This window comes from Panthera pardus, unplaced genomic scaffold (genome assembly GCF_024362965.1).
Source record: "Panthera pardus isolate Hobbes unplaced genomic scaffold, ASM2436296v1 HiC_scaffold_12, whole genome shotgun sequence".
In the NCBI taxonomy this organism is placed as follows: Eukaryota; Metazoa; Chordata; class Mammalia; order Carnivora; family Felidae; genus Panthera; species Panthera pardus.
In genome coordinates, this window is record NW_026526677.1 from 31,017,647 (window position 1) to 31,089,735 (window position 72,089).

Here is a 72,089-nt window from a genome sequence, read left to right on the forward strand (position 1 = left end):
TGCTATGTGGTCTTAGAAAAAAAAAAGTATTATGGTATTCAGAGTTTTCATAAACTCTAAGTAATATTCATATTAATTTTAACATTAGAATCTGTGTTAATATCAATCATGTCCTCTACTAGATGCTTTATATATATTATCTTGTGAATCTTCATAAGATCCTATAAGCTTGGTATCATTTGTCCTATTTGACAGACATGTAAAGTAAGGCAGGTGAAGTAATATGGCCAGTGTTGCAGGGAGAGTAAATATCACATCTGGATATCAAACCAAGTCTTTAAGATCAAAACTCCCTCCTCATTTCTCCACATGGTGCCACTACTCTCTGAAATAAAACTAACTTTCTATTTTAAGGTAAAGCCTGAAAAGTAAAAGTGTGTGTGTATGTAATTTTATATTTAAAAATCATGATTTATATTTTTTCTATGTTCCTTGAAAGTAGAAAATGTGAATTACTTTTCTCGATTGTTCTCTTTCATAGGAAGAAATTCTTGGAATTATGAAACAGAGGGAGTCTATAGATAATAGAAGGTCAAGCCTCCTAATTTTACAGATGGGAAATCTAAGGTCCAGAGGCAGGAAATGATTCAGGCAAGGAAGCTTCTACCTCTCAGAATTGTCCATGTGAAGACAAGCATTAGGTAGTCATAAGACTTAACTGGGGGAGAGAGGAATGGAGTTTAAGTGAAACATTTGGATAGTAAACGATTGCCAAATGAAACAGATGAAAATTTCCTTTTACCTGTAGCTGCGGTCTCCCATGTGGGCTGCTTCTGCATGTTCCTTTGAGAACTCTAAGAAATAAGTATTTGGGGGAGGAAGCAGGTCAATGAGGGTGCCAGTTATGTGAAAGCCCCAGTAGGCTTCCTCTTAGGAAAATCAATACTCATGAAGAAGAGTGATAGCCTATAACTTTCTGAAGGCTATCCTGGATTGGGAGGATACCTGCCACAAATTGAGAGAAAATGAAAGCACAGTTCCCAGTTTTGTCTTGGGCACCTGGTCAAGAAAAAAGAGGTGATTTTTAAGGTAATTGTGTGAGGTTTTTTTTTTTTTGTTTGTTTGTTTTTGAGAGAGAGAGAGACAGAGAGAACTTGCATGCACAAGTGGGGAAGGGGCAGAGGAAGAGGGAGAGAGAGAATCTTAAGCAGACTCCACGACAGCCTGGCAAGGGATCATGACCTGATCATGACTTGAGCCGAAATCAAGAGTCAGACACTCAACCGACTGAACACCCCGAGGTATCCTTTTATAACTCATCCCATAGGGAAGTTTTCTGAAAAGCTAGAAGTACTAGTCAAATATTACGATCCCAAGAGAGTAAAGACCCAGGACAAGTGAAGCATTTGTATGCAGCCCCAGAAATGTGAGTTGAGACTAGCTAGAAATATATTATTTGGACATACATATACTGTAACCCAATCTGTGAGATTCTGGTTGTGCTGCTTAATACATGGAGGTTAGGGTTAAACAGACCTGAATTCTGAATTTGCTCATTTTTTTTTCTATGACCTTAGGATTGTTACCTACTTAACTGATATTAGTCTCAGTTTTTTAAACCTCTAAAATGGGAGATAATAATACCCTTTGCTTGGCTAAAGTCATTAGAGGTGTCTAGTCCAACTAGAAAAAGCTATACTGTTTCCTCTGTAATTACATGATGTCGTTGCTCTGAGAAAAAGGTTACTGCGTCTCCCCCATCAATTAAGGCAATCAGTCACACTTGATTAATTCAGCCCATTTCAGTGCACTCAGCAGCTGGATATACTTACAAAGGAAGCACCTACATGCTAAGGGATGTGCTGCGTTGGCTAATAATAGAAGAAAGCAGCCAGTAGGCTGTCAATATATGAAACTTTGTTATCCAGTCAAATATCTGTGGCTAATGGGGTTCCCAATAAGCAAAACACATAGATGGAGAATGAATTTTCCCTTTATTGATAACAATCAGATAATTTTGTCATATAGTCATTACAAAATGACCACAGTAAAAAAAATGCACAAAAAGGACAATATTTGAATTAGCTTTTGAGAGACAAAATCAAGTGATTTTGGATGTGGTATTTTGCTTCCTGGATAACTTTGCATGCTCTGAGCGCTTGTTTGCATCTCTGTTTTCTCAAGACTATTCTGTGGCAATTTGCTTCAGCCCAGCTCTCTTCCACTTTCCTTTCCCAGGAGAAAGGGGAACTGTCATTGTATGTATAATAAGTGTCTACTTTGAATAGAGTAGCCATCTAGATACAAGATATCTGTGTCATAAAACTCAAAGTGGTGACGTTTTCTCTTTTTTCTTTGATGCTATTTCATTACATAAAATTCATATACACTTCATAGTATTTAGAATAAATAATTGTGTAACAAAATAAAATCATTCATAATCAGCCATGGTCATTTTTAAAAAAAATTTAATGTTTATTTTATTATTTCTGAGAGAGAGAGAGAGACAGAGACAGAGTGTGAGGAGGGGAGGGGAAGAGAGAGAGGGAGACACAGAATCCAAAGCAGGCTCCAGGCTCTGAGGGAGACACAGAATCCAAAGCAGGCTCCAGGCTCTAAGCAGTCATCACAGAGCCCGATGCGGGGCTCAAACTCTTCAACCATGAGATCATGACCTGAGCCAAAGTTGGATGCTTAACCAACTGAGCCACCCAGGTGCCCCAGGCATGATCATATTTAAAACAAACAAACAAAAGATGATTTGAATCTATTTCCAGGTTTGGAAGCATTAAGCCAAGAAAGAAACCATGTTCTCAGACTGACGATGCATTGTAGTATGGGCTCTAACTGATAACCACAGTGAAAGAAAATAGGGAAAGTCAGTCAATCTAAAGACAAACTATCTACTGACAAGATCAGCACCCAGTTTTGTTAAGAATCCAAGCTATTTTAATTCATGCTTTTTAATCAGAAATAGGAATAGTCTCATCATTTTAATTCCAATGCAATATAAACTGAGTATAGACATAATCAGAGCACCAAGATCACATCACTTATATTTTGTATAGCAACATAATCATTCCAATTACAAATAGAAAAACAACATCAAATACATTAAATTAAAAATATAAGCATTTTCTTGCATAGTGTCTTTTAGGTTAAACAGCTTAAATTTCTCCTGACATTAGCCCGTTAGTATACTTAAGATACAATTTTTTGACATTATTTATTATTTATAAAAATAAATCTTTCCCATTTGAGAGATGAGGAAAACAGGCTTTAGTCAATTCTCCAAGTCACACAATAATTCACTCTCACTATGCTGTGTTGCATATTATGTCACAACTTATGTCAATATTTCCTGGGAATAGCTCAGATAAATAGGACATCTAATCGAATGTTATCCAAATTTGCAATCCAAGAATATTTCCTTAATCAAAGTTTTAGGAAGAACCCAAAGGCTTAGAAAGAGACATAATGATAAAATGGAAAAGAAAACCATGAGCTGGGACTAGTTGGTACTCCCATTACTGTTTCATTCTCCAAAGTCCCTCAATAAAGTCCAAAGAACAGTTTAAGAATTGTTCACATAATTTGACTTAATGTTGTTATTTATCTGTTTGTTTTAAGTGGGAGAAAAAACATACAAATGGACAATGGCCAGATATGTAAAATATATATATATAACTCTGATTCATAATATACAGCAACTGAACCATTATCTATAGTGATCAGCCCCAGAAGCCAGCCTACTATACACAAGGCAGACTTGTAGGAAGTCAGACCACCATCCCTAGCAATCTGCCCGGGATGCCAAACAATAACTCATGGAACAATCAGCTCCCAAATGGCTAAGTACTTGATTAATAATTGACAACTTTCCTAATTTTCGTCTCTGCTTCCAACTTAGGACCGACCAGAGAAAGCCAAATGTGTACCCCTAACCAATCACATAGAATACCCACCTCCAGCTTCCTCAAGCCAACAGCCCCCCGTCAGGGCACACCTGACTGAAAAGAAGCCTTCCCTTCTTTTCACTACAAAGCTTTCCTGTCCTTCTGCCTGCCTTTGAGTAACTGTCAAAATGCACGTGATTGGTGGCCAACACTCTTACTATCAAGAGGTTTGAATAAGCAGACATTGCTTTTCTCATTTGGGTGGTCTTGTTTTTAAATTTCCATACAACAATGAGAAAGAATGAAATATGGCCTTTTGTAGCAACGTGGATGAACTGGAGAGTGTTATGCTAAGTGAAATAAGTCATACAGAGAAAGACAGATACCATATGTTTTCACTCTTATGTGGATCCTGAGAAACTTAACTGAAGTCCATGGGGAGGGGAAGAAAAAAAAAAAGAGGTTTGAGAGGGAGACAGCCAAAGCATAAGAGACTCTTAAAAACTGAGAACAAACTGAGGGTTGATGGGGGGTGGGAGGGAGGAGTGGGTGGGTGATGGGTATTGAGGAGGGCACCTTTTGGGATGAGCACTGGGTGTTATATGGTAACCAATTTGACAATAAATTTCATATTAAAAATAATACTAAAAAAATTTCCATACAAGAAAAGCTTTACTATTTTTATAAAAAATGATACATTATCATTTTTAAAAAGCTTAAGTGATACAGGAAAGAAAAATAATCTTATTAACAAGATAACCACCATCTCCATTCAGTGAACATAATAGCTGATATTTCTTTGGTCTGCAGATAAGTAGACAAATAAGTAGGTGGATAGATAGAAGATTAGGTGGGTAAATAGATGAATGGAAACAATTTTCATAAAACAGCATCCTGAAATGCATTCTATTTTAAATTAAATATATTAAATTATTATAACAAATGAAAGTAAATATAAATGAGCTGAGCATCCAATAACTATTTCTTCCCCAAATGCATACTATTTTCTAATAAATTGTCCTAAAGGCAGGTAAAAACATATTGTGAAATAATACGTGCCAGTCACTGTTTTGAACTCTAGAGTTCAAGATGAAATGGTATTGAATGCCTTCCTGCTGTGAAAAATAGGAAAGATTTAGATTTGCATTTCTGCCTCCATTTTCCCACACATTCTTATGTATTATATTCTTATAGTTCCTTATATTAGTATATTTGTTTTGTCAAAATTGATAAAATTTGCATTATTTTCTGTGAAAAGATCAATATCTGAAGTTTGTTGAAATCTATAGATTCCAAGCAGTGTTCTAAACTTGCCTGCCTGCCTTTTGTGGGCTTTATGATTCTTTCTCTTTTCCTCTCCTCACTTTTTGTCTCTCTCTTTTCTTTTATGTCTTTTTTTTTTTTTTTTTTTTTTTTTTTTTTTTTTTTGCCTAAAGTAGGGGCAGAGGCAAGAGAAGGAGAAGAGTTCATCAGCTCCTGACATGGCAGTTTGCTTTGACAAAAAAATTAAAACCCTTAGGATTTGCCCTCTCTTCTGAGATGTTGTCAAATATCCATTACTATGGTTTATTTCACTTGGTTGGAGGAGTATCCTGTTTTTCTGGTAGAATACACTAAGCCTTCAGTTAATTCACTCAATTCAAAATGTAGCTTTGGAAAATCATGTCCCTGCTGGCATTTCTTGCTCCTGCTCACTCATCATCCAGTGTGGCACTTATTCTTAAGAATTTGCCTTGACTGTTTTTCCTGCATTCCTACTTACCCCTTTAGTCCACTTCTCTGAAAATTGAAAAGAATAATGAAAATCTCAAGATCTGGAGTGCTTACCTTCTTTCCCCAAGATGGCTCTCAGGAAACAATAATGATAGTAAATGTTAAATCGGCACCAAGTCTTACTAAAATTTTCTACTTTGTCCCTTCGGTTACTGCTTCTCAAAGTTGATAGCATTTGCCAGTTTTGAATGTCCCTCCCACTTTTTTTCCTGTGTTTTGCTATTGTAGAGGTTTTCAAATGCATATGTATTCCAAAAATTTTCTGCAGGCTGAATAAAAATAGTGCTTATATACTACTATATTTCAAATGAGTCCAGGTGCTGTTTTACAGTGAATAAAATAGAAAGTAATTTAAATGCATTACTGAATTCTTTACAGCTCTTTGTCATTATGTATTTAGGTGAGGGAATCTAGCAGCCTCTTAAGGTTGCAGAGAAAGCCATGTCACCATGTAACCTTGAGAAAGTTCTTTAACTACTGTAAGCCTTACAGTAAAATGAGTTGATAATAGTGTCTATCTTAGAGGGTTGTTATAAGGCCTAAATGAAATAACCTATGCAAAGCAGTCACCACAGTGCCTGCCACCTAATAAGCACTCAGTGTTAGCAGCCACAGTTGCAATCAATGAACACTATCATATGAGGATCTAATAATTGCTTAGAAGGGGTTCTTCTTTTAATGTTGGGCATCATGCTGGACCAGATATGCTTCTTGACTCTTTTGAGTCATGGCTTATCTGCTTCCATTAGGTTAGATTACATACATCCTTAGCTGGAAGAAAATGTATTGAACGTGCCTCCAAAGGAACAAGGCTGATGTCAGTTTAGCATGCAACATCTGTTTGGATGCATGAGGTGTCCCAGCTTGATTTCCATAAGAAGCGGACACTGACACAAAGATTAGCATGAGGAAGTTTATTTGGAGGGCTCTCAGGATGCATACCCGCAGAAGGAAAGGAAAGAAAGCGGGACTGGGCAGAGGGTAGAAGTTGGCTGAGTTGATAGAGTTTCAAGGAAGGCCACAGCTGGCTCCTCCAGGGAGCTCTGGAATGGTAATGGCCTGCCAAAGTGGTCCCAAGCTGTTGCAAGGAGGGCCTTACCATTATATTCCTACATTGACCAGTGATAGGGTGCAGGGTCCCTCTGGGGAAATATAGGAAGGAACAACATTGCTTGAGGCAGCTCTCCCCAGTTGAGGGTAATGTCTGGTGAGAGCTTAGCTTTGAGGACTGGCAGCTGGCAGCCTGCAGCATCTGGGGCATAAGTTCTTGAGGTCTGAAGGGGGAGTTGAGTGTGCAAACAGAATCCATCCTATTAACCACAGCACACTCTTTAGAAATCATATATTTCTTACTCAAAATAGTTCTGAAATGCCATTCGAAATAAATTTCAGGGGCATCTGGGTGGCTCAGTCGGTTAAGTGTCTGACTTCAGCTCAGGTCATGATCTCACGGTTTGTGTGTTTGAGCCCCGTGTTGGGCTCTGTGCTGACAGCTCGGAGCCTGGAGCCTGCTTCGGATTCTGTGTTTCCCTCTCTCTCTCACCCTCCCCTGCTCATGCTCTGTCTCTCTCTGTCTCTCAAAAGTGAATAAACATTAAAAAAAATTTATTAAAAAATTTTTTTCAGAGATATAGTTTAGAAGCTGCTTTAAAAGATGCATCTAATTACCATTTTTATTCTATACTCTGATGCCATGAAGTAAAACAGATAATGAAAAATATCAATGCATTCTCTAGTGGACATGTATTTTAATACATTTAATTCATGCGATTAACATGGCTTGAGACATTTTACATAGCTGTTTATTGCACTGCATCTGATCAATCCTGACCATCTATGTTTTGAAGACTATGTATATACATGTATGTGTACACATGTACATTCATATCTGTTTTTTGAGTAAGTTTGATTTCTACATATTCATGTAAGGGTGTCATGTTTTTTCCAGGGCCAGTGTAAGGCACTGTAAGAAACATAAAGCATAAGAAGCATGCCAGGCCTCAGGGAGCTGAGAGGAGATAAAACACGTGCTCGATAATTATTTATAGCAGACCACTTTTAAAAAGAGTTAAGTGGCCTGACACTCACATGACAGGATCAGCAGAAAAGCAGAGTATTCAGGGGCACAGAGTTCTTGGCCAGGCTTCTTGGGTTCAAATCCCAGCTCTGTTACCTCCTGGTTCTCTGGCTTGACTTTTCTACACATCACTTTTCTCATCTGTAAAATGGGTTTCAATACTGCAGGTTAGGAAGATTACATTAGGTAATCTATGGGTAACAGTTTTGAGTGTAGCCCAGTGCAAGAAACATTATCTTATTTTTCTATATATTAAAAAAAACACATCAGTTTGCCCATGACTCTTGCCTACCTGGTTAAAAAACCGAAATTCGTGTTTTTGTGGGGAGCCTAGGGTCACACAAGAATCATGATACTTGTAGAATGGCCTGGTCTACAGTACATACTGGTCATCACTGGTGCATGCACTTTCTCTGCCTCCAACAAAGAGGTGCTTGGTTCTTTGCCCAGATTGAGAACTGCCGTGTCTAGTTGCTGAATCCTCAGATACACCTTGCGGCCATTCTCTTCGGAGACCTGCATCTCTCCAATTATAGAATCTGGAGCAGCAATCATTCTCCAATGCTTCTGGACTCTTTAAATATCTACTCCCCATTCTCTGGAAAAACTCTCTCAAAACCTTTCTACTCCAAGCATAATCCATTACCTTTCCCGTCCCTGAAATATCTCTCCTCAGATAACCTAGTTCCATATTCTCTTATGAGCCTAGACTTTTGGAAAAAAAAAAGTCCTGTTTGGAAATGATTTTTGGGGGGTATGTTTGTGTTTTTCCCCCATTTCTTGGGAAAGCAAAGCCAAAAAAAAATCGACCTTCTTTAAACAAAGAGGTGTGAATTATTTACAGCAGTGAGAATAAAATGCAAATTAATATCTCAGTACATTGTTCTACCACACAGGGATGGCTCTATGTTAAATAGAGCTTATTTCTTCCTATTTAACTAGCAGTTCAAACTATTATAAAACTCATTGCCTGTATTGGAGTGAAATGAGTTTCAGTATTTGCAGAATTCAAAATTAGTAATTCAACAATCTGTTGTTAACACAACCTTTTGTTTTCACCCTTCCTCTGTTTATCAAATTATCTGCAGATGGTTCAGATCACAGGGTTTCAAAAAGGAATTTTTTTTACTAGAAAAGCAAGTGCACTCTTTGAAGCTGTATTGCTCTCACACCTGTATCCCATTCACTAAGTATGTTCTGCCGTGTATTAAGATGTTCAGATATGCTTCTGTTGAAATGATGTTGTTACATTCCCAGAGATAGAATATTGAGGAGGCTGAACGTGAACTCGAAGAAGGTAAGTGTATTACTGAGTGATAGGAAGGGAGGGACCCTGTAAAATAATGTTTTTGAGGAGTTACAACATCAAATGAAACCTTGGACCATTCAGGTACAACTCAAGTGGGACTAATCTTGAAAATGAAACTTAGAAATAGCAAGAGCATTATTAACAGACAAAAAAAGATAAAATCCTAAATATTTAGCTATATGTTACATTATAACTGTCACATTGAATACTGTGGTGAGCACCCAAAACATTGTATAAAAATAAAATTCTATTATACATTTACTAAAGGATTTATTTAGAGAGATAATTCTTAGAAAAAAGATATTTTTGTAAGCTCCTAGGGGAAATACTTGGTTTTTAGGTTCCTACGATTCCCTGGTCACAACTTTTTCATCAACCAGTCAACGTATACCCTTGTTTTATGTTCATGTCTGTTTAAAGCCACCTTATTTAATACATATTTTTGATTTATCAACATCGAACTCATGGCCAACAGCACTATAACTCATGCCTGAGTCGCATGCCTTCTTGGACTTAGGAACATCAGCACTACTTTGGGGAGTATTTTATTTTATTTTATTTTATTTTATTTTATTTTATTTTTCTTCCAAGTTTTCATTTAAATAGTAACTAACATACAGTGTAATATTACTTTCAGGTATAAGGTTTAGTGATTCAATACTTACATACTAAACTTTGTGCTCATCACAAGTGACCTCTCTAATCCCCATCACCTATTTTATCCATCCACCCCACACCCCAAGTACCTCCCCTCCAGCAACCATCAGTTTGTTCTCTATTGTGAAGAGTCTGTTTCTTAGTTTTCCTACACTTTCCCCACCCTACATGTTCATTTGTTTTGTTTCTTAAATTCCATATGTGAATGAACTCATATGGCATTTGACTTTCTCTGACTGACTTATTTCACTTAGCTATATATTCTGTAGCTCCATCCACACCATTGCAAATGACAAGATTTCATTCTTTTTTATGGCTGAATAATATTCCACTGTGCGCGTACATGTGTGTGTGTGTGTGTGTGTGTGTGTGTGTGTGTGTATACACCACTGAAGGCCATTTTAAATAACAAAATCACCAGCAAAAAGTAGAAAAATGCAAATAACATGGCACCAACTGGACTTCAAAAAGCACTTATTTATAGTGTGAGAACTGAAACAAGAATGAAGAAATTTGCCTGAACTTTATTTGGTCTCAACTGCAAACATATACATTGTATGACTCCAATTTTTTACCTCAATGTTCATATCCATGAATGCCCATAAAAGCAATGTGAATATTAGATTTTGGGGATTACAAATAAATTTTAGTGAGTAGGCAAATTCACAAATACAGAATCTTTAAACAGTGAGGATCCACTGTACTTAGAAGTAAATGTTTATAGGTTGCTATAAAGGAGTAACCTAACCATATTTTTTTAGAGGTTGGGTTATTTAAACATTTTAAGGCACTTTTGATTGGGTCATAATTATTCAGTCTGGAACATTAATATTGGGAGGAATCTTAAAGATCGATTTTTATAGGTAAAGAAGATTGATCCTGCTTTTTACTAGAAAAGCAAGTGCACTCTTTGAAGCTGTATTGCTCCCACACCTTTGGGAAAGACACCTTTCCCAAAGTTGCATTATAAGTCACTTGGTAGCTCAACAGGGCCTAAATCTCTTATCCCTTGATCCTAAGCTTTTCATTACTGTTCTACCCCATACAGCATAGAATTTAATGTTAAGGTTGAGATCGTATGAATGATTATGCCAATTCCTGGTTTGAATCCATTCAAAAAAATTAAGGAGTTCAACATAGCAAAAGCAATGAGCATTGACAGTTAATCTTGATAATTTCACTAGCATCAATGGCAGATCTTCTATGAGTCTAATTTTTATGATGAACATATCTTTTATTTCACCATACCCAACAGAGATGTATGCTCTCTGCATACACACAAACTGGTTTTAGTCTTCAGCACAAACTATGAGTAAAGTCAACCAGGGTGGATCTTAAAGGTATTATTAAAATGATAAAGCTAAATAAAAAAAAACTTTTATAATATATACAGTATCAAAAACTAGATTTTCATTCCTAACTTTTTTATATGGTATATTCATCATATCGTTCAGATTCAACAATGTCACATTCAAATGACTCAACCTCTAAAAAAACTATGGTTATGTCACTAGTTTGGGCACTAGTGACCCAAAAAACATTTATTTCCAAGTATGTCTATTTTGAAATTAGGGATAGTTTCAATATTGAGTGACTGATTCTAACACAGATAGATGCTGGATAAATAGATGAACAGAAAGAAGGAAATTTGGTGTCTGAAACAAAAATATACTTAATCATTTTGATAACATATTCCACTGGAATGTCTCTGTATCTAAGACATCTTTGTCTCTGGGATTAATGATTTTCATTTTGTTCTCAATTTGCTACAGTAACCACAGATCAAATTTTAATATTCTATTGAGTTAAAGTCACTAATTATTTCAAAAAGGCAGAGAGAAGAGATTTTGTCAAGAATTGGTTTATGAAGCCTGAGCTATATTCTGAAGTCATAAATACCTCTTCTTTAGAGTCCTTCTTCAAATTTGACTGCAATTTTAAAAGGGTTCTATTGCTTTTTAAAATGGATTGTCATGAGTCATTAACTGTCCCAGAACTTTAAGTATTTCCTGCACTAGGAAATCAAGGATGGAACTGACAGCCTGCTGGACTGAAAATCAAACAACCTGGAGTCAAGAGACCACTGACTAATTGAGGGAAATTCTGTTTGAGAATGGGAGTCCATGGACAATGGATAATTATCCATCTTACTTAGGGTCATTGATTAATTTAAACATGAGTGAATTTTTTTTTAATGTTTATTTATTTTTGAGAGAGAGACAGAGCACAAGCAAGGGAGGTGGAGAGAGAGACACAGAATCCGAAGCAGGCTCCAGGCTTTGAGACAGGCTCCAGCACAGAGACAGATGGGGGCTTAAACTCACAAGCCATGAGATCATGACCTGAGCCACCCAGGCACCCTATGAGTTACTTTTTTAAAGGGCTGTGTTTTGGGACACCTGGGTGGCTCAGTCCATTAAACATCGGTCTCTTAATTTTAGCTCAGGTCATGACCTCACAGTTTGTGAGTTCAAGCCCCACATCGAGCTCTGTGCTGAGCATGTGGAGTCTGCCTAGGATCCTCTCTCTCCCTCTATCTCTGCCCCTCCCCACTCATGCACACTCTTTCTCTCTCAAAATAAATAAACATTAAAAAAAAAGGGCTATGTTCCACAAAAATAAATAACAATAATAATGTAGAGTCTATTGTGAAGAGTGCAGATTTAGAGTCTATAATTTCATGTTTATAAAAATCTTAGATTCTATTTCCAATAACATAAATGTTGGAAAACCTAATGCTATGTGACAGTTACTCAGGCTTCCGATATCTGGTTAAATAAAGACCAGAAATAAGTTTCAAAAGTAGATTGAAGTTCATTCTTGAATAACTTCAGTAGTTCTTATTTTAATTATTAAAAATAAAACCTATGCAGAATAAGAAGTAGTCTCAAAAATGAGTCAACAAAAGAAATTAATAACCTAGCTAAGAAAGATCTTGGGCTTTGGAGTCAGGCAAAATTCACTAACAGTTCAGGTTAGTCATTTGATTTCTTCAGGCTTCCTCAATAAATCAGTACAGTGATACCTATATGGTAGGTTGGTTGTAAGTTCTAAATGAGATAATGTCTATAAAGTACTTTGCATTTCTATTATATGTAATATAACTGTGTAAAAGTTACCACCAAATTTAGTGGCTTAAAATAATACATATTTATTATATGACAGTTTCTGTGGGTCAGGAATCTGGGCCAAATTTAGCTAGATGCCTCTGGCTTGAGTTCTCTCATGAGATTGCAGCCAAGTTTTTGGCTGGGTCTGAAGTCTTGTCTGAAAACTGGACTGGAGAAAATATTTCAAGCTAACTCATGTGGGCTTCTATTCCTTGGGACTATCAGATTGAGAGACTCATTTCCTTGCTGACTGTTGGCCAGAAGCCTCTCTGTTTCTTTTCATATGGACCTCTCCACAGGGCTACGTGGTAATATGGCAGGTGGCTTTCCCTAAAGTGAGCAGTCCAAGAGAAAGAGAAAGAGAACATTTAAAACAGAAAATGCAGTCTTTTTACAGCCTAACATCAGAAGTGACATCCCATGACTTGTGCCATATTTGATTCATTAGAAGCTGATCAGTAAATCCACTCAAGAGTAGGGGATTACACAATGATGTTAAGCCAGGAGTTTGGGGTCATTGAGGATCATCTTCAAAGCTATTGAGAGAATGGTTATGGTTCCAAACAGGTGGATTTAAACATCCCCTGATCATAACAATTATAATAACAGCAATCTTTCTATGGAGCTTGTTATTGCCAAGCAGTGTTTTAAGTGTTTGTATACATATTAATTAATTTAATCCTTACAAATTATCATGCTTCTTTTGAAGATGAGAAAATAAAGTTAGAGAGAAATTGTCCATGAACCAAAGTGTCCATGGTCACAGAGCTTATAGTGTTATATTTGTGATTTGAATTCAAGCAGTGCCAAAGCCTAGAGTCCTAAATATTATGCCGTACTCCTGCACAATCATTGGCCCCTAACCTTTATGACTTTCTCAGGAATCTGATGAAAGATATGAATTCTTTTCTAGAAAAATATACTAAGGTACATTTTCTGTACCATTTTAGAGGGTTTTCAGAAACCCTGAAATTCACAGATGGACACCGGATGTAGAACCCTTGTCTATATATAATGCTACAACTTGAATAGAATTCAGTAAAACCTAGATTTCTTCATAGCACAAGCTGGTGTAGTAAGGAACAGACTGTGAATCAGTAGAATTGAGTTTGGATTCCAGCTCAATAGGTAAGTCATTTCACTTGAACCCACAGTCCTTTTATCTGTAAAATGGACATAATCCTTTCTCTATGTAAGAACTAGCATACACTGAGTGTAAAAACTCACATATATTACTTTGTACCATGCACTGTTCCAAGTGTTTTTCTCAGAGTATCTAATTTATTAATACTAACACATCCTCCCTTTTCCCTGTGAGATAGATATAATTATAATCCTGTTTTAGAGCTAAGAAAACTGAAACCCAAAGAGGTGAGGTACCTTGTCTACGGTCACATGGTAAGGGGCAGAGTCAGAATTTGAACCAAGTCAATCTGATGTTGAAGTCCATATTCTTAAATGCTGCACACCATCACCCTCTGGGGCTACTGTAAGAATACAATAAATATGCAAATATGAAAATATTCCATAAATGGCAAGTGCTAAACCATTCCAGATACATAGTTGAAAGAGAAACGAAATTTATTTGTATTGCAATCATGTAACTTCACAGCTGTGAGACCTTAAACAAGACTTTTTAAACTATCTGGGCCTCTGCTTCCTCAACTATAAAAAATGAAAAATCATACATCTCTTCCCTTTCTTAAATGTGATGCCTACAGGAAGACATTCAGTAAACTGTAAAGCATTAAGTTAATGTAGGTTCTTATATTTATTTATATTTCCTCTAATTACCTTGACAAAGGTCCTTAAAGTGGATAAATGGTATTTCAAACTCAAAACCTTGAGTTTCTTTTATAGAGGATAATGTCCAGAAAGTATCAAGCCTGGCTACATTTGCTGATGCCTCAAATATATATATATATACATATATATATATACATATACATATATATACATATATACATATATATGTATATATATGTATATATACATATACATATATATACATATATACATATATGTATATACATGTATGTATATACATACATATATATATATATACATATATATATATATATATATAAAACCAGGTACCAAATATATATGTGTATAGATATATTTAAAACCAGGTACCATCAAGCACTAGACTTGTCTTCTGAACATCTAGACCCACCTGCAGTTTAAATTTTTCAAGAATTGGTTTGGCTTTAGGGCACCTTGGTGGCTCAGTTGGTTGAGTGTCCAACTTTGGTTCAGGTCATGATCTCACAGTTTGTGAGTTCAAACCTTGCATTGGAATTAAAAAAAAATTCCATTTACAATAGCAACAGAAATAAAATAAAATACTTCGGAATAAATTTTACCAAGGAAATGAAACTGTATACTGAAAACTATAAAACATTGATGAAAGAAATTGATGAAGACACAAATTATTGAAAAGATATCCCATGTTCATGAATTATAAGAATTAACACTGTTAAAACATCCATACTACTCAAAGCAATCTACAGATTGAATATAATCCCTATGAAAACTCCAATGCCATTTTTTTTACAGAAATAGAAAAAAAGAATCTTAAAATTTGTGTGGAATTATGAAAGACCTCAAATAACTAGAACAATCTTGAGCAAGAAGAGCAAAGGTGGAGGTAGCACACTTCCTGATTTCAAACTATATCACCAAGTATAGTAATCAAAAACAGTATGCTGTTGACATAGAAACAAACACAGATCAGTGGAACAGAATAAAGAGCCAGAACAAAAACCCACACATATATGCCAACTAATTTTCAACAAGGTTGCCCAAAATATATAATTTATTGAAAAATGACCTTGAAAAAACTGGAGAGCCACATTTAAAAAATTACACTGTTGTACCATACACACAAATCAACACAATGGAGATTGAAGACTCAAAGGTGGGACCTGAAACCATTAAATCCTAAAAGAAAATGTAGGAGAAAAGCTTCTTGACATTGGTCAATGCAATGGTTATTTGATATGTCACCAAAGCACAGGCAACAAAAGCAAAAATAAGTGGGACTACATCAAAATAAAAGTTTCTGCACAGCAAAGGAAACAAATGAAAAAATAAAAATAAAAGGGAACCTATGGAATGGAAGAAAATATCTTCAAACTATATATCCAGTAAGACGTTAATATCCAAAATATATAAGCAACTCTTACATCTCAATAGCAAAACAAAACAAAAAAAAAACAAAACAAAAAAACAAAAAAAACAAAAACAAAAACAAAAACAAATAACCTGATTTAAAAATGGGCAAAAGACCTGAATAGACGTTTTTCCGGAGAAGACATATAAATAGCTAACAAATATATGAAAAGATGCTCCACATCACTACCTATCAGAGACATGCAAATCAACATCACACTGAGATATCTCCTCACACTTGTCAGAATGTCTATTATCAAAAAGGTGAGAGATAACAAATGTTGGCAAGGATATGGAGAAAAGGACTTGTGCAGTCTTGATGGAGATGAATTGTCATAGCCATTATAGAAAACAGTATGGGGGTTCCTCACAAAATTAAGAATAAAATTATCATCTGATCTAGTAATCCCACTTCTGGATATGTATCCAAAGGAACTGAAATCATTATCTCAAAGAAATATCTGTATTCCCATGCTCATTTAAGCATTATTCATAATAACTGAGATATGGAAACAACCTAAGTGTCCATCAATGGATAAATGAGTAAAGAAAATATGATACCCATGCATGCATGTGCATGTGAGCATGTGCCTATGTGCACGTGTGCACATACACACAATGGGATACTATTCAGCCACAGAAAATAAGGAATAAGGAAATCCTGCCATTTGTGGGATGAAATTGGAGGGCATTATGCTAAGTGAAATAAACCAGAGAGAGAAAGACAAGTATTGTATGGTATCACTTATATGTGGAACCTAAAAAAAAAAACAACAAAAACACCCAAACCCTAAAAAGCGTTAAACTCATAGTAACAAAGAGTAGAATGGTAGCAACCAAGGACTTACGTGGGGGGTGGGGGGGGGTGGGGGGGTGGGAGGGAGTGGTATGAAGGAAATGGTGAGATATAAGTCAAAGGATATACATTTCCAGTTATAAGGTAATCTAATATTCAGCTGCGTGACTTTAGTTAATAATACTGTATTGTGTACTTGAAATTGGCTCAGAGAATAGGTCTTACGTATTCTCATTGTAATAAAGGTTACTATATGAGGGCACCTGGGTGGCTCAGTTGGTTACGTGTTGGACTCCAGATGGTGGCTCAGGTCATGATCTCACAGTTCATGGGATCCAGCCACACATCAGGCTCTGTGCTGATAGCATGGAGCCTGCCTGGGATTCTTTCTCTCCCTCTGTCTCTGCCCCTCCTCAGCTGGCGCGCTCTCTCAAAATACATACATAAATTTTAAAAAAATAGAAAAGGTAACTATATGAAGTATTGGATGTGTTAATTAACTTGATTGTGGAAATCCTTTCACAATGTGAACATATATAAAATAATCACATTGTACACTTTAAATATGTTACAATTTTGTCAATTATATTTCAAAAAAGATGGAGGAAAAAAGGTAACATACAATAGTATTAAGAAGGTTAGCAATGGACTCAGGAGGCCTACATTCAAGTCTCAAGCCTACACGTATTGTCTATGTGACCTTAAGTGAGTTGCCCAACTGCTTTACACCTGCTTGTGCATCTGTAAAAAGGGGATAATAATAGTACTAACTTTATAGGATTGTGATGTGGGTTAAGTGAGCTTTGTACATATTCAGAACAGTGATTGGCAAATGTTAAAGACTCAATAAATATGAGTTATTATATTTGAATGACTGCACTCTCTTCCCCATGTCTCATTTTAATACCTATGAAGTGGGAACAGTACTGAATTTTATTTCTGATTAGGATTGTAACACATTTTCAAGTTGCTTGAAGAATATTTTAAACTCTGTAGGTGCTATGGATCTACAAAGGGTAACTGTTTTCCACTTTTAAAAGGGAGAAGATAATTACTATGTGGTCTTTTTCAGGAGAAGCATTATTCAACAAAGAGTTGGGTTTTTTTTGTTGTTGTTGTATTTTTTTTTAGCACCCACAGAGTTGCAAGCTACTGTGGGATGACTCAAATGATTTAGAAAACTCAATTCTGGAATGAAGTGGAATATTTTTCTTATATCAGAATTTCTATAACTACAATATCAGAGCAGGAGAATATCAGTTTTCATGTGGGAAAAGAAATCCTTTCATAAGAAACATACAATATGTTACAAAGAGTAAGTAAAGAAAGAATCTATTTTAAACTGCCTCTCCTCTTAAGAAAAATAAACCCATTTATTCTTTGCATATTATGTCCATGACTACCCTCTGCTTTATCAGAAGCTCAAAGGTATCCCAGGCACCTATCAGGTCAGCCTTCCACCAAGTGCATTTCTATTTTTGATTCCTCAGAGGAAACAACAAAGCTTACAGGCTTGTTTTGGATTGGAGTTTTTGCCCTGTCACACTGAGGACTAACTGAGCCCAAACCCCCTACTTAATGGCACTGACAGAGACCAGCTCAAGGGAAAAGACAATGTGAGTTTATGAAATAAACACATAAATATCTGTTTAAAAAAAGATGGTGACATACAATCTTGTCATTAGCAAGACATTTAATTAGAGGACCAGAATATCATAGGCTCACTCACAGCATCTTCAAATCCTCTCCAAAGAACACCTCCACCCTTAACAACTAAAATTTAAAATCAGACAGAAATTGGGGTGTCTGGGTGGCTCAGTCGGTTAAGCATCCAACTTCAGCTCAGGTCATGATCCTGTAGTTTGTGAGTTCGAGCCCCACATGGGGCTCTGTGCTTGACAGCTCAGAGCCTGGAGCCTGCTTCAGATTCTGTGTCTCCCTCTCTATCTGTCCCTCCCCTGCTCACACACACACACACACACACACACACACACACACACTCTCTCTCTCTCTCTCTCTCTCTCTCAAAAAAAAAAAAAAAAAACCACTAGAAAAAAATTTAAAAAAATCAAACAGAAAAAGATGCTTGCTTTTTTCACCAGTTAAATACAACTGGAACTTGCGCTTTACTTAACCAGATTTCCTGAGTAGTTATCCTGGACTCAGATGAATCCCAAAGAATGGACAGGGTATATGTGCATTTTAGGGTATATATTGGGGGAGAATGCAGAATGTTATTTGGGGAAGCATTGTAACAGCCTAAATTCAGAATTAATCCAGTTTATTAGTGAACAAAGGTCAAATAGGAAAAGTCTTGACATGCCTGGGTGAGGTGTAAAACCCAGAGGTATTGAGCCAGGGTACCTGCCATGTGTATGTCATGGGTCAAGAAGATCCCACAGCAGAGTTTAAAGGGAGAAGTCCAAGCCATAGCCAGGGTGAAGGGTACAGTTGGGTTTTAGAACTTAGAAATGGGAATGAGAACAGAGCCATGGCCCGAGTTAGCAAGGATGAGGAGGGGAGACTGAAAATTTCCTGAGTGAAATTTTTGCCTCTGTCCATTAGGATGGACAACATGCCAAGCAGCCATGGATACAAGGAGAGCCACGGTTTCCTTATATTAGGATGACAAGTAATTTCCCTAGGATCTTAAATAATCCCGTAAGAGTAAAGGGGAGAGAAAGAACACTAAATTTGACAACCCAAAAGAAAATGAGTTTCAAACGGTAGTGTTTCAGTTAAGTTCTATTTAACAGGGCAGATTGAGTTTTTGCCTCTTAAGCACAAGACACAAATACAATTACATTTGTACTTCTGGATTTGGTGCAGTAGACTCCGTCGCAAAGGACAAGAAAAAGGAAGGGAAGTGCTCACCTCAATGTGGGGAGAATCAAAGGGTCCAGAGAAGGGAATTTTGAAATTAATACATTGTGGATTCTCTGGGTACCTACTTGGGTGGCTCAGTCAGTTAAGTGACTAACTCTTGATTTCAGCTCAGGTCATGATCTCACAGTTCGTGAGATGGAGCCCTGCATCAGACTTCAAGATTACAGCACGGAGCCTACTTGGGATTCTCTCTCTCCCCCTTTTTCTGCCCTTCCCCCACTCATGTGTGTGCATTCTTTCTTGCTCTCTCTCTCTAAATAATTTTTAAAAATACACTGTAGATTCTCATGTACAAAAGCCCTTTCACTTACTCTTAGCTTCTCTCCTTACTTTGAGAGAGGTCTGGAAAAAACAGTTGCTAGGGCCAGTTAGTTTTGGAAGCCCTGATTAAAATTTGGCAAGGCCTGAAGTTGACTGCCCATTTTCATGGTTTGAGAGCAGTTTTATATATTGATTGCACCTTTCAAGTTTAAAATACAACTTGTAGTAAACAGCATGGCTTTATTTAAAAATCTGAACAGATACCAGTGGTGGGATGGAGATTGGCAATGGCAATGGTACTTCTAAAGCATTGAACTCCTTTGATGTTTGCTTGCATTTTCCTTTTTTGTTACCCCCATGGCCAACTGCCAAGACAACAACTGAAATGAAAACAATACAGTTCCCAGAAATGAGGTCTGCTGTGTTTTCCCTGGCAAGGGAGGGTTCTATCATATGAGCCCAAATGTTGGAATGCATCTTAAGATTGATTGATTCAAACAATTGCTTGTTTTAATTTTTTTAAAAATTCATTTATATTTATTTTGAGAGAGAGTGCGAGCAGCGAAGGGGCAGAGAGAGAGACAGAGACAGAGAGAATCCCATGCGGGCTCCACGCTGTCAGCACAGAGCCTGATATGGGGCTTGAACTGACGAACCATGAGACCATGACTTGAGCCGAAATCAAGAGTTGGATGCTCAACGGACTGAACCACCCAGGTGCCCCTGAAATTACATGTTTTATACATTACAATATAGGTCAATTGATAAAACCATGTTTTCTGTATTTGGGGCCGACTATCAAGTTTAAGAAAAAAAAATAGAAGAATTAGGAAATTGAAGAAGAACAATAATTTAATGAGATCAATTTTATGATTTGATAATCTATACATTAAAGAGTTATATTCAAAAAAATATTTATTTTGAGAGAGAGAGCATGAGAGGGGAGGGGCAGAGAGAGAGGGAGAGAGACAATCCCAAGCAGACTCTATGCTCTCAGTGCAGAGCCTGACACAGGACTTGATCTCACACACAGGGATCAACCTTATGAAGACCTGAGCCAAAATCAAGAGTTGGAAGCTTAACCAACCAAACCACCCAGGTGCCCCTAAAGAATTCTATTTTTAAAATACAGAGAGCATATAAACCAGTGCTATCAAATGGAAAGTTGGGAGATAAAAATATTATAGTAGATAAAGCTTGAGGCCAGTAGGAGGTCTCTATGTATTAATTAATTAGCCCAATTTGGGGGGGAACATTTATAATGTACCAGACACTGTTCTCATATTTCGTGCCCCACGTTGGGCTTTCTGCTGTCAGTGCAGAGCCTGCTTTGGATCCTCTGTCTCCCTCTCTCTCTTCCCCTTCCCTGCTTGCGCTCTCTCTCTCAAAAATAAATGAAGATTAAGAAAAGAAAAAAGAAAGAAAACAGAGGTAGCAATACCAAAAATAACAAATAGTAGACACTAATAGCAACTTCATCCTCTGAACTGGATTGAGGGTGCAGATCCAAGAGACTGTAAAGGGCCCTTTGAACAGACTACAGTTAGTGCAAATTGTTTTAAACTTTACAAACCCTTGCAAGATTTGGTTGAATCTTCAAAGGAGGGTACTGATTATAATAAGAATAAAAATATCATTAACCACCATGTAAATAACTGGTAGCTCAAATTTAAATGGTATTTTGAGAATTAATCAAATACTCTCATATTTATTATGTAATATGATTTTTAGAGAAGGGCTAATATGATGGTAAGAAAACAGACATTGTACCCTGACTTTGCAGATGAGGTAAGTAAGATTCACTTAAATTGAGATTAAGTGCAGTCTTTGAAATGCATCCTGTCCCGCAGCCAGCATTAGTTTTAGTCAACAACACTGCAGCAACATCCTCTTGTGTTGGGATCGGATTCAAAATTTAGAACTTATGTCAAAAACTGAGTAAAGTCAAAATGACTTTGAAAAATCTTCTATAATCAATCACCAGGAGGATCTGGCTTTTTTAAAAAATATAGTTGTTTTATATATGAAATTCTAGTAAATTAAATGCACGCATCATGCAACTCTACTGAATTTCTGTAATACAGCTTAAAACCAAGGCCATTATTTATTTTGCAGAGAATATATTGTCTAGTGGTCTATGAACTCCCTTAATTTCTCTTCTAGGATTGTTCTCTGCTTAAACAGAATCTCCACTGCTCTAAATTTCAGAGAAATCCTAAGGGTTCTAGGATTCAGAGCCTGTGATCATCAAATAGGTTCATTATTGTAAAGAACTAATGACTCTTGTCTTAGCTTTGTTGCTAAACAATTCTTCACAGCACAGTTTTCCCTCACATATTTGGACTTCAGCTAACCCACATACTTTCTGGGAACTTTCCCAGATCTTTGAACATATATAGTAAAAGCAGAGGATTCACATATCTATTCTTTGCTGTTAGAAATTTAATGGTAGGAAATTTATCCACGTGACTTAGTTTCAGCATTTGATGCCTTATGAGTAAGGCAGCTAGGAACAATTGCAACTAAAAGGAGACTCTCAAATCCCACTTTGCTACCAGGGAATTATAAGAAATAGGAGTTCAGGGATTTTATTTTTTGATGGTTTTTCCCCCCTAAAATTCTAGTACCCTCACCATTTTGAATCCTAAGCTATACCATTGTAATTTATGAAAGTTTTAGTTCTAAAAGACTTTTCTAATAGATGATTAAGTTCTTAAAACCAAGACTTTTTTCAAGAAATCCAAAGATATTTCTAAAGCAATTGTCAACAAAATTGACAAAATTAAACAATTCGAAGAGTAATAAAATCAATTGACGATTTTAATTGTGGAGTTCAACTCTAATTTTTAAAATGTCTCAACTTGGATCATCTTAGGATAGGTTAGTAAAAAAGTACTGGAAAAAAAATACCCAGATTTTACCACTTACTGGCAGATGGGTTTTGGCAATTTATTTAAATTTTCCAAACTTCACATTCTTTCTCTTCTTTTTCTGTTTCCTTTCAAATAAATGGGGCAAATGACCTAGTGGGAAATGGTGATTTTTTTTCCTTTAATTTTCCCCTTCATCCTCATTTTAAGGTAGTAACCATGCTTTGTAATTTCTTGTTTTTGGTACATTTGTAATATATTCTATAGAAAGCAGAAGCTGGATCATGCTTTTTCTGTTCTGTTAAACTTTATTTTTTATGATCTCAAAGCCATAAATAGGATGTTAGTGTCTTGCTAGAGAGGGAGTCAGGAGTAGGTATATAAGTCAGAAATAAACTGAGCAGGGAGGGGAGCTTCTGAGAAATTGGGAAGACAGGAAAGTTTATGCCTCCCCAGAAAAGAGGGCACCTATGCTCAAGTATTCAGTTGCTTTGGGGATGATGGTGAAATCTCAGAGGACAATGGCTGCCACCTTGTAGGCCTCCCAGCCTTACTTAAGAGTCATATGACTGAAGCCTCACAGGGAAGCAGCAGGGCAACCTCTCTTGCCTACATGGATTGGGATCATCATGGGTGCCTGTATGGCCACTGGTATGAATGGGTGACTGAAAACCAGATGGGGCTTCCCGAAGTCTTAGTGTCATTTTGATCCTGGTGTTTTGCACACTCTGGAGCATGGGGAATGATCTAACAACAAACCAGGTTACATGACCTTTCAGCCTACTAAAGTGGGGACCAGAGTCAATATTTGGTTGACTGAAAACACATTTTAATGAGGTATTTCTTACAGACCTCACATTATGGGCTGAGAATCTGACAAATAACTTGATATACAGTTGAGCCTTGAACAACATGGGAGTTACGAGTGCTGACCGTCACAGAGTCAAAAATTCTTATATAATGTTGACTCCTCCAAAAACTTAACTACTAATAGCCTACTAACTACTAATAGCCTACTGTTGACTAGAAGCCTTACTGATAACATATACAATTGGTTAACATGTATTTTGTATATTATGTGTATGATATAATGTATTCTTTCAATAAAGGAAACTAAAGAAAAGAAAATATTATTAAGAAAATTATAAGGAAAAGAAAATACATTTACAGTACTGTACTGTGTTTATAAAAAATAAATTCACATATAAATGGACCTTGACAGTTCAAATTTGTGTTGTTCAAGGATCAAATGTACATTGGTTTTACCCCTCCTTCCTTCCTGTCCTTCCTTCTTTTTTCCTTCTTTTCTTTTTTTCTTGGAATCTTCCTGGAGTCCATCTGAATCATAATTATTGCTGACCTTCTGGACTGATTAGCTCAGTGGATTGGGGTATGTTGTTAAATGAGTCGTGGTCGCATTTTATTCATTTATTGCCCAGAAAGCTTTAAATGGAAAAAAGGACTACCCAACCATCAGACAGTCCTTTTATTGGATTCACAGACTCCCCACATAGGAATTGATTGGTCAAAGTGAATTTTAGAAGACAACTTGATGAATAACTATAACTAAAAGAGGTGTAAGTCTTGCCAGCAACAAATAAGGTCCCTACAGAGAGAGCAGCATCAAGTTTCAGAAATGACAATTTCTTAATGTTAGTTGAAATAATGGTGCTTTTCCCCCTTAGGAGTCTTGATATTAATTAAAATAAAATTAACTGTTGTGGACTGTGATAGCTAAAGTTTTAGTCAGCTCAAAGTTTTGTGCTTCATCACCACCCCCACCTTCTGCTGACAGAGTCCTCTTTCTCATGGAGAATCCATTACACATATTTTGGTGCAGAAGGTTGGCCACAGAGCTAATCATAAGACCTGACCAATTAATTAGTACATTGCATCCACTCACCATAGTGATTGATTCAAGGATGGCTATAAAACTGATGACATCAATTGGAAAGTTCAAAACAATTTTACAGTTGGATCTGTAGCTTTAAGTATTATGTAAAACTAGAATTAATTGACAGTTGTCATTTTTGCTACCACATGAGGAGAATTTATCTAAAAACAAGACAACATTTGAGTCTCTAGATCCAACCTAGCTTAGGCTGGACTTCTTAGTTACATTATCAATATAAATTATACCACTTTTTTTCTTAAACCTTTTTGAGATGGACTTCTGTCACTTGTTTTCAACAGTGGCTGATTCATACACTCTGTCTTCTGTTTCCCTCTCTCTCTGTCCCTCCCTTACTCTCTCTCTTATAAATAAATAAATAAATAAATAAATAAATAAATATTAGAAAACAAATTTTTTAACATTTATTTATTTTTGAGACAGGGAGAGAGAGAGCATGAACAGGGGAGGGGCAGAGAAAGAGGGAGACACAGAATCTGAAATAGGCTCCAGGCTCTGAGCTGTCAGCACAGAGCCCGATGCGGGGCTCGAACCCACAGACCGCGACATCATGACCTGAGCCGAAGTCGGACGCTTAACCGACTGAGCCACCCAGGCGCCCCCAAATAAATATTTTTAAAAAGTGGGGGGTGGCGCCTGGGTGGCTCAGTCAGTTAAATGTCTGACTCTTGATTTCAGCTCAGGTCATAATCTCACAGTTCGTGAGTTCAGAGTGGGGTCTGCTTGGGATTCTCTGTCTTCCTGTCTCTCCGCCCCTCCCCTGCTCATGTGCTGTCTCTCTCTAAAACATATATATATATATATATATATATATATATATATATTTTAAAAAGTGCCTGATTATAGAAATCACATCAAGTCAGGAAATTACTACAGTAAAACCTTGGGTTGCAAGTAACTTGTTCTGTGAGTGTTCTCCAAGATGAGCAAACATTTCTAATTAATTTTAACTTGATAAATGAGCAATGTCTTGCAATACGAGTAGTACAGGATGCTGAATGTCAGTGATCACAACTGAGCCAAAGGCTCTTGAAATTCTCTTTGATACATGAATTACAAGCATGTTTCCAACGATTTTTGCTCACAAACCAATATTCTATAAGGGAAAACTTAAGATTCCTTGAAAGCATTTCAAAACATTTGTAGCAAAAGGGTTTGGTAATAGCATATTTTAAATAATATAAACATTAAATCTGTCTTTCAGTAGCATGTCTAACCTTGTTTTCTTGTAAAGACTTCCAGTAGAGATAATTCTGTAGAACACAATGGAAATTTCTCTGCTCTTCTGCAGGTTTTGTAATTTCTGAAGTAGGAATTATTTCCATGAAGAAGGCTGCTGTGGACCCATAATGGTTTTCATAGAAGAAACTAGCTATGTATCAATTTGTGGTTATAACTAGGAGAAGTTTACGGTTGTTAAAAATGCTATGGGTGTATTAAGTCACAGAACATTATGTAATAGTACACAAGCCTCGGTAACGAAGGGCTATTATTATCTGCCAAAAGGATGTTGACAATGCTCTGGGTTCTTTTACCTGAGGGGGACGGTATTTGCTTCATTTACTGGTCTTGTTATATGAGTGATTGTATCAAAACAACATATGCCAATTGATCACCAAAACCCATTTCTTGCTGCTTGGTAATAGAATAGGTGACATTATATTTGAAGGCAGAATCTTAACAGGCTCTTATTCTTGCAAGTGCTAGAATACTAATGAATTTATTCTGTACTCTTTTTGGATTAAAGGAGGAAAGTATTCTGCTTGCCTAGGAGAAAATAAAATTATTCCTTAAAACTGTACATTTAGTTATTTTAGCTTTGTATTAACTGGGCCATGGTATCAAGTTATGGAAGCTAGGTCATTCCACTTAAGCAAAAGGGTGGAAAGTCATCAGGAGGTTTGGTCATCAGAATGGACAGCCAAACTGGAACAAAGTCAGAGAATCTGTTGGACGTCAGAAATAGCTGACATCAATGATGAAAATTTGAATTTTATCAAAAAACTGTATAAGAATTTATTAATAATTGTGTCTATTTTGTTATCTATACAATTTACATTAATAGATATATTATTAGTTAGAGTAGGCTAGCTTCTGCAATGAACATCCAGAGTATAATAATTCAAATACAAGTTTACTTTTATGAGGCAGAACTGGAGAAATTAATAAGTTAAGGCAATCCTCTTCCACATAATCTTTCAGATAGCCAGATTGACAGATGCTCTACCATCTTCAAAATATAGCTTCTCAGGTTCTAGAATCATTTCTAGTCTCACTGTCTAACCGGGAATAAGAGCATGGAGAAATACCTCATATAAGATACCTTGAAGTGGCACATGCCACGTTTGTTCCCATTTCATTGCCTAAAACTTGATCACACAGCCAAACTTAATTGCAAAGATAGCTGGGGAATACAGTTCCAGTTAAACAGCTAATTTCCACCTGCAAATATACAACATGGATAGGGGATCAAGAATTGTTAATGCACAGCTGTTCATCTCTGTGGTAATGTTCTAATATAGGGTCATCTTTGGTTTTCTGGAAGGAACCACACCTGGTAATAATGTATTATTCTTTTAAGGTACTATATATGCAAATTGACAGTTCTATTCACAAGTGAGTGAAATTATAGTTTTATTTTCCTATGTTAAGTATTTTATTCTTGATATCAGTGTGCATATATAAGATTTGGGGAAACACTGGAAAAGTGTAAAAATTATTTAAGTTTCTAAAAAGTCATCCATGAAATATCTTGCCTAAGTGCATTTCTTAAAAGCTTTTTTTCAAATTGTATGGGTATATCTATCTCACGCTTTATCCGTTCATCCATCACTAGGCACGTAGGTTGTTTCCATATCTTAGGTATTGTAAATAATGCTTTAATGAACATTTTGGGGAGCAGGTATGTCTTTGAGATAGTGATTTCATTTCTTTTGGACAGATAACAGAAGTGGTATTCCAAAATCATATGGTAGTTCTATTTTTAAGTTTTTGAGGAAACTCCATACGTGCACCAACTTACATTCCCACTGACAGTGCAAAAAGTTTCCCTTTTCTCCACATCCTCGCCAGCACTTGTTATTTCTTATCTTTTTAATTTAATTTTTTTTTAATTTATATTCAAGTTAGTTAGCATATAGTACAACAGCGATTTCTGGAGTAGATTCCTTAATGCCCCTTACCCATTTAGCCCATCGCCCTCTCCCACAACCCCTCCAAAAACCCTCTGTTTTTTCTCTATATTTAAGAGTCTCTTATGTTTTGTCTCCCTCCCTTTTTTTATATTATTTTTGCTTCCCTTCTCTTAAAGTCCTCCTATGAGTGAAGTCATATATTTGTCTTTCTTGGACTGACTAATTTCGCTTAGCATAATACCCTCCAGTTCCATCCATGTAGTTGCAAATGGCAAGATTTCATTCTTTTTGATTGCCGAGTAATATGTGTGTGGGGGGAGGAGATATATATATATATATATATATATATATATATATATATATATATACACACCACATCTTCTTTATCCATTCATCCATCAATGGACATTTGGGCTCTTTCCATACTTTGGCTATTGTTGATAGTGCTGCTATAAACACTGGGGTGCATGTGTCCCTTCGAAACAGCATACCTGTATCCCTTGGATAAATACCTAGCAGTGCAATTGCTGGGTCATAGGGTAGTTCTATTTTTAGTTTTTTGAGGAACCTCCATACTATTTTCCAGAGTGGCTGCACCAGCTTGCATTCCCACCAACAATGCAAAAGAGATCCTCTTTCTCTGCATCCTCGCCAACATCTGTTGTTGCCTGAGTTGTTAATTTTAGCCATTCTGACAGGTGTAAGGTGGTACCTCATTGTGGTTTTGATTTGTGATGTTGATGAGTGATGTTGAGGATTTTTTCATGTGTCGGTTGGCCATCTGATGTCTTCTTTGGAGAAATGTCTGTTCGTGTCTTTTGCCCATTTCTTCACTGGATTATTTGTTTTTTTGGGTGTTAACTTTGATAAGTTCTTTATAGATTTTGGATACTAACCCTTTATCTGATATGTCATTTGCAAATATCTTCTCCCATTCTGTCAGTTGCCTTTTAGTTTTGCTGATTTTTCCTTCACTGAGCAGAAGCTTTTTATTTTGATACTTTTTTGATACTAGCCATTAAGACAGGTGTGAGATAACATCTCACTGTGGTTTTGTTTGCATTTCTCTGATGATTAGTGATGTTGAGCACCTTTCATGTACCTGTTGACCCTTTGTATGTATTCTTTGAAAACTGGCTATTCAGATTCTCTGCCCAACTTAATCATATTGTTTTCTCTATTTAGTTGTATGAGTTTTGTTTTGTTTTTTGTTTGCATTTTTTTTTGGGATATTTTGGACATTAACCTCTCATCAGATATATGATTTGCAAATATTTCTCCCACTCCATAGATTGCCTTTTCATTGTGTTGACAGTTTCCTTTGCTATGCATAAGACTTTTAATTTGATGTAGTCCCACCTGTTTATTTTTTGCTTTTGTAACCTTTGCTTTTGGTGTCAAATTAAAAAAAATAATTACAAAACTGGTTATCAAATGGCTTAAACTATGTTTTCTTTCTTTATGTTTTCTTCCAGGAATTTTATGGTTTCAGGTCTTACCTTCAAGTTTTCAATCTATTTTAAGTGGATTTTTCTGTGTGGTGTAAGATAGGAATCAAGTTTCATTCTTTTGCATGTGGCTGTTCAGTTTTTCCAAGAGCAATTTTTTTTAAAAAACAAAGTTCCTAATTTCTTTTCTGTTTTTGTTCCATTTAGGATATGTGTGTCTATTTGAGTTATTTATTTATTTATATTTTTATTTTAGGGAGAGAAAGAGAGTGCAAGTTGTAGAGGGGGGAGAGAATCTCAAGCAGGCTCCATGCTAACTAACCACAGAGCCTGATGTGGAGCTTGATCGTACAACCTTGGGATCATGAACTGAGTCTAAATCAAGAATTGGATGCCCAACCCACTAGGCCACCCAGGCACCCCTGTCTGAGTCAATTTTTAAAAAATTTTGTTTAAATAGTACTTATGTCTTTGGGGTACCTGGATGGCTCAGTTGGATAAGTATCGGACTTCAGCTCAGGTCATGATCTCACAGTTCCTGGGTTTGAGCCCCACATTGGCCTCTGTGCTGATAGCTCAAGAGTCTGGAGCCTGTTTCAGATTCTGTGTCTCCCTTTCTCTCTGCCTCTCCCCCACTTGAATTTTCTCTCTTTCTCTCTCTCAAAAATAAATAAATGTTAATAAAAAAATTTTAAAAACATGTCTTTTATAGAATTGTGCAAAATATTCTTATTCTATAATTATTTTAACTTATTTTAAAAATAAACTATGTTCTTTTTCTTTTAATCATTCTTAATTTAGTATACTAGTTGTGTCCACCTTAAAAAACAGAAAAAGCTAGGCTAAGTAGTTATTTACCTATTTCATTGTTCCCTTACTCCTCTCATCTCCTGTACCTCCCCAGCCTGATCCTCATATACCCACTTTTGCCAAATAACCTGTTCTTAGAGTTGTTGATAAATTTTCTGTTCTCTAATTTATTCTAAATTATTTCTGCTTTTATCCTCATTCACTCCTCTTGATTTATTTGGATTAATATATTGTTCTTTCTCTAAATTCTCAAATTTAGTTTTAAAATCAGTTTTAGGAATGCTTGGCTGGCTCAGTCAGTTGAGTGTCAAACTCTTGATTTCGGCTCAGGTCATTTTCTCACAGTTCATATGTTCAAGTCCCATGCCGGGTTCCATGCTAACTGCACTGGAGCCTGCTTGGGATTCTCTTTCTCCTCCCTCTGCCCCTCCCTCCCTGCTCACATGTACATGCACACTCTCTTTCACAATTAATAAATGAACATAAAAAAATGAAATCAATTTTAATTAAAGGGAATCAACCTTTCTTTTTCTTTCTTTCCCTTTCTTTTCTTTTCTTTTTCTTTCTTTCTTTCTTTCTTTCTTTCTTTCTTTCTTTCTTTCTTTCTTTCCTTCCTTCATTCCTTCCTTCCTTTCTTTTTTGCTATGAAGTGTTCTCTGAGTACATCTTTGACTGTAGTTCATAACCTAAAATATACTATTATTGTTACATTTTCTAGTTATTCTGTTTTTACTATTGATTTACTTTTGACAGAATTTAGTTAGTAGATAATTAAAATTTTCTGCTTTCTTTTAAATGTCTTAATGTTTGTGATTAGAAAATCTAATTTGTATTATTGCTACTTTCGGGAAATATACTGTTTTCTTTATGCCACTTGAGCAAAGGGTGGCTTTTCTTCATTTTAAGACCTACTGATCATCCTGACTATATTAGTTATTCCTTTATTTATTTACTTGTTTTTTATCTGCTGAATTGTCTTCTAGAGTGAGAGAATGTGATAAAAACAAAATACACTATCAATATATTTTGTTAATTTTAGAAATGTTCTAATTTACTAGTTGTCTACCATATATAAATGGTGCCTATAGGTAAATGGTAGCTATATCTCATGGTTTGGATCCTTCATCATTATAAATTCCCTGTGTCTTATTTCAACTTGGTCCAAATTTTTCTGTTATAGATGATACTATTCAGTTTGAGGCATGAGCTTTGTTCTACTAAATATTTCAATGTTATCATATCTTTGCTATTTTAACTTTTTTTGCTTATTTTTGTTTAATTTGCTAAAGGTAGTTTCTCTTAAATTTAAATATAATTTAAATCTAATTTAGGTCATCTCTCACAGAACTTCCTATAATATGATGTAATTTTAAATGAAAGAAAGGAGAACAAAAAATTACATTTTCACTACAATATATAAGAAAATGTATACATATGGTCAAAACATAGATAAGAATACGGAAAACTTAAGTGGCCCCATTAAGGCATAAATGTAGAAAGGTTTAGCATATTTCCTTTGATGTGGTTAGAATGTTGTCTTGGTAATACTAATAATAACTATAATAATATAATTTTAATATAATAATATAGTAAACGTTATTATATAATAATAACATATCATCATCATCATCATCATTCTTGTGCCATATATGGATGATATAAATGCTTAAATGAATCAATTCATTGTCTAAAGCAATTTCCACTAATGATACTGGGGCAACATTTGATGTGACTTTCCCCTCTCATTACTCTACCAGTGTATGTACCCGGAGAAGAATTTGCTTTGGCTAACCTACCTCACATACCTCCAAGTTATGATTATTACTCCACCTGCCTTCTCATTAGAGCACCTTGCAAGAGCCCATGTGGGAGAATCATGGTCTCAGATGTCCTAGTGAGGCCAAGTGACCAGTGGAGAAGTGTGGTATTCGTGCACTTATGTAATCTCACTCTTTTGTGTATGGACTGGAACTAGTGACTTGATTTGAAGGAATGGAATACAGCAAAAATGGTGGGACACCACTTCCTATGACTTCCATCTTCCTACTTGTCCTCTCTCTTGCTTGCTCTGACAAGGCCAGCTACCAGTATGGACAGGCCCATGTGGCAAGTATTCCAGGGAGGCCCACAGTGAGTAGATTTTGAGAAACTTCTGAGGCCCTCAGTTCAAAACCAGCGTGAGACAATGAATCCTGCCAACAACTACTGGGGTCAACTTGGAAATAGATCCACCCCTAATTGAGCCTTAAGTTAACTGCAGCCTGTGGGAGACCCAGAGCCAAAACATTCAATTATGCTCACTGAATTCTAGGCCCACAGAAATTGTGAGATAATAAGTCTGTGTTGTCTTAATTCACTAAAAAAATACTTAAGATGTTCCCCTGTAGAAGGGTGCCACTGTTAGTGATCTACATTTTACAATTAAGGGTTTAAAGGGAATTTTCCTCTTTAGATTTCAGGTTTCAGATTGTGGTCTGGCCCTGTTATTTCTTTCTATATTCATATGCACCTTTATTGAAATCATTTTACTTTTGGAACGTGAAAAATTACCATTATACAATTTATATACAGAGAAGAAATCCAGTATAGGCTCAAGTTGTTCATCTGTAACTACATGAAAACACCAATTAGTTCCTTGCTTCTGTGAATTCTGAGCTTAAAATCCCTTCAACAAATCTCTGATCCTTTCTCAGCTAAGATTTTATAAGTAGCTTATTTTTTTCATTTATCAATTGTGCATTACATAGAAGAACTTGGATCAGGGACTTATAGAGATTAAGAGAAAGTTTAAGTTCTGACCTTAACCCTTATCTCTAACAATTTTGCAGGGAAGAACACAGACACAGTTCAATCCAATCACATTCAAACACGGTGCTTTAGGAAGCTGAGTGTGTGAACGATAAATAAGAGGGTAGGTGTACAGATGAATAAGAACAGTCCTACTCTTGAGGGGTTGTTAAATGCTGCTGGAAGGTGGACAGACAATAAGTATTACTGAATAAAAATGTAGATCTAACTGGGAATCTAGTTAGGGAAGACTTCCTGAAGGAGGCAGCACATGAGCTGGATCCTGAGTCTCAAGCAGGATTTAATGGTTGGAGATAAGGGTAGGACAAGAGAGACAGTGTATTCTGAATATCTAGACAAGCAGGAGACAATAAGAATCTCTCCCAGGCAGCAGGAAAGAGTTTAAATTAGCCAAACATAGTAAAAGGTAAAGGTATAAATATAAGAAATGATAAGAGAGATGTGTCTGGAGCTCTTGAAAGAGGTCAAAACTAGAAGTACTAAACTAAGAATTGTCTGCATGGAGGTGGCATGCAAAGTGGATGATGTCCCTGAGGAAGGAAGTAGAGAGGAGCTGAGGATGGAGCCTTGAGATCACCCACATTTAGGGAGAGGATAATAAATTGAGGCAGCAGAGCAATCCCTCTTCTGTTTCTCTGAGAATTTTGTTTTAAACCTCACAGCCTTACTTGTATCTATAACCTCTTTTCTTCAACACCCTCTGGTCTCCAACTCGCCAGTGTTCATTTCTCTCCCATCATAGATAGATCTGAGTATGTCTGTCAAATCACTTGGAATCCAATGACTCAGGTGTGAGTCTCAGAGCTGGCATGTTAAGCTGTGCTACTAAGCACAAGTGAACTCACTTCTCTGAGCATCAGTTTCCTCATATAACAAAAGCTGACAATTATGCTTTCTCTGTAGGGTAATTGTGAGAAATAAGTGAGATAACATGAGGCAGCGTCTAGCACAGCACTTGGCATATAGTAAATGTTCCTTGAATCTAAGTCTGAATTGCCAAATGAGCTACCCTATGATGGCATGATTCATCTGTAACTTTTGTCTACAGCTGAAAGATTTACAATTATACCACGTTTATTGGGGAAGAGCTATTTATCACATGAAAAATTATGCTTTTCATGTTCCAAGAGAATTAACTTTACTCTAAATTTCATTTCCTTATTCCTTTTTTTTCCCCTTGCCTTGGCCTTAGTGTATCATGGGAAACATTTTTTCCCTTGCTTATGCTTCATTTCATGATAGGCTGTTATGAGCATATAACACAAACCACAAAAATATCAGGAAAATATGGAATTGTAAAACTAGGGTTCAATCCAATTCAGAACTTTGGTCTAAGGGGAGCCTTTATATCTTTTCTCCATGGAAATTCCATAGTGTGGGGTGCATAAGGGTGGCTTGCTCTAAGAGTTTAGGAGAGATTAGGTAATTTATTCTCTGCCTCTGTCAGCATCTGCTTTTTGTTACATTTTATTCATAAGCATTTTTTAAACACATATTTATAATCGCCAAGTTTTGTAGCCCTTTGTATACCTTTTACTGGCTGTTGAATTCACTTGAAACCTTCTCTAGGAATCAGCCTGAAAATAATGCTTCTTTATTTTTATCTTCAAGATACCCAACCCAGTTGGAAGGGGAGAAAAAGAATGTCTGTGGGATCCTGTTAAATTTCCATCCCTTCCCCTGTAGTTTCATCAAGATCAAACAGATTCTACATAGCGGCGGCAACATAGAGCAGAGAGCAAATCAGATGCATATGTGAAGCTGTGATAAAATAGAGCTTTACAGAAAGGGAAGAAAGACCTAGCAGGCATGCCTGGCTGGCAGCTGAAGAAAGTGTTACTGTCATTATTAAAGAGAAATGAATATACTGCCAAGGCCCCGAGAATAGAGTATCAAGTATTGCCTGTGGACCCGATGCTGAGTGACTCATTCGTTTGGTCTTTCTGTACGTCGGAAAGCCAAGTGCCCACTTAGAAAATCTGTTGATAACATGTATAATATAAAACACTTTAATAACTGTGGAGATTTGAAAGATCCTCAGTTTGTGGAAGAGCTGTGCTAAGCAACCTGACATGCAAACTTGTCTAGTCCTGGCAAGAGCACTATGAGGGAGAGGCTAGCATTAGTCCCATCTTATAGATGAGAAAACTGCCCAGAAAAGTTAGGCAAACTGCCCAAGGTTTATATTTGGTAAATACCAGAGCTGCTTTTTAAACCTAGGCCTGTTGGCACCAAAGACTATGCCCAATCATTCTGCTAAAAAGTTGATGCTACTTTTTAAAGTTTCCCATTACTTATAGACAATTCTATCCAACTAGGGTACAATGTTATAGGAAGCTAGTGCAACCATTAGAAATAGGTTATGTCATCCATGAGTTTATTAAATCATGTGTCTTAAAAAATTTATTTCAGGTGTTTATTTCATCATATTTCTAAGGTACTAACCTAGATTCATGTTTCTCAGCTAGTACCTTGTGAGTCTAAAAATGTATTTTGATTCCTTATAGATTGAGTGCAATCATATTCAATCCTTTTCTTCCCTCCTTTCCTTCCTTCCCCTGCTTCTTCCTTCTTTCCTTCCTCCTTCTTTTCTTTTATTTAACATTTACTGCACACTTACTAAGCTTTGGGGATAGAACACTGAAAAGCTTCCTGCATTATAAAGCTTTCATTTGGGGTGCCTGGGGGGCTGAGTTGGTTGAGCGTCAGACCGTTGATTTTGGCTCAGGTCACGATCCCAGAGTCCTGGGATTGAGCCCTGCGTTGAGCTCTGTGCTGAGCATAGAGCCTGCTTAAGATTCTCTCTCTCTCTCTCTCTCTCTCTCTCTCTCTCTCTCTGTGCCCCTCCTCCCTGCTCACGTGCTCTCTCTTTCTAAAATAAAATTTTAAAAAATATTTCATTCTAAAAAATTAAACAATAAGTAAATACAAGTATTTCAGATAATGATCTATGGCATGGAGATCATAAAACAAGACGCTGTGATGGTGACTGTGGGCAAGAAGGGCCCATGACGTTTAGCTGATGACCTAAATGATAAGAAGGATTCAATCACCCAAAGGACTGAGGTCAGGTCTCCCAGGCAAAAGGAACTACAAGGGACAGAACTACTACAACCCCTGGGGGTGGAAAGGACTTGATGTATTAAAAGAGAGCAGCCGGTGTAAGGTCAGAGATGGAGGCATTGCCTGGTCCTTAGAACCTTGTGGGTCCTTGTAAGGAGTTTGGACATTATTCTCAATACCTGGTAAAGTCAGTTAAATAGGATAGTGGAATGATCTGACTTAAGTTTAAAAAGATAAGAGCTATGAGAAGAAAGAACTTAGGGGAATAAGAGTAGAAGCAGGGGGACACATGAGGAGGCTTTTAGAATAAGGATGGTGGTGTCCAGGTACAAGGCCACTCAATTTGTAATGCTGTTTCAATTTGTGATGCTAAAGGATGGTCAGTAAGTAACTAACAATGTCCACTTATGATAAGAGATGGTGGGAGAAAGAGAAGAATCAGATTTAAGAAGTGAGAAGGTAAATAAACTGGTTCATTCCATATAATTTATGGAGATTACTGTCTATTATGATAAGAAGGAAATATCCTTGTAAATATCCCAATCTACCTAGATCCCTATTTCATTTGCCTTCAAATCCCCCACACATATCACAGCTAAGGCCAGTGACATTATCTTCCTCCTCCTATCCTCTCTCTTACCTCTCTTGTAGGCAACCTGAAAGTTAGGAGAACTTAGTGAGGTCTGGATCTGAGACTCAATGCTAAGGCACACTTTTTATAAATGAAGCTCATGTTTCCTTTAGAAGCTGGGAAAATTCCACGTTTAGAAATGAACTATCATCCAGGCAATGGAATATTCTTTAGTGCTAACAAGAAATGAGCTCTCAGGACTTAAATGGAGGAAACTTAAGTGAAGATTTCTAAGTAAAAGAAGCCAATTGGAAAAGGCTACATACTGTACACTTCCAACTATATGACATTCTGGAAAAGGCAAAACTACGAAGACAATAAAAAAATCAGTGGTTGCCAGGGGTGGAAGGAGAGAGAGAGATGAATAAGCAAAGCACAGAAGTTTTAAAGGATAGCAACAATCCTTGGTATGATATTATAATAATAGATAATATGTATGTCATTGTACATTTGCCCAAACACATAGAATGTACAACACCAAGAGTGAACCCTAAGGTAAACTATGGACTTTGGGTGATTATGATGTGTCAATGTAGGTTTATCCTTGGTAAAAAAATGTACCATTCTAGTGAGCAATGTTGATGAGAGAGGCTATTCATGTGTGGGGCAGAGGTATCTGAGAAATCTCTGTACCTCCCTCTCAATTTTGTGGCAAACCTAAAACTACTCTAGAAATGAAGTATTAAAAATAATCTATCATAACTATATATATTTTTTGAGCATACTACAGAAGTTTAACTTTATTAACCACCATTAATCATTAGGGAAATGCAGATCAAAGTCACAATGAGACACCATTACTCCACCATAATTACTAAAATTAAAAGTACTAAAAAAAAAAATAAATAAAAAAATAAAATAAAATTAAATTAAAAGTACTAAAAATTCCAAGATAGTGTGGGGCAACTGTATACACTTTCATATAATAGTGGGAGTGTAAATTGGTTGAACTACTTTAGGAAAATGTATACACTATGACTCAGCAGTTCCATTTATAGGTTCACACCCCAAAGAAATAAGTACTTATAAACCATATTTACAAGAATATTCATAGATGCTTTGTCCATTGGAGCCCAAAATTTAGGGGCATCTGGGTGGCTCAGTTGGTTAAGCATCTGACTCTTTATCTTGGCTCAGGTCTTGATCTCATATTCATGAGTTTGAGTCCCATGTTGGGCTCCATGCTTTTTTTTTTTTAAAGGCCAAAACTTAAAATAACCCAAAAATGCATCAAAGTAGAATGAATAGTGATATCACTATACAGGGGAACAATACACAGCAATGGAAAAAAACTGCATTTATAACATGAATGAATCTCATAGACATATGCTGAGGAAAATATATTTCCACTTCTATGAACAGGAGATGGTATGAGGGAACCTGCTGGGTTCTAGAACTTCATAAGTATATTTTTAAATGATTAAAGTTATGACCACTTTTAATATCTTGGGTTTGATACTCACAAAAATACTGAAGTGTACTCATTCTACTAAAGGACAAATAGGGCGAACTTTATCTTGTCTGAGGTAAGAGGTCATGTATGAATAACTGGCAGATAATTTCAAGAACATTTTTACCATGCATCTACAACATATATGGTACAGCATTTAAGATTTAGGAAGGCATGGGGCACCTGGGTGGCTCAGTCAGTTAAGTGTTCGACTTTGGCTCAGGTCATCATCTGGCAGTTCCTGAATTCGAGCCCTGCGTCGGACTCTGTGCTGATAGCTCAGAGCCTGAAGCCTGCTTCGGATTGTGTCTCCCTCTCTATCTGCCCCTTCCCTGCTCTGTCTCTGTCTCTGTCTCTCTCTCAAAAATAAATAAAGATTAAAAAAAAAATTTAGGAAGACACAAAAGCACAAGTGAGACTTTTTTTCTTTTAATCAGTATTAACCTCACTAGTGTAGTGCCCTAAAGTTTGACTATATTCATTATTTTTGAAAATAGGTTCAACTTGACAGGCCAGCCAAACATTTTCCTACCAGCTTTTGCATACTCTGCTTATACTGAAGCTAATATTGCTCCCAGATTTCATTATTATTGTGCCTACAGGAGCATGGCTGAGTTTATTGGATAATCCTCTCCAAATTCAGTTAATTAAATGGAAAAATGTTAGTAAAATCAAACATTTGTTACTATAGTGAAAAGTTTATTTGAACTGAATTTTTCTCCTTTTTGGACTGGTGGTTTTGGCATTGTAAATCTGCCTTCCAAATTCACCCGCAAACACGTTTCTGTGGAAACAGAGCCACAAATAGAAGCAGTGGTTATTGATTTTCTTTGGGGGCTACCAACTGGTTTCTGCAAAACCCTGGAGAGCATATGCCGATTTCCATGTGTATTTTATCCCCTTTCTCTCCCCCTACCCCTTCCACACCTGCACGGCTTTAAAATAATCCAGGCCTATCTATTATTTATCAAAAGGCTAGCTGATAAAACAAAGAAATTCTGATCTCTCCTTGTTATTAGAATCTCCTAGATTCTTCCTCTCCTCTAGCCTGCCTCCCTCTGTTTCCAGGAAGCCCACCCAGGCTCAGGCAGATCCTCCACCTTTGGTCAAACCCTAGTGCTCCATCCAAGATACTCTTTCTACTGTTCCCCAACCTCTCCAAACTTTGTTCAGTCCTTCATCCTTTCATCTAGGCCCTCCACCTGCTTGTCATGGCTCTCAGTTCTTGTATAGGCTAACTCCTACCCATATAATTAATTGAACTTTAGACATTTCTTCCTTTAAGAAGTTTTTCTTGGAGCACCTAGGTGGCTCAGTTGGTTAAGCATTGGACTCTTGATTTTGGCTCAAGTCATGATCTCACAGTTTGTGGGATGTAGCCCACAGTTTGTGGGATGTGTTGGGGAGCCTGCTTGGGATTCTCTCTCTGCTCTCTCTCTCTGCCCCTTCTCTCCCCAGAGCATGCACACTCTCTCATAATAAATAAATAAACATTTTAAAGAAAGAGAAGTTTTTCTTGACTCTTCCTTTAGACTAGGTTAGATGTGCCTGTTAAATATCTCTGTAGTGCCTATTAAATATTTCTATAGCAACTGTAACTGGTGATGATAACACTTATGTTGTATTTTAGAAGATTGTAGAAGGCTTAGGGTGAATAAAGTAAATGTTTGGCATAGTGTACTCATTTTCAGTGTGGCTGGGTTTTGTTTGTTTGTTTGTTTGTTTTTTAAATACCACAGCTTTGTTTGTCAAACCAATAAATAGAAAGGTATGCTTTCAAAGTTATGGGGGTCAGAAGTTCAAACCCAATGTGTCTCAAGGGGAGTTCTTGTTCCTTGCTTCTCTTAGCTTCTGGTGGTTGTTGGTAGTCCTGAGATTGTGACCGCATTACTCCAGTCTCTGCTCCATGGCTATATTGCCTTATCCTGTTCTCTGTGGGCCTCTCCTGTGTTTCTCTTATAGGGATATTTGCTGGATTTAGGGCTCACCTGGGTAATCTGGTTGATCTCCTCATCTCGAGATCCTTGACTTAATTACATCTGCAAAGACCTTGTTTCCAAATAAGATAATATTTACAGATCTGGGGATTAAGACACAAAGGACCAGGGGCTATGGTTCAGCTTACTACATATAGTAACAGGCACTCAAACACTATAAGGATTATTAATGAAGATAATGAAAACGCCTTATTGATAAATTGGAGGATATCCTCACTGGTTTTCTTCAGACCAGTGTCTTATCTTCACAGGCTGTGTCATGCTAATTCCCACATCAGATACCTCAGTCCTGAAATTATCTTCATTTGAGAGTCCTTTTTGCTACTCTTATCTCACCCATTCTTTAAGGTTCAACTCCAGTCTTAACCTCCTCTACAAAGCCTACCACAATCAATAACAGTGATAATAAAAGCATCTAACATTTATCAAGAGCTTACTAGTTGCCAGGCATGGTAGAAAAAACATTAATTTTCCAAAGGATATCCCCACTGTTCTTCCTTCCTTTGACTTGCTATTACATTTATATCTGTGCCACCATACATATTATTTAATTATATACTCTCAGATTTGCTAATTATAGACTATGCATGTGGTCTATATATAAATTTTTTATTCTATACATATATGTACTATTTTACTACTACTGTGACTAACATTTCTTAGAGTACTTACCATGGGCCAAGAACTGAGCTAATCAATTGAATTTTCTCTTTAATCCTCAAAGCAATTCTGCAATGTGTATACTTCCTTTATTCTCGCTTTTCAGATGAAGAAAAGGAAGTTTACAGTTAACTGCGTATTGTCTATCAGTGATAGAATCAGAATCTGAACCAAAGGACTTCAGAAACCAGAGAAACTTATATATTATGTTATATATTTAGTACAATGTCATGTAAAGGTTGGCTTTGTCTTCTCAAGCATTTAGGTAGATTTGAATCTTCTTATGGCCATACTCTTCTTTCTTATAATCATCTGTTATGATGCTCAGTTCTTGGAATAAAATGTTTGTCTTGTTTTTAAATATACTAAATGTACTGGATGATTTGAAGAGCTCTTTAGCTCAAAGCTCTAAGTTTGGTCCACTTAGCAAACAGGTATTACCTCAAAGGCCTTTGCAATGTGGATGTAAAGTGCTTGAGAGACTCAGCTCAGAATGAGAAAAAAATGCTCCCTCATCTCACCATCTCCCCCCCTTTTAAATCTGTCCTCATCACAGGTAGGGAGTCAAGGAAATCAGCATAAATTATTTTCCTTCTTGATATTGTAAAGGTCATTAAATTAGGTAGCATTAATAGCATCAGTAGGAGGCTGAGAACTGAAAGAGATACAGACTCTGAACCCTGTGACAAAGCTCTCCAAGCTCTAAGTAGAGGAAGAGAATTGCCTGGTCATTCAAGAATTTGTAGGACTGCTTTATTTGCTACTCTTCAACAGGAAAACCTTTGTCCTTCCATAGTCAGTGATCTAGCAAAATTTCCTTACCATTAATTTCACTCATTAAAAGGAAAAGAAGATGACAAGAAGTTAAACATTATCTTTCTCAAACTACATTCAATCAGTTCTAGTTTACATCAGCTCAGTTGGAAAACAGCAGAATTACGAATTTTAACACAACATCATTAGCGTCATTTAGTTTTCTCCAACTTTGATTTTGGTTTAATTTGTTAAGATTCAGTTAATTATTTAGGGAACAGCTTATCTCCTGCTTCCTCTACAGTAACAGAATTTTTTAAAGAAATAAATTCAAAATTTCCCTCTATCTCAATGAAGTGACAATAATGTTTAAATATTATATTAAGAAGTACCAAAGTTTCTGTTAAAATTACCAAGCCAATTGGGAAAATAAAAAAGTAAATCCTTATGCTTTAGAAATGTTTACTTCACCAAGTGGATTTTAGGAAAAAAACAGTAACCTCTTGTTTTACGGCATTCACTCAGTTCTAAGTGGTGATGACAATGATAGTTAACCACTGTTTGTGAGTGCAAGCGGTGAAAACCTGGTCTTTGAATTTTTCGTCTTTGTGATAATTGATCTTCACAACAGCTTTACGAAGAGACCACTACTTTCTACGTCCAATAAACTGATAAGAAAATTAAAAACCAGAGAAATTATGTAATTTCCCCAGCATCCTACAGGTAATAAAGGATAGTCAGTATTTGACTCTATGCAGAATATGTAAATTACACTGCCAAGTGTACTGTGCCCTCCAACAATAATTGCTGACACTTTTCCCCTTATGAGTAAACGTTTTATAAAACTGATAATGTGATAATGCTGAACTTTATCTGAGCCCTTTCGGTTCTGGAAAATAAGAATGGTTTGGAAATCTTCCCACCCTTTAAGGACCACTTTGCACCCTGCACTGGTGTGTCTTGAGAGAAGACCCATTTCTGTCCTCTCTCAGGACTCCCATAAAGTCTGGGATGACTTTCTTGCTTACTTGCCACTAAAAAGTCCCAGGTCCCCTTTTGTTCTTTGAGACATTCCTTATTAATGAATATTCTTGCTATTGTAATACTCTACATAAAATAATCTCCTTGGCTGGTGTATTTGTCTTTCACAGTTTGGTGCTGTAACTCAGAGAGGACCAGATCTCGGTTTTTTGGGTCCCTGTTTACATACCCAGGTAGAGAAGCCTCTGGTACCCCTTTTGTGCTCTGCTCCTGAAGAATGATTGGAGACCCAGTGGTGAGTCTGATTTCTGTGCTATGGACTCATGTCCACAGGTAGCAGGGTAAGGTGCCAGCTTGATTTCTGTGGCCAGCTTCTTATGGTTTTGTGGTCTTCTTTTGGTGGTCTCTGTAAAGGAATTAATGATTTGTAGAAATCTTGTCTCTTTCATGTGAAAGACAGTAAGAGACTCTGGTTTGTTAGTCTTTTCTGTTTGTCTATTTTCTGAGTTCAAATTAATTAAGAACTTATGCCCACTGGGAAAGGAATAGCTTATTAATGTGGATCAGTGAATTTTGTGTTTCTGTTTGACCTGTGACTGAAATTTTATTCTATTTTATTAAAACATTTATTTATTTTGAGACAGAGAGTCTGAGAGGGGAGGGACAGAGGAATAGGGAATGAGAGAATCTTAAGCAGGCTCCACACTCAGTACAGAGCCCCAACATGGGGCTCAATCCCACAACAATGAGATCACATCCTGAGCCAAAATCAAGAGTCTGATGCTTAACTGACTAAGCCATTCAAGCGCCCTTATGACTGAAATTTTGGAATTAAAGCTATGTTTTCTTTTCTCTCTTTGGATATTTATGTCTGTCATTTAGAAAGGCTTTTGCGTTTCATTATATAATATTTCCTATTTTCAGATGAAATTACTGAATTTGATTATAAGATCTCTTTAAGGAGTTCTATTCTGATAGGCTTAGAGGTAAATTATTGCATATATAATTGAATATCCCTAAAATTCCCAGAAATTAAGGAAATTGAATTACTAAGACTTTCAATGTGCTAGATTTAAAAAGTACCTTTACAGAAATAAAATCAAATGTTTTACGATTTCAAGCTCACATAATTTAGGCAAATCTTTGGCAAATGACAGTACATAATATTTTTGGTTTAATAAAAATAGCTATGTTTTCTCTGAGTTATAAGTGTTAAGTATAATAAACAGCAGGTGCAATTCTCATATTGTATATGAGAATGTTACATTTAGAAAGTTTAAACCTAATCAAGCTCATACATCTAATAATAGATAGATATCTACTGATTTTAGAGGCTGTGCTTTTAATCTGTAACCTATATATCACTGTAAGCAAGTGAAATTATTTTTTGCATATATCACATTCATTTAGGAATGAAATATTTAGTAACTTCCCCAAGTGGAAGAGGAGATTATACTAATTTTTTCTTTAAGCTTAATACCAGACCCAAAGTTTCTCACTTGATGGATGTACACTGCCTTACAAACAGGAAAATTAATTGTGTTATTAAGTATGTTATTAGTGCAGGGTCTGTGTTGAGCTAAGTTTGGAGCATGTGACCAGACCACTAACTATATATACATTAGTGATGGTAAAAAGCCATGTGAACTGGAGTTCTCTTGAAAGATTGTGCCAAATACTTTGAATCCATCCTGGATGGAATAAACTGTTTCATATTATCACATATCAAGCCCACTCTGTATGATGATTTTAAATTTTGGTTAGTAGTACTATTTTAACTGTTTGCAAAGTTTGGAATGTCACCCCTCCTAAGAATCCCTAATTTCCTTTCATCTTTCCTTGCTGAAAACTGCAGCTTTCTGACTATTTCTGCAACATATTCCCAGACTATAATGAACTTTGTAGCTCTAGTTTAGTCTCCTTTTTTATCCTTTTTATTTTTATTTTTTTATTTCATGTGAACCCGAACAAATATAACACTAAGCAATCATGATATTATTTTGAAGAGTAGCCCTTACATTTTTAGCAATTGTAGTATTCTAAAATAGTTGCTAATATAATTGCTAAAAAAATTGCCCTGCCTTTCAGAAATGACTCTCTTCGTGCTTTTAACTAACATAGAATATGCATGTGTAAAGCTATTTTAAGATGAAAGCGATGGTTTGATATTGTCTTAAAAATAACTCTAATTTGGAGGCAGTCAATTTTATGTCACTCTTATTCAAATTATCTGCCTTTTAAGTACAGAAGATTTAGTACACTTAGTAAAATTAAAAAAAAAAAACATATCTTAAAGAAATCTGCCGTTGTTTAGAAAACTGCATGAACAATTCCCATCTGCAAATGGTTATTTATTACTTAGTTATTTTTAGATTTTTTTTTTTTGGATGCATCGCTCACAGTAGCCTCTGGGTGCGTTTGCAGACTTTAATAATTAGCTTTCCCATTATAGCTTACACACAACATAGAAGACAACATAAACACAGGATGCATTCACATACGTCAGCATATATTCATACGCAAATAAACAGGTGAAGGAGGATACTTTTCATCCAGACTTTATCAGCCAATGAGATTAGTTAATAATTCCTTAAAAAGCCAAAAATCTTAAAATACTTGATACTAATCAAGGAGCTACTTCTTTGTTCAGGGATTATAGTTTGTTTCTGGGCCATGACTTGTGCCTATAAGCTTTTCACAAGGTTATGAAGTGTTTATGCTCTGAAAATGAAATGATTAGCTCTGAAATACAGTGGGAAAAATACTGTGAAATGTCAGTATAATACTGTCTACTAGTCAGTTGCAACTCAATTGTAAAATAGTTGACATAACCTTTAATATGAAATGTGTAAGCATTTTAAATATGCTAGATACAATGCCAGAAAGGTCCTGTAAAAGTAAGAGTACCAAAGATTTCCCAAGACTTTAAAAACAATCTGGCAAGATGCTGTTAGAATTAGTGTGCTGGAGGGGTGCCCGGCTCAGTGGGTTAAGTGTCCTACTCTTGGTTTAGGCTCAGGTCATGATCTCATAGTCATGAGACTGAGCCCTGCGTTGGGCTCTGCACTGACAATACGGAGCCTGCTTAGGATTCTTTCTCTCTCTCTCCTTCTCTCTCTCTCTCTCTCCCCCCCCTTCCCTCCCTCCTCTTGTGCACTCTCTCTCTCTCTGCCTCTTAAAATAGGAAAGGCTAGATTCTGCTGTAAGAGTTGACTCCTTCCCCTACTCCCCCAGTTTGATTTTGATCAACACCATTCACTCCCTAGAACAGGCATCACCAAAGCTCATAATAGGCCTCTGTTCTGCATCATAAGAATGTTTACACACCTCTTCCAAGATGCCATCACCCTGAATACCTCTCCTTCTGATGTGGTTAATTGTCAGAAAGCTCTTATCTAGCACATGCTCCCCCAAAGGGCTAGGGAATGGATAGTAGGGGGCTCTTCTAGGGGTTAAGAAGATAGCCCTGGGCAGAGAGAAATGTTCACAGTTCTACAATCTGAATTCCACTCACATTTACATAAAAGGCGATGATGATTGCTATCCCCAGGTGTCCTGATTTGTAAATGTAGTTCCCAGATTCCTCCCCAGGGTCTGACACTCTGCTGCTTATTCTCTAAAAGGCAGGATGTGCTGTCCTCAGTTACAACTTCTGTTTCATTATAGGTTCTCTGGTAGCAAGGAATAAAAAGCCATCCATGGTTATTGACTGAATTTAAAAGGGATTCTGGGGGGTTTGGAACATAGTTTTGGCAGGAAGTATGCCATGACCTCTTATTTTTATGAAAAGGCCTATATGTAGGTATATGGGAAAGTTCCTTGATGTAAACTAATAGAAGTTACTACAAAAGGCATGGTGGTGGTAGTGTCTATAGGAAATAACACCATTCTATACCTAAACCTCACTTGATTCACCTCTGCCCCACGTTTGCTCCTGATTGGTGCCAAGACAAGGTTGTGGGTGATTTTTATTTTGCACCTAAGTTTATTTGAGTGAGTCTCCACAATTGCCCTATTTTCCACTTAGGTATAAGGAAAGCAGAACAAAGAGCTAAAAGGAAGACTGTACTTCACTGTGGAAGAGTAGATCTGACAGAGGGGATGTCACCCCACATCAGTGCACTGTTCAAGGTGGGGTGCTTTGCTTCAATTAAAGGACATTTTTGATGGATTTGCATTTAGAAAACTATTCAGAGATAATTTAGACTATGCCAACTCAATTTCACTCACTTGGCCTCCGAGATGCATTCATAGATGGAGAGAAAGGGATACCATTGCAGCCAGGAAGACCAGAAATGCTTGTAACTCAGTCTTTTTAGTAGATGCTGCCACTGCTGATCTAAGTTTGCCTAGGGCAATGCACTATGCGTATGAACCCCATCTGTCCTGCATGTAGAGATAAAAGAAGGGTTGTGAATCCTTTTATGCAGTGTTTTGTCACAGACCCTAGTTCCAACTCTTGAGCATGGCATATCCACGTCCACCCTCACTTTCCTTTCCTAAACCATAATGTGGTCTGCTTATCTTTGCTTATCCTCACAAGTGCCATTCTTGTCCAGTTAGCCTTTGCCTTGGGGCTCCTTCTGGCTTAGGACTTTTCTTTCTAGCTTCACTTACGTTACTGCTTCTCTCTGCCCCTTGTGTGACTTCTACCAGACAGACCCCTACCACCGAAGTATGTTGACTCATCTTGCACCTTCTAGACCACAGGCGTCCTCCCCAGGCAGGTGCAGGATATCCTGCTGCCCATTGTGCCTGGGGCAATGTTGTGATCAGAAAGTCAGGAAGAAAGTAGTCAGTCTTCCTCTGCAGGGATGATGTTTCCTCATTGTCAAAAAAAGTAAATATGCTTTTCTTACATCTTAAGACCTCACCAGTACTGATATGGATAAGATGGAATCAGGAATGGGGAATGGTAATGGACAGTCATTGAAAATCCATGTATAAGGAAAAACTGGCTGAGTGATCTACATTTTATAAGGAATTATATGGGCAGAACAGAACATCCACATCCATAAATTTGGGAATGGGAAGCATGAGATCAACTTTCCTAGGACTTTATTTTCACATCCTTCAGAATTTTAAAAGTCAGATAGTTGAGAGGCTGGGAGTAAGCAGGCAAAAAACCATCTTCTTTTTTTTTCTCCCAACACACGCGCTGAACGTTTTTGGCAAACGAAAGCCAGCCTCTTCCATTATTCATTCATTTTATTACATTCTTATCCAGTGCCTACTCTGGGTCAGGTATTTTGCACTGGTTGCTTGGGATACAGTGCCTATTTTCAGGGAAGGGTTGAAGGCTTCTTAGGGAGAGAGAGAAGTAAATAGAACATTGCAATTCACTGGGGATCACAGTCCCCAAAGAGAACAAAAACATTTATAATGGACTTAGTTTGTATCCCTCAGGGCCTCCTATCTGCTTTGTACAAAGGAAGATCTAATGCCCTTTGCCCATTTCTATATAAACAAAGACTTCATAGTGTGGTCTGGAACATATGTACCACCACTGAGAGAATTCAAAGCCAGGGAGAAATTATTTGTGGTAAAAGGTGTATTTGGAGATGAGGAGCTTAAAGAATGTTGACTAGTCAATGACTAAGAAAGGTTAAAAAATGAGTTTTTCCTCTCCAAGGAAAATAGATTTCGGGGACTGAGACAAGGTAGATTTTGTTGGTCACAAGCAAAAAATCTTTCTGCTACTGTGTATGTGAATTTCTGGGACTCTTTAAGAGAATTTCAGGGAGAGAAATGGAAGGTTTCTCATTTGCTTTATAAAGAAAGGGCAAAGAGGTGTGTGTGTGTGTGTGTGTGTGTGTGTGTGTGTGTGTGTGTGAGAGAGAGAGAGAGAGAGAGAGAGAGAGAGAGAGGGAGATGGGTGAAGGCTGGGGAGCAGAATGTTCTTCCCAGTTGGACCCCACCTATCAATCAGATTCTAGTTACTCTTTTTTTTTTTTTAAATTTTTTAATGTTTATTTATTCTTGAGAGAGAGAGAGAGAGAGAGAGAGAGACTGAGCATGAACAGAGGAGTAACAGAGAGAGGGAGATACAGAATCTGAAGCAGGCTCCAGGCTCTGCTGTCAGCACAGAGCCCAACATGGGGCTTGAACTTACAAACTGCAAGATCATGACCTGGGCCAAAGTCTGAAGCTTAACCAGCTGAGACACCCAGGCGCCCCATATTCTAGTTACTCTTGGTTCACCCTGATGACACATTCCTGCATAAACTTTATTCTCGCCATTGTTCAGACACATTTCCCCTTTCCTGGTCAATCTTTCCTTGCTTCCCCCAATTAGATGCTACTCTATTCTTTGTATCCCCGGAACACCACTCTCATACATTCATCATAGCACATACCCCCTTGTTTCATAATCTATGTATCTGAAACAGCCATTCCTTTGTGAGGACAAATGGGCACAGAACACATGGTGTTACATCACTAACACGGGGTCCATCCTGCTAAGGCCCAGTTCTGTTACATAGTTAGCTATATAACTTTTAGGCAAGTTTGTTAACCATTGTAAACCTCAATTCCTTCTCCGTAAAATGTAAATAAAATAGTACCTACCATATAACGTGTTTCCTTATGCAGATAAAATTAGACAATATGCATGCAAAGAACTTACACAGAGCCAGGTATTAGGTGGGTACTCGATGAGTGTTACTTGCCTCGATCGAGTCCTCAATAAGTCCTCCTTGTATGACCTGAATGACTGTCTTGGTGAGAGTGGTTTTCCGTCAGCTGTGTTCTCACTGTGGTGCTTTGTAATTCAGATTCCCGATACCTAAGAAGTACAAAGTATTTATAAAGTCCTCAGACATTTTTAAATCTTAAAATTCTCTGGGCCATGAAAGGAACAAACAAGAAAGGGCACACGGAGGCATAATTCATAAAGTTTTAACATGATCCAATTAAAATACCCAAACTTCAATATAGCTGTCATCTTTTGTACTTCATATCGCTCTCTGTTTTCATCTCTCTGAAAGCATTCCACAGTTGCTCTGGATAGGTCTCACAAATCGCTTTTGGGAAACCAGTCCCAAGATCTTGTGTTCTCAGTCCTGCTTTCTACCATCCCAAGAAACATGTTTCTCATGAGACAGCAATAAGCTCAAATATCTGCTTTTGGTATGTGTGAAACTGTACAGTGTCTACATCACATTATAGAGGTACAGAGGGAGGGTTCAGGCCAGAGCACGTGATCACTTTTACTTTTGAAGCAGTCCACCTTCCGTACTTGCCTTAATGAAACCTCACTTGAGCCAGTGTGGAGGTACCTTTCTCTCAGTTCCTCCTCCCCTGGTTGAGGCCAGAAGATCACAGGTAAATTTATTCAGGACAAAAATTCAAGGTGTACTAGCTAGAAGAAGTTAGGAAAACCACCACGCACATCAGTTCTTTCTCTCTGTCCCCCCCTTCTTTCCTTCTTCCTTCCTTCCATCCTTCCTCTTTCTTCTGTCCTTTACTTTCCTTCTTTTCTTCTTTTCTTTCTTTCTTTCTTTCTTTCTTTCCTTCCACTGATTATAATGTGAATTTTTTAGCTATTTTATTTTTATTATTTTATTATTTTAAAAGATTTAGAAAAAATCAGACAACGAAAAGAAGTCCTCCAGGTGTCCTTCGCTGAGCCAACAGCAGTTAGGTGAGAGCAGAGCATATCTATAATTCAGCTCGGGAATATTTCTCTTAATAATTAATCGAGCACCACAAAAGGAGGAGGCCCAATAGGGCCATCGAACAAAGCTGCCAGCTGAGGCCGACAGTGGCCGCCTCAGCGCCAAGTGACCCGCCCAAGGTCGGATTTACTCCAGCAGTCCTGGTGTGCGTCCTAGTGTTTGTCTGGTCCATCAGAGGGAGTTGGAAAGGTGCCTGGAGACTGGGTGGTTATGTGTGTGTAAAAATTCGCACTTCCACCGCTAACCTTACTTTGAGTGGATGTATGGGAATTGCAATTTTACATCCTTGTCTTGGGGCATTTCATATGCTTGATACCTAATAAGCAACCTAGGAGTCCATGCCCCCGCGAGGACGCCGCTGCGGGCGCTCTGGCTTGTTCCACGGGGTACTACGTTTGTTTTTGCTGTTCAGTGAAGGTAGGTGGTGTAGAACTCCGACCTCTACCATAAAGATCTCCCGGGAGCCAAACCTCTGGCCGAGTTGTGTTCTTTTCGCAACAGGTTCGCCGAGGGCTCCTGCACTCTTTCCAGGGGCCTCCGCCCCCGGGCCGGGAGCCCTCTGAGTCTCTTCCACTTGGACTCGTGCCTCTGGTGCGCAACTCTTAACCTGGGCCTGATTCCAATTTCTGCAATCCACCCCTCACCCGGGTCAAGCACACTTTTAAAGTCTGCCTCCTCTGCGCCCTGAGGCCCGACCCCCCACCCCCACCCCCACCGCCGCCGCCAGTCGAGGCAGACAAGCGTGCAATGGAGGGGGAGACCAAGGGGAATCGGCGCGTGCATAGGCGACTGGGGGGCTCCCGATTAGCGGCCTAGCTAGAGATGCACCCGGGCTCCCAACCCCACAAACCCACAAACCCGTTATGCGGGTGCGTGTGTGCGCTGAGCTGTAGAGAAAGCGGGTCAGGGAGAGAAGCCGCGCAGAAGCACCCGGTCGGCGAGCCTGGACCTCCCGTCGAGGTCTCCCCTCCCAACCTCCGTCTTGGGCTCCCGCTCTGCCGTGGGGACCCCGATATCAGCTCCAGCGCGGACACCTCTCCCTCGGAAACTAGGGCTTCGCCTTTGGGGGAGGCGGCCAGGGGCTCCCGGAACCGCTCCCTGTTGCTCCCCGAAGCCTCGGCGTCGGGGTCCGAGCTTGGGGGCGGGCGGTGCAGGCGTCGTGACTGCTCCCGCCCCGCGGCGCGGGGAGGTGCCCCAGGCGACCGCCTGCACGCCACACCCTCGGCACGGCCCTGGCCCCGCCCCCGGCCGGCGCGCGTTCCCGGCCAGGGGAGGCGTGTGCTGCTTCTGCAGCCAGCGAGAGAGGGAGAGGGATGGATATTGGAGGAGGAATTTGGGCTTAACAAGTGATCGCTGCTGTCTAGGATTTTCTTTTTCTGGGGAACCTTGACTTCCTTTCCCAATCGTGCCCACCTGTGCTGAACTCCAGAGGAACCAGAAGTGTTGGGGTCTTCCTCGGGGCAGCCCTGATCCCCACCCTGGGCTCCAGCAGCGAGGACTCTGTGCCCCCAGGCAACAGAACTTGTTCCGTGGATATTTTGCAGCTTCCACCTGCCACACCGGAGTGATTCCTTCTACCCCCAAGAACATTCTTCCCCTCCTCCAGCTGTTGCAGCTTGAGGGGGAAAGACAAACCGAGCGGGGGTTTTCTTTATATTTATTTTTCACTCCGCCTGGGAACGGTGAGTATGATACCTCTCTTCTCTTTCCTCCACTCTTCTCTTTTGGCTGTTAAGAAACAGTGGACATTTGAGGGATAAATAATATTGGGGGATGTGGCAGAAGGACATGAATGGAAGGCGGTTAAAAATAAACCAGGAGGTGGAAGAAGGGAGGTGCAGATGCAGCGCGGCGCTCCGGGGGGCCAACAGTTGTTATTTTCCTAACCCCGGGGATGGGGTGCGTGCGCCCTGCTTAATGTGCCGGAGCGGGAACCTAGGTCTGGAGGGGAGGGCGCGATTAAACATGTCGTTTCCCAACGAGGTGGGGTTTAGATTTAGCATCCTTTTGCCTCATCCCAGACTCACCGGTTCTGTTTCTTTGGGAACAGCTGGCGAACGGGTTTGAATTGCTGTCTCTCCCAGCATTTGGATTTGCGTGCCTTTTCCGAGCATTTCAGCAGCACATAGGGACTGTATAAATGGCGTGCGTTGAAGTGTATATTTCTCACGGTGTTGGTTTTTTGATTCAATCCCTCTCGCTCGCTCTCTCTCTCTCTCTCTCTCTCTCTGATAGGTTCAGGTACCACCCTAAGCCAGTTGCAGGAATTAGCACTGAGAGAGGAAAACAGCCTCCTTGTTGGGGGGTGAGAGGAGGAGGGGAGGCATGCTTGGCTGTTGTTTGGGGGGGCACAGGGATTCGGGAATAGGTAGTCTGCTAAATCCTATTAGTTTAATGGTGTTAAAGAGGAAGGGAAATTTCCCTGCAAAGGTCTCCCCCATCAAGGCTCCTGGGAGTCGGATTGAATAGATTCTCCGAAACAGGAATACCTTGGAAAGGAAGAGAGATTTTTAAAATGAGTTTTGCTGTGTGGAAGGTTTTTTTTTTTCCTTTTTTTTTTTTTTAATTCTTTTTCTTTTTTTCTTATTCTTTTCCTTCTCCCTGCTTGTCCCTCCTCACCCTCCCCTTCTTCTTTTTCATCATCATCATCATCTTCTCCTAGGTTAGGGATAGTGAGGTAACTGGTAGCCAATTAAAAGGAAGGTAATTTGCTTTTTGTAAGGTGGGGGAGGAAGAAAACAAACAAACAAAAATAAATAAAATAAATAAATAAATAAATAAATAAATAAATAAATAAAGTAAATAGTGTAGAGCCAGATGAGGGCAGGTCTCTATCTCCTGCAGAATTGATGGGATATTGGAAGACCTGCTAATTCATGACCTTCTGGGAGTCAATTAGTTGGGAGAGGGGTGTGCATAGTACACAAATATACAGGCACTTTGGTTCTATCGGGGTTTTATTTACATAGTGTATTATAACGGCTTTGAGGGAGTTGGGAAAGAAACTGAGCAAACTCTCAGGCTCTTCGGCCTGTGAAAGTCTTTAAAAGGCGGTGGCCTGACCTTCCAGAATAAATGTAACCCCAGGGTAGTTTTGTAAGTAGAGGTTTGGAGACCTTCTGAGGGTAAACATTTCAGAGTATTTGATGATGTTAGGAGTCTGGCAAAGGAAGGGGCTTGTCATTTGAGATACCTTCAGAAGTGTATTTTCTGGGTTTTATGTGTCCCAATAAAGCTCACTTCTTGCCCTAGGAGAGTGTGAGATGATTGGGAAGCCCTCTGTTTGCCCCTTCTCTGCTTTGTCACTTCATAAAACTCTGGTAGGTTTAGGCTTCTAGCCTGACAGGATTCAGCAAGAAGCAGCAGGTGGTCAGGAGCTGAATCCTGTTCATAGCTCCAGAAAGCCATTTCTCTTGCTTCCCAAGTGCTTCCAGTAACAGAACCTGGTAGATGCCCTGGATTCTGACTGGCATTATCCTCCCCAAGTCTCTGGGCTACTGTCTGCATTCTTGGAAGTCCTGTTGGACACAGTGAATGCAAAAGCATAGGAGACAGGAGATTGGGGCAGTTTTTACAGGTCCTGGCTGAGGAAATGAATTAGCCTGACCTAGAGAGAGCCAACTGAGAAGAAAGGCCAGGATTACCAAGTGACGGTGGAGCCAGATTGGGGCTGCAAGGAAGACATGATCAGCAAGTGGGCACGTTGGAGATAAAGGTGGGCAGAGAGAGTCAGGGAGAGGCAGAGGGAGTTGGGAGATGGGAGATCATGGATGAAATTATGGGGGGAAGTATGACAGGCTGAAAATGAAGTCCACACAAACTGGGATTTAAAACATAAGGAAATAGTCTGTTGAGAAGAGTGTAGGAGGAAGCATTGAGGTGAACACGGAGGAAGCAGCAAGGAGAGAAGATGATTATCAGAGAAGTGGAAACTGGGATTAGCTCCTAGGCTGTGGGTGGTAGGGAGTGTTCTGGAGTCTGGGGAACAGAAAAACAACAACAGGGACATGCTTCAGGGAGTCAAGAAGTGCCAACTTAATACAGGCCATTGATGAGTCTCAAAATGTTTTGGGTGTCCTCACATTCTGTCCTCCCCTAATTCAGACAGTATGGTATAAGGACATATACGTCTGGAGGTGTGTAGATAGATGATAAAAGCTTAGGTTACTGTCCAGTGTGTATTGATATTCATTATGTCGGTGCTATTCTATCAACATTCATTGTCTCATTCAAACCTTACAAAGTGGGATGGGGGAGGTTGTATTATGACCCACACTTCATAGATGAGATGATTGAATCTTGTGGAAGTGATGGAGCCTGGATTAAAGAGAACTGGTTTTTCCAACTGCTCTAATCCTGAATCAAGACAGAGAGGGGTGGAAAGGCACTAAATTCAGAAATATTTGATGAGTGGAAATTTTAAAAACTGCCTTGAGATCACTGAATGATGGAAGCAGCTATAAAGTGACAGCATTATTGTTGTGACATGAAGAAAATGACAGCGAGAATTAAGACCTGGCATGAGTGAAAGGGAGAGCTGAAGGAAGAGCCATGTGGGTCGAGAGTGGAGAGAAGAAAAATAATTGAGTTGCCTTGAAAATAGACTGAGCCGAAATAATAACCAAAGAAGAAGGGAAGAAGGATGGTTTAGTGAGGGAGGAGATTTAACAACCTGCCCCATACTCCTTGGAAATTTGTGGCCCCTTGGTGCTTTATATGGTTTGCTTGAGGACAAGAAAAAGAAGTATATGGGAAGGAAACACTGTTTGCTCTTTATGATTTGATTCTTCTTTTTATTTTTCTCCTATGCTTATTTCCCTTCCTTTTTCAGGTGAAGTACTTCTTCTGCATGATTTTAGCTGAAGGATGCTCTGCATTTCCTTGATTTCTATGGAGACCTCAGAGCTGGGTTTGCTCCTGCTGACACCTCATCTTGTACCTTCTCTACCTCCCAAGGTCTTTGCCTCTTTCAATAGCTTGGCATTGCCCCTGGGTCCAGGAAGCCTATGATGAACTTAAGGGGAGCACCTGGAGAATCATCCTGATAGGCTTGGAGCAGCAATGGCTGGACATACTTCAAGCCACATGTTAACATGGGTCAAGCCATCACTAGAAGGCAAGTGCTAAGACTAAAGGCTTATTTGCATTTTATTTAAATTTGATGGACTGAGCTTTGGACAATTTCCATGGCAGAAAAATATATTCCATTTTCTAGGCACAACTGCTGGCTGTCAGACACTTGCTGCCTTTGAATCTTGCAGCATCATCACCAACCACCCTAGACGTATTTCCAAATTTGAACAGCCACCCTGAAACAGGTGTTTGGGAGACCCCAACATTTTCTGACTTAGGCCTGAGAGTGCTAGGTTGTTTATCTAGACCAGCCAAGCTCCAGAGAGCAATGTTGAATCCCTGGGAACAGAGAGCATGGGGCGTGCTGATTTAAAAACAGAAAATGCAAAGTTGGACTGAAAATATCCTTAGTCTTCCAAGCAATCTGCTTAAGGGTTCCAAACTTACCTTCATTTGGTGACAAAAGAAGCTGCCCTATTTTTCTTTCTTCTTCTTCTTCTTCTACAACTGGAACCAGCCATTTCCAAAAACCACCACCATGGAGGTTGCAATGGTGAGTGCGGAGAGCTCAGGGTGCAACAGTCACATGCCTTATGGTTACGCGGCCCAGGCTAGGGCACGGGAGCGGGAGAGGCTTGCTCACTCGAGGGCAGCTGCGGCAGCCGCCGTGGCAGCTGCCACAGCTGCTGTGGAGGGCAGTGGGGGTTCTGGAGGGGGCTCCCACCACCACCACCAGTCGCGTGGGGCCTGCACCTCCCATGACCCTCAGGGCAGCCGGGGTAGTCGGAGGAGGAGGCGCCAGCGGCCTGAGAAGAGGAGAGTCCACCACCGCCAGAGCAGCTTTCCTCATTGCTCCGACCTGATGCCCAGTGGCTCTGAGGAGAAGATTCTGAGGGAACTGAGTGAGGAAGAGGAAGAGGAGGAGGAGGAGGAGGAGGAGGAAGAGGAAGGAAGGTTTTACTATAGTGAGGATGACCATGGTGATGAATGTTCCTACACGGACCTGCTGCCCCAGGATGACGGGGGCGGCGGCGGCTACAGTTCAGTCCGCTACAGTGACTGCTGTGAACGTGTGGTGATAAATGTGTCGGGCCTGCGCTTTGAGACCCAGATGAAGACTCTGGCCCAGTTTCCAGAGACTTTGTTGGGAGACCCTGAGAAGAGGACTCAGTACTTTGACCCTTTGCGTAATGAGTATTTTTTCGACAGAAACAGGCCTAGCTTTGATGCCATCTTATATTATTACCAATCAGGAGGCCGCCTCAAGAGGCCAGTCAATGTCCCCTTTGATATCTTCACTGAGGAGGTGAAGTTCTATCAGTTGGGAGAGGAGGCCCTGCTCAAGTTTCGGGAGGACGAGGGCTTTGTGAGAGAAGAGGAGGACAGGGCCTTGCCAGAGAATGAATTTAAAAAGCAGATTTGGCTTCTGTTTGAGTATCCGGAGAGTTCCAGTCCAGCAAGGGGCATAGCCATCGTCTCTGTTCTGGTCATCTTAATCTCCATTGTCATTTTCTGCCTGGAAACTTTACCTGAGTTTAGGGACGACAGGGATCTCATCATGGCACTGAGTGCAGGCGGGCACAGTGGGTTGTTGAATGACACCTCGGCACCCCACCTAGAGAACTCAGGGCACACCATCTTCAACGACCCCTTCTTCATCGTGGAGACAGTCTGTATTGTTTGGTTTTCCTTTGAGTTTGTGGTTCGCTGCTTTGCTTGTCCCAGCCAAGCACTCTTCTTCAAAAACATCATGAACATCATTGACATTGTATCCATTTTGCCTTACTTCATCACCCTGGGCACTGATCTGGCCCAGCAGCAGGGGGGTGGCAACGGTCAGCAGCAGCAGGCCATGTCCTTCGCTATCCTCAGGATCATCCGTCTGGTCCGAGTATTCCGGATCTTCAAACTCTCCAGGCATTCCAAAGGCCTGCAGATCCTGGGCCACACCCTCAGAGCCAGCATGCGGGAGCTGGGACTTCTGATCTTCTTCCTCTTCATTGGGGTCATCCTGTTTTCCAGTGCTGTGTATTTCGCAGAGGCAGATGAACCTACCACCCATTTCCAAAGCATCCCAGATGCGTTTTGGTGGGCCGTGGTGACCATGACAACTGTGGGCTATGGGGACATGAAGCCCATCACTGTGGGGGGCAAGATCGTGGGGTCCCTGTGTGCCATTGCAGGTGTCTTAACCATTGCTTTGCCAGTGCCAGTGATTGTCTCTAACTTTAACTATTTCTACCACAGAGAGACTGAGAATGAGGAACAGACACAGCTGACACAGAACGCAGTCAGTTGCCCATACCTCCCTTCTAATTTGCTGAAGAAATTCCGGAGCTCTACTTCTTCTTCCCTGGGGGACAAGTCAGAGTATCTAGAGATGGAAGAAGGAGTTAAGGAATCTCTCTGTGCAAAGGAGGAGAAGTGTCAGGGAAAGGGGGACGACAGTGAGACAGATAAAAACAACTGTTCTAATGCGAAGGCTGTGGAGACTGATGTGTGAATCTTGTTCTCCACCTGCCACTGCCTCCCCGCCCCCCCCCCCCCAGCCCCAGTATCTCCAAATATATTTATGCATAGAGAGTGGAGTTATGAAAATGAAATATGCAAACGAATCTAATGCATATAGTAGTACACCATTTAATGGTTATACGTGACAATTGTTACTCAACTTGTATTACATATCAAATAAATGATACATCTTGGAGAAGAGGGAGGCTAAAATAGGAGCAAATCTTATCTTTATATTTTTTATTAGAATGCAAGAATTTTGCACACTAACTGGAAAAGATGTTAAAAGTAAAGGTGGTTCTGTGGAGAGAAGGTATATGTGTGTTTGTGTGTGTGTGTGTGTGTGCACGCGCGCACACATGTGCTGCGTGCGTGTATGTGCAAGTAAATTGTCAACATTGTTAGTAATTGTGCAGTGATGGGAAGAGTTGGCATTTTGAAGTATTTACTATGTAAGAACTAATGAATTTGAGCAGTCATTTATCAGTGCTCTGATAGCATCTCATGTCTTTGGATTCCATGGTTGTTTTTTAAAAATTGTAAGAATTACTGTGTAGGGGAAAAAAAAAGGAAAGTGAATTATTTAATAGAATATAGGTCACAGTTTTATCTTGGATTTAATTAAAGTTTATTTTTAACTGGAAATTAACTTTTAAAAAGGCTTCAGGGGCCTTTAGAAATTGATTATATTTTATTATTAATTTGGGGGAAGATATGACAGCAAATGCCTAACAATAATGGAAGAAGTGAAATCGGAGAAAATGTAACAAGTTTTGTTCACAGATAACAGGACTGGAATTTTTTTTTCCTTTGCACTACTTTATATGATGGAGATTGAGAGAGACTTCCTACTGTGAGTGTTTACTAATGTAACAGTTCAGTGACAATCATTGGAAGAATGATTTCTTAGTCTTATTTTATGTTCTCTTCTTTGTGTGAGACTAATGGCCACGCAGATAACAGCACATGGTTCCCTTCTTTTAAAATCTAAATAACTGATCTGCAAAGGGACTCTGAAGTAAAATTTAGCAACAGAATCTTTTAGAAATTGGACTGTGACAATGATGCTTCTGAAACCATACTATTTTAATTATTCTTCTGCCTTTTAAATGCAGAATAATTTAACCAAAGTTAATGCATGCACTGAAAGAATTCTTGAAGAAAATAAGATGCCCAGCAGCTACAGTGATTATGGCTTAAGAGCTTTCTATTAAATGTGCAACGTAAATGCTAGATTTATTAAGTTTCTTTCTTTGTGCAGCTGCATAAAGGCACAGGGTGGGGATTCACCTCAGAATTTAGCATTCCACTTGCTAAAAATGATACAAAGAAGGATTGTGTCAAACATTTGGTTTCAATATCACCATCGCTATCAGTTTTGTAAAGGGAACTTGTGACACATGTAACTGCACTTAAATCATGACAAGATGTTCTAGAATGTGAGGTAACAGCTAGTAATCGGACTTACACTAGTAAGTCATAATGAGATATAGAGTAGCAAATTTAGAATGCATAAGAGGCCTTATTCTCTAATGTTTCTTCAACATCTATTCTTTATAAAATGGTTGTCCTGAGGTTTGGGAAAAATATACTATGTAGCACGTAATGAACTCTGACAACTGTGAATTTAAAAAAAAGAAAAAAGAAAGGAAGAAAAGAATGATCAAGAATAGCTTTTCTCAAGCTTTTAAATCCCAGGCCATCATTTGATAATAACATAAATCTTTAATGATATTTGAAATTCAAAATAAATCCATGTTAGATTTAAAAGCAAAGCTACACCCTTCTCCCCACCCCATCCCCACCACTTAAAGAAAAATACCTTTCAAGAATACCTGTTGGAGAATGAAAGGCAGTAAGCAGGGGAGTTGATTGAATGTTCTGACCAAAGATCTCCAGTGGACAATAGTGAATGATAAAACAAGGATATGCAATCTTGTAATAAGATTTCAAAGACATCATTTTAATATATTTTGGATTTGAAGCAAAAATATAACAAACAGACTAGGAGTAAGGCTATCTGGGTTGGTCACTATTCATTTGAAAAAGCCACCATTAATCTCCACACCCCAATTTCCTCATTAGTAAAAAAAAAAAAAAAAAAAAAAAAAAAAAAATAGGGCACATAAAGGCTTTCATTACTTCACAGAATTGTTATGGAAAGCAAATGACATGTGATAACTCAGAAATGCCTAGTTCCATATAAATGCCTGATGTTATGTCTACATTGCTTAATCTTCCTCTGGAAAGAGAAGAATTAGAACCCCTGTGTTATGGGGCACCGGGGTGGCTCAGTCCGTTGAGCTTGGGACCTTGGCACAGGCCATGATTTCCTGGTGCCTGAGTTCAGGCCCCTCATGTACTCACTGATGTCAGTGAGGAACCTGCTTTGGATCCTCTGTCCTCCTCTCTCTGCTCCTCCCCCACTTGTGCTCTCTCAAAAATAAATAAACATTAAACAAAAGTTAAAAAAAAAAAGAACCCAGGAGTTACATCTGCTTTATTAGGATATCGTGAAAATCATGGGTAATTTCTTTAATTTTGAGCTCCTTACAGGAAGTGGATATGCAGATACAAGATAGCCTCTCATTGAATAATTGCTACAGTTTCTTCACTTGGGGGAAAGAAAGATCCTGGGCATGTCCTGGTGTAAAAAAGTTGACTCTGTGAGTGAGGTACCATGTATCTTTTTCTGTACCCAACTAGGTCAGATTATATTTTAGATAATTTAAATGCTATCCAGCATTGGATGTTTATTGAACATTCAATAATCCCAGTGGCAATGATTTGGCTATGCTTGGAAGGGAAAAAGTATTACATTTCTACCACAGCTCCTTTTTAAAGCTGAAAGTTATAATGAATTTAGCCGATATGTATTAGATTTGATAATTCTGTGAATTCAAGAAATATAGTCCTTTTGGGATCCTGGGATTTTCCTGTATCTTACATAGTTTTTTTTTTAAGTGTAATACAGACAAGAAGTGACAGCCATGGGCTTCCAAAGCAAATATTAGGTTATCACTACATGCATGTGTGTTGGTTTGCATTTTCTTTCAAGATGCATTTATTTTAGGATGTCTGAATCTTGATTCCACACTAAGAAGAAAGCATGTAAGCCCTCAAGATTTGTCTAGGGCACTTTTGTATGGAACACTTCTCTTGTAGAGAATGTGTGAAGGTAGAGAAAGTGTCAACGGCAGCTGTGAATGTATAACATTTTTCCAAGTTAAAGCTAGCTAAGCAAGGTGCTTTAGTACCATTTGTAAAAATTTTATCTACTGAGTAATATGCTTTCAGAAGCTATTTGTAACTGACATTTAGGAAACTCTGCTCTCAGAGGCCACCACACACATTTGGCTGTAAGATAAAAGAGAAGTGGCCCCATTTAGAGATTTGAATTTTGGGAACCTTGGATCCTCTAGTTGCTTTTCAGATGATAATGTTACCAGAAGTACAATATTTGAAGGTCATCCTAGCCAGAGTTTTTTCAAGGGTGGATACATTGTTCTCTCTTTTAAATGTTTGAAAGGGGAACAGTTTTGCAGACCAGTTATGGAGACAAGAGGACTAAATACTCCTTTTAATTTCTGCAAAATAGAGCTTTTGGGTGCCAAAGGAATGATGGATGGTCTGGGAGTGGAGAGATGGCTCGTTGACATTGACACATCATTTCATCTTGACTCTCAGGTGTTTTGTTTTGTTTTGTTTTGTTTTTAAGTGTACAACCAGGCTGTTGTGCTACATTATCAATTGATTCCTTTTAGCACCAAAATTCTCTGGAGTGGAAGGAAGTTATTAGACTAGCTGGATATTTTCTAAGTATTCAAATCATATCGGTCTTGATTTCATAGGTAATAAGAGCAAAAACAGTTTAAAATCTCACTGTTGGGTTAAATAGAGAACCAGAGATTTTGAGATTGAGTTTTTAGAATGTAAATGAAACTGAATGAATAGGGTGTATTTTGAAGCTCTTTATTCTAACAACGAAAGGGAAGGGATTCCCTTAATAAAAAATAACTCAGTCTCCAGTTGAATACATGTGAAAGTTGGTAAGTAAACATTTTGATTTCTTGCTTTGTTATAGTACAGTCTTGTCAGTAAACAAGTGTTCCGACCTATGCTAGGGAACTCATTTTATGCTTAAGCACATGTAGTATTTCACGAGTGTCACTGCTTTCCTTGTCAAATTAGTTTTGTTTTTAATGTTTATTTATTTTTGAGAAAGAGAGACAGAGCATGAACAGGTGAGGGGTTACAGGGAGTGGGAGACACAGAATCCAAAGCAGGCTCCAGGCTCTGAGCTGTCAGCACAGAGCCTGATGTGGGGCTCGAACTCACAAACCCTGAGATCATGACCTGAGCTGAAGTCGGACACTTAACTGTCTGAGCCACCCAGGTGCCCCAGCTTGTCAAATTAGTTTTAAACAGGATCACTGAAGTTTTGTGAAAATGTTTTCATAAAACATCTGTTGAAATAGAATCCAATCTATGCATAAGAAATAACTATGGAAAATACTTTTGAGTTCAGATATATATCCAGTTTTTAGAAAGTCAACATTAGCCAGTAGAAAGTTATTTTAATTGCACTGGAATCATAAACAGTAGTATCTCCACATCGCAACAGAATCAGAAATGGTGTTCTCTGTTGTTGATTTTGAGGATTGTGATGCACCTTTAGCCACCACATCGCAGCTGTTCCTAGGTAAAGTGGCAAATACACCTAGGTTGGTTTTACAGTTTTTGGTGAGCATGTGATGTGCATGATGCAGAGTGTAACATCCCTCTTTATGTGTGTGTGTGTGTGTGTGTGTGTGTGTGTGTGTGTGTGTGTGTTTTATTGATACAGTATAGAATGATTACGGGTTGTCATTCAGTGGCAAAGGGGCCCGTTCCAGGAAATCTTCCTGACCCAAAAGTCATTCTGAATTCGGCAAGGGACATTTGGTGTGGACAAAAGGTACTTCTTGGTTTTCCTGCCTGCAAAGAAGCTTGACTCAAAACACAGGGTCATCCAAACAAATATAACTGTTACAGGTTAGAAAACAATCCTACTTTCTAGTACGAAGATCAGTATTCCTATTTGAAAGAATGTTGATGGAGTGGTTTGTGTTCAAGATTGAAGGAAGCAGAGCTATTTTTGCAGTAAATGGGAATGTGTACTTCTGAAATGTAAATTAAGATTAGGACTGTGATATGAGTTTTATTTCTGACTTGGTTCTCTGTTTCCATAGCAGTCCCAATTTCTTACAGTATCTTCATAAAAAAGTATGCTAATACATATCAGACCATATGGCCCAATTTGAGGTACAGAAAATATGGTTACTTTATTTACGGATAAATAAATTAATCCCAGGGTATGAGTTGGGTGCTTTGAAAAACATAGCATATAGTAATGAGCTATGGCTCTAAGTGAGGCTACAACATATTCCCTTTCAGGCCTGTAGGTAATACGAAATGGTACCAGAATAGATATATCAAGGAAATAAAATGCTAAAGAAGGCATCTTAATGTTGTCTAGGGAGGGATTTTCCCACATCCACTGATCATGGTGTTGCTGATTTGCAGTCAAGTTTTTGATTTATTTAACATCATTGGTATCTTGGAAGGAGAATTTGTATCCAGAGTACCAGGAGCTAAATGATTTTGATCGCTGATCCACAAATAGTTATCTTCTGCTTCCTGATTTGCAAATTACCTGTTGTACAGATTGTCCAAAACTAGTTTCTCATCTGAGTTGGCTTTACTCAGGCTCAAAACCACGGTCTCCCTTTCAATAGCCAGGCTAGAAACATGCAAAATTGTAAACAGAAAACAATATACTACAAAGAAACAACAAATACCCTGAAACTAGATAGCCAAGTAAACTACTTGGAAAACCAAATCTGTTGTTCAAATTAATGTTTATGTACCTCAGAATGAAATATGAAGGATTTAGGAATAACCTTTCCCCTATCTCCTTGCCATTAGCAGAGTTAACCAGGAGTGACTATTGTGTGTTGTAAAGCAGAAATGAGCTACTGAGATATTATGCAAGTTAACATTTTCTGTGAAAATGGCAGAAATGCTAACTTACCTTAGAAGTGGTCATGATAGTAATTATTAGGAATAACTAGTGAATATGGAAAATATGCTGTTTTTTCCCAGTTATTGGTGTTATGTGCAAATGTACTTGGATTAATTTTTCATGACTTCGTAGACCAAAGGCATATTTTTAAAGCCACAGAACATGAAGGCATTTTTATACACAGCTTCTTAAGCTACTGACTGTTGACGAATCAGTCACCTCTTAAATCAGTGAAATAAATAGCCCCTGTGGATATTGACTACACTTGTACCAATGCTGAGCCAAATATTTATATTTGTTTAAAAATAATTAGATTAATATTTATTCATATGTTTATATACATATCATATATTTAATATTCTGCCTTTATTCTGGCCAAAGATATATAAGCAAAATGAATTGTCTAAGGCATTGCAAGAGACTTTTTGAAATGAAGTAAAAGTGTATAATTCTTTTGTGTTTGGGGAAAATGGTGAGACCTAAGGATTGAGAAACCTTTCTTTACACTCTAGGTTGGATTTTGTGCCATACAACCACAGTGGTATTAGGGCTAAGCTCTGAGATATTCCATGCAGTAAGGATATATGGGGTTTCACTCCCAGGAAGGTTGATTTTTATGTTTTATGAAACATTGCAAAATGTTTATCTTATTTTTCATGGTCATTATTCCCATTACATAATGGATACATAGAGCATGGAAACTAGACTATCTAGCCCCATAGAGCTACTTTGTGCTCTCTAGAAATCAATTAACTTAAAGCCATTATTGTTCTGCATTTTTATCGTAGCTGTTGTTTGATGTGACTTCCTTAATTCTCTTAGGTTCAATTACAGTATTAAAAAGTCTCAGGTTGTTTTTGTTTTGGGCAAATGTTTCAATATCTCAGCCTCTGCAGGCACTCACACACAAAACTGTAAGATAATTAGAAAATCTCATATCTCTTAGAGACTAGGGCTGTTTATCTGAGCTCCTTCAATGATAGGGACACATTAGTTAACATAGAGGATGCATGTTATTCTATTTATAAACTTAATTCACTCATACCTGAGTAGATTGATGGTTCCCCTAGAGAACACTAATGTGTTCATAGCACTTGAACAAGTCCTTTTTTTCTTCTTCAATTGGTAGGGATCATGATCCAAATGAGGCTTTCATTCGCTAGCAGATAAGGTAGGAAATAATTAATGAAGCTCCCACTGGACTGAAATATAGCAAGGGGTATGGAATCTCTAGGGAATATAGTAGGATTTATATGTATTTGTTTATTTGTCATTCCTAATTGGTGTCGTTGGCATTACTGTTGGGGGAATGGATTTTAATTTCAGGGTGATTTACCTAATATTAAAATGAATTTCGATAACAAAATAGAGATCATAAGTTCCACACTATCTCATTAGCTTGAGGAATAACTCTAGTTAAATATTTTAAGATATTAATTTGAGATTTGGAGATTGCAGTTCATATTTAGAGCCATTTATTTGGAGAGAGATTTAGCCCATAAATAATGATTCATTTATTCAGGTTTCTTGAGAGGTTAATGGAATCTCTTTATTTTTCTTCCCTATCTCCTGACTTTTGAAAACTCTATTTAAATTTATGGATTATACTTAAATTAGTGGTTATGAATTTTCTTTTACCAAACCAAGTGAAAAGCTTGATTACAAATTGATCAGAGGATGACAAGATCATTTGATGTTTTGGTTTTTTTTTGCAACATTTGCTATTAATCAGTCTGATTTCAGTATATATGGAAAACAACATAACATAATGCGTATACCATATTAGAATCTAGATGACCGAGAAGGTATACTCAGAATAGATTTTCCTTCTGGGATCCTAGATGTGTTCTCAGAGTTCTTGACCTGTTTCCTCCAGATCTGAGCCAACCAGTGTGAAGCTAGTAAACTGCTTTTTTCCTGGTATAGCAACAGGGTGTAAGAAGGATCAAGGGCTAATTGGGGCATTGGGGAATGGGAGGGAGGTAGGCAAGGGGTAAGGAGTTTTGCCTAAGTGAAGTCATTCATTTGATGGTGAAAATAGGTAGATCAGACTAAAACTGCTTCATTTGGTAATGCTATTAATTTTTTTTTTAATCTAGGAAATCCAGAAAAGCAGATTGATCACTTAGTATTGGTACCAGATGTAGTAAGCATGTGTATGTATATGTACCAATATTCTAACTCCCTTTGCTGGTATTCTGAGAGCACTCACATACCATTAAACCAAAGCTGCATCTTACTAAGGGTAAAACTCACTTTTCCCTTCAGAGCAAGAGTCACATTCTTAAAAGATTACCATGCGGGCACTTATATTTCACAGAGGATAATCTCCCCCACCCTTAATCTAATGCAGAATGTTAATGTGGTAGGTGTATTAAAACTAAGAATTAAGCATCAATTGAAGCCCTAAGAGTGCTTGTCACTAACACAGAGCTGAATGATGTGTTTATGTTGGTTATTGCTGGTGTGCAATTCTTAGAGGAATGGAAAAATCATAAAATCTGTGCAACATAATTAGAACTTCTTGCTGTCATCGTATGCTCCTTGCTGATTTAGTTGCTGCTGCTGCTCAACCAAAGAGAAGACATATCATTTCACTACTAGAATCCACATACTTCACAGGCTTCAAGGCAGTGTGAGAAACAGTGGGGGAAATAAAGGGTTAGATTAGACTGATAAGGGTGAAGCAACATACAGTATTTTAAGGTGTGAATCATCTTGTGACACCAGACTATTTTTACTCACTCAAGGGACTGAGTTGAATTTTTGGATAGGAGAGACTCTGTTTAGGAATTACTGTTCCCTTTTTGTTTGTGGTATCACTGTTGGAAATCAGTCTAGCATGGGATAAATACTGCCATCATTGTTAAAATAAGCTGAAGATTACATACCAGAAACATGTTTTTATTTCAGTTGTGAAAAGCTGTAGTTGTGTTATAAGCTCTGCAAGAGGGATTAGAAAGTCACTCAACTTTTAAAAATTTTACTGCACCCCTGAAAAGATTTGGACGGGAAATTAAAGTAGAAGATTCTAAGTTCTGATCAAATATAAACTTGTTCAAAGGTCTCCTTTTTAGTTTCCTGTTTCAATCTTTTCCCTCAGTTACTAAACCTGTTTTTTTTTTAACTGCAGAAATAGACATTAAAATGCTTGGCACCCCCATCTTCCCCATACCCCGCTACACCCCATTCACATTTATTTACGTGAAAGCCCAGATCAGGAAGCCTTCTGCTATCCCAAGTTCACAAATTTCTCAGGGGGAGGTTTTTTGTATGATCCAGGTAGACATTTTCCCATTTTATAAATCAGGTCATTCCAGTGCAAACCCGGGAAGCTTCTACAATCACCTGCAATGTGAGTCTATTATGTTCTGTTATTATGTTGGGTATTGTCTGCCTATTACTGAACAGCTGGGATTTTAGAAACAGCTGGATGATTAGTTGTGTATTTTGCATTTTTCACTCAGATGCTTTATTACTGTGTAGAAACAGCCTCAGTGTAGAATGAGCTGGGACTATAATAGCGGAAATCTTGCTCTGTGCAACTGTTGTTATTAGGAATTTAATCAAGAAAATTCAGGGCAAACAGTTTTGGCTATTGTTTGCTTTGCAAACATGTTGTTAGATACAGCGTACTCATTTCCACTTTTAGGTGAAACAGTTGATTTACCAAATTTTAAAATGCCTCTTGTGATATTCCTTAGGCTACTGAAGCTATGCTTTGGCTGTTACATTTATTTGCTCCAGGGGAAATGTCTACACATGGTGAGACATTACCTGAGTTTTGCATTCACTGCTGGCAAGAGGAGCTGACAGAGCAGGCAGGCTTCAGTCCTCTCATGCACCAGAATCTATTTTTAGGTTTGTCCCTTTGTGACTAGCTTCAACTCTGACTAGATGGGGTTGAAATTTAAAGACAAGGCAATGCTTTATTATGATGATCTGTAGGTTTATAAAACTGGTATTGTGAACGGGACATATTTAATTCAGGTGCTGTTTGTCGGTTCCTCACCCAGGGCTAAAATTAGAATAAAAAGGGTGTACAGACTTCTTTTCTTTCACCAATTATTTTTTCAACAGATGTTTGTTAGACTCATGCTAGATGACTGGGCTGTGCCCATGTTCCCAGTCTCCAAATGTACTAACACTTCAAAGAATCACAGTCCATGTAGAAGGATTTTTGAGTTACAGAAAGATTCCTTTTTCTAAATAGCAGGATTCTCATTTATTATTACTATTAGTCCCCCCCCCCCGCCCCCAACCCTGAATCTATATATGTGACTAGGTCTTGTTTCTCCTTGGAGAGTGAATTTCCATGCTATCATGCTTTGAAAATAATTTTTATAAATTATATCTTGTGTTCTGTAATGTGCTTCATTTTCTGTAATAGCTTCTATATAAACTGCATAGTAAATGGGACTGAATTCCAACTTGCCAGTTTTTTTATGATTCTTGCATGAATAATAAGTCAGTGCTTTCAAATAGTAGAGGTGATTGTACAGAATATTTACTTCTTTTAATCCCCAGAACTTCTATTTCTTCTATTTAATAGCATGTGATTAAATTATAAGTGAGAGAAAGTGGATTTGACTGAAATAATAAACATCTATGAAACAGTAAATGATAATAATATTTTTTATTCTAAAGTAGGTTTTTTCCAGGACCATGGTTCTTCTGCCACTCCTCCCCATTTAAAAACAAAACAAACAAAAACACCTATATCTTTGTCCTTGGGAAAGGCTTGCTTGCCATTGATAGTGCATTTACAATTTTTGACTTGAATAAAGACCTGGGTTTCTTTTTTGGAGAGATGTGAAAAAGATAGTTCTTTTTGTGGACATTTCTACTGAGACAAGCCAAATGAAATAGCATCAATTACATGGTTAAGTCAGGACAGTTGAGGCAGACTTTTGGGATTTTTCTGAGGTGCCTCTATCTACATTGATCAGATCCCATAGGTGTTTGCTCAGGTTTCCATTTGCTTTCAAGATGATGTCTGATTTCTTTCTCTTGGATTTCAGACTTTCACATTTGAAATGCAGTCGCAATAACATTTTCAGCTCTCTCTAACTAGCTTTAACTTCTTAACAACTCAGACTTTTCCTGTGAAATAGATCTTAAAGACTATCTTGTTTATTTTCCGACTGTTTCAGAGCATAACATTAGAGACACTGGCTTTTAGTCTTCATTCACACCAAACAACCATTATCTTTAATTGAAGCCACTTCTACTTGAAGCCAAAACACTTGGTGGAGTCAGTGAAGGGAAAAAAAAAAAAAAAGCCAAGGCACTGTGAAGTCAGACATTCAATTCTGCTTCATTAAAGCCATTAGTATCAAACACATCCTGGATTCTCTTTAAATTTGAGTTTTCAATTGCTATCTATTCTGTCAGGGAAATACCTTTAATTGTAAAATCATTATGATGTGGGATTTCTATTCTAACTTTAGCAAACTGCAACTATTCTTGTGCCTTAGAAATATGACATTCTGTAATGAACCCATTATTTATGTGATTTCTTAAAACTAAGATTTTTTTCCTTTGCAATTTTTCATGAAAGTATTTGCAAACTAGAAATATATATTTTAGCCTAAATTAACAGACACATAGTTAATATTTCAAGATCTTTGGGCAAATAGCTGAATTGCTCATTGTTATAGTATAAAGGAGGAACTAACTTTATATATATTTAATATATATAACATATATGTTTAACATATATATGTTAATATATAATATATAAACATGTTTATATATATTTAATATATATGTGTTTATATATGTATTTAATATATATTTATTGTCAAAACATTCTGTGTGGTTCATTTATAAGTATTTTAATGGAAGCCAAGTGCATTTAAAATATATCAGAATTTTTCTGTATCTAATCAGAGTGTATAATTTAGAAATGTGGTATTACATTAAGTAGATTACATTTCTGAGATTTTAAATAACTTCATATCATATAATGTTAACTCTATTTAGGGCCTATTTTTTTAAAACATACTAAATAGCCTCACAGGCTATGTGTGAATGTTCTTAGAATAGAGTTTGGCAATTTGAAAGCCTGTCTCCCTAGAAAAGCAATATGTTTTCAGAAGAAAAGTTCTCTTTATGTACACATTTGAATATAAATATGTTAGCCTAACTATCTTTAACTTTTATTTTGGATCTTGATCTTACAGTTTGGTTCTAGGTTTTACTTTTTCTGGCACCAAATTGGTGGCTTCTATGGCATTAAATAATCATTAATTATTTATTTCCATTACAATAAAACTTTGCCTTAAAAATAGGAGAGACTAATAATTTGTGCAGATTGACTCCTAGAGAATTAGCACATAAAACATATTTTCCTTTATTTATTAGTCATTTAAAGCAATTTCATAATAATCTTGTTTTTCTGCCTTTTTTCAAACTCACATTATTTCACTAAGTATTTATTGCAGCCTTGTCATGCTATTTATCTAAACCTAACTGCTTGGCATAGAGAATTAAACCTCTTGGTCCCCATAGAATAGTATTAAAAGCATCTTGTAATAATCTCTCACCAGAAAGATGGTTCTATGGCAGATATTCAAGGAGAGTATTATAGGTAACTCCAGGGCATTTAATAGAAAGTATGGACAACTTAAGTGATTCAATTTCATTAAAAAAAAAAAAAAGTTCAGATTCTCATAGCTCCAATTGTTTAAATGATATTAGTTGCCAAATGTTAATTATTATCGAATGGTCAAATGAAAACCTGGGGGATGAGGTGTAGAGATATGGAGGGTTTTGCTATTAAATAAAATAATATTTTTGTTTTTATTTTTATTATTTTTTAATATGAAATTTATTGTCAAATTGGTTTCCATACAACACCCAGTGCTCATCCCAACAGGTGCCCTCCTCAATACCCATCTCCCACCCCCCATCAACCTTCAGATTGTTCTCAGTTTTTATTTTTGTTTTTTGGTTTTTTTTGACATCATTGTTACCCCTATAAGCAAGTCATAATTATTGGTTGCTATTTTTTCTATAGATAAGAACAAGAAGGTTAGATTAACTATGGAGAAGCAAAATTTGCCTTTGTATGTTTCTGCTGGTGACTATAACACAAATCTATTATCTTATAATTTCTATCATTACCATGTTAATATAATCATATTTTGGTAATTTGTTAATTTCCAGTGAAGCCTAGGTGGTAAATCCAGATTGTGTGCTTTGCAGTCTGTTAGTAGTTAGCGGATGGGGAGACATGGTCATAGAATTTGCCACTGTCTATCACTACTAACTAGTACTATCAACATATCTGTGCTGAAAGTTTTTTCTTATTTTTTTATTTCTTTCTCAGATTCTCTTAGGAGAATAGTATTTAATTTTATTTTATTTAAGGAAAGTTTTATTTTTTAGGAGCGTGTATCCAATCCATCTTTGAAATATAGATCACATGGCAACAGTATTGCGGAGAAGCAGTAGTATGTGTTTGTGGATTTGGCCAGTTGGGTTCTTTGTCCATAACCAAATGAAGATATCCGTGCTTTTCCTTGATTAAGTGGCTGATATATGCTTTATATATATGTGAAGTGTTTTCAAAGAGACTCCTACACAGCTGACAAAAGGGTCTTCATTTGTATTCATGCTATTGGAAGAAAGCTTCCTACTTAGTTTGGTTTGTGCTACGTAATGACATTCGAAATTCAAGGTTATGTGGTATGCTCCATGAATTCCAGCAGTTTGTAAGAGGCTCTGAAAGCATTTGAATTGTGCCTTTATAGTGGTGAGGATGACCAAATTATCTACTCATTGCTTTTGTGGGTTCTGTGCATGTGTTTTCATATTTTTTTAAAGCACCATTAAAGCTTGTTTATCTCATTCTAGTATTTCGGAGTGTAACGTAATGATTGCATGTAACAATGATGGCATGTGATCATAATGAAGAGAGTTCCAATTAAGGCCAGAGGAGTTATTTTGAATATTTTTTACCTAAATACTACTCTATTATGTTCTCAATATGTAAATAGAGAAGGGAGGGGGGAGGAATTTTGTTATTGTAATTGTAACACCTTTTTCCCTAAGCATTTTTATCCTACCTCAATGTAATTATAACATATTTATAATTTGAATTGTGTTTTCCCTTGAATGTAATATCTCTACCTTTTTCTTAGTGTTGCTACATAATTTTTTATTTTCATTTTTTTGCCATGATTTTGTGTCTGCACCATATTCCATGGAATCAATGCATGTCATTTTCTTGTTCATTCCAGTATGATGGATATTTTCTAAATTGCTTATTTTTTTCATTATAAATAAAACTGTGATGAATATTTTCATGAATATAATATTTTAAAATATCTTTTTACTATTTTTAAAGCTATTTTCCCAGAGGA

The 72,089-nt window shown here is 37.8% G+C and overlaps 2 protein-coding genes across 2 annotated transcripts; one reads left to right on the top strand and one right to left on the bottom strand.

Annotated features, from left to right (window-relative positions):
• Positions 1-6,508: 6,508 nt before the first annotated feature.
• On the bottom strand, positions 6,509-53,579 carry LOC109271052 (uncharacterized). Its single transcript, XM_053900616.1, has 6 exons — positions 53,320-53,579; positions 50,931-51,623; positions 49,065-49,180; positions 42,626-42,802; positions 14,143-14,249; positions 6,509-7,827 (listed from the first exon to the last, which is right to left on the bottom strand). Exons 1-3 carry the CDS (start codon positions 53,577-53,579, stop codon positions 49,078-49,080), a joined length of 1,056 nt encoding a protein of 351 aa, XP_053756591.1. The 3' UTR covers positions 6,509-7,827; positions 14,143-14,249; positions 42,626-42,802; positions 49,065-49,077.
• Positions 51,356-58,889, top strand: KCNA4 (potassium voltage-gated channel subfamily A member 4). Its single transcript, XM_019456590.2, has 2 exons — positions 51,356-51,754; positions 54,904-58,889. The coding sequence occupies exon 2, from the start codon at positions 55,684-55,686 to the stop codon at positions 57,646-57,648; it is 1,965 nt and encodes a 654-aa protein (XP_019312135.1). The 5' UTR covers positions 51,356-51,754; positions 54,904-55,683; the 3' UTR covers positions 57,649-58,889.
• Positions 58,890-72,089: the final 13,200 nt, after the last annotated feature.

Coding starts and splice junctions, on each gene's coding strand:
- LOC109271052 (XM_053900616.1), bottom strand. CDS start 53,579: ATGCAGACAGTAGCCCAGAGACTTGGGGAGGATAATGCCAGTCAGAAT. Junction 51,624..53,319: donor TCATCTCACACTCTCCTAGG/GCAAGAAGTGAG, acceptor CCGGTGTGGCAG/GTGGAAGCTGCAAAATATCC. Junction 49,181..50,930: donor CACACGCACCCGCATAACGG/GTTTGTGGGTTT, acceptor TGTACTTCTTAG/GTATCGGGAATCTGAATTAC.
- KCNA4 (XM_019456590.2), top strand. CDS start 55,684: ATGGAGGTTGCAATGGTGAGTGCGGAGAGCTCAGGGTGCAACAGTCAC.